General features: G+C 38.0%; 5 protein-coding genes across 7 annotated transcripts in view; 1 reads left to right on the top strand and 4 right to left on the bottom strand.

Annotated features, from left to right (window-relative positions):
• LOC140363248 (solute carrier family 12 member 5-like) overlaps positions 1–8,085 on the bottom strand; it is a 20,026-nt gene extending 11,941 nt beyond the window's left edge. For all 3 annotated transcript variants that reach the window (XM_072449708.1, XM_072449709.1, XM_072449710.1), the window contains exon 1: positions 7,794–8,085. In XM_072449708.1, the coding sequence (XP_072305809.1) occupies positions 7,794–7,845 (52 nt within the window). In that variant the 5' untranslated portion in view covers positions 7,846–8,085. The remainder of the gene's footprint in view (positions 1–7,793) is intronic.
• A 14,279-nt stretch (positions 8,086–22,364) lies between these two features.
• eif2d (eukaryotic translation initiation factor 2D) lies at positions 22,365–30,680 on the bottom strand. The gene is made up of 15 exons (XM_072449707.1): positions 30,526–30,680; positions 26,667–26,857; positions 26,515–26,598; positions 26,340–26,427; positions 26,161–26,268; positions 25,718–25,980; positions 25,334–25,451; positions 25,216–25,261; positions 25,045–25,151; positions 24,798–24,953; positions 23,726–23,815; positions 23,365–23,460; positions 22,836–22,956; positions 22,581–22,755; positions 22,365–22,487 (listed from the first exon to the last, which is right to left on the bottom strand). The coding sequence occupies exons 1-15, from the start codon at positions 30,579–30,581 to the stop codon at positions 22,417–22,419; spliced, it is 1,770 nt and encodes a 589-aa protein (XP_072305808.1). The 5' UTR covers positions 30,582–30,680; the 3' UTR covers positions 22,365–22,416.
• Positions 30,681–39,015: 8,335 nt separating this feature from the next.
• LOC140362462 (fibromodulin-like) lies at positions 39,016–41,575 on the top strand. The gene is made up of 3 exons (XM_072448564.1): positions 39,016–39,077; positions 39,184–40,074; positions 40,637–41,575. The coding sequence occupies exons 2-3, from the start codon at positions 39,189–39,191 to the stop codon at positions 40,786–40,788; spliced, it is 1,038 nt and encodes a 345-aa protein (XP_072304665.1). The 5' UTR covers positions 39,016–39,077; positions 39,184–39,188; the 3' UTR covers positions 40,789–41,575.
• A 1,128-nt stretch (positions 41,576–42,703) lies between these two features.
• On the bottom strand, positions 42,704–48,805 carry csf1b (colony stimulating factor 1b (macrophage)). Its single transcript, XM_072448563.1, has 9 exons — positions 48,452–48,805; positions 47,356–47,475; positions 47,224–47,286; positions 46,948–47,118; positions 46,603–46,804; positions 46,377–46,513; positions 43,409–43,452; positions 43,274–43,308; positions 42,704–43,194 (listed from the first exon to the last, which is right to left on the bottom strand). Exons 1-8 carry the CDS (start codon positions 48,491–48,493, stop codon positions 43,275–43,277), a joined length of 813 nt encoding a protein of 270 aa, XP_072304664.1. The 5' UTR covers positions 48,494–48,805; the 3' UTR covers positions 42,704–43,194; position 43,274.
• Positions 48,806–51,010: 2,205 nt separating this feature from the next.
• On the bottom strand, positions 51,011–55,604 carry ren (renin). Its single transcript, XM_072448562.1, has 9 exons — positions 55,462–55,604; positions 54,747–54,894; positions 54,265–54,388; positions 53,982–54,100; positions 53,719–53,915; positions 52,396–52,518; positions 51,910–52,051; positions 51,735–51,833; positions 51,011–51,558 (listed from the first exon to the last, which is right to left on the bottom strand). The coding sequence occupies exons 1-9, from the start codon at positions 55,527–55,529 to the stop codon at positions 51,397–51,399; spliced, it is 1,182 nt and encodes a 393-aa protein (XP_072304663.1). The 5' UTR covers positions 55,530–55,604; the 3' UTR covers positions 51,011–51,396.
• Positions 55,605–56,601: the final 997 nt, after the last annotated feature.

Below are 56,601 nucleotides of genomic sequence, written 5' to 3'. Positions count from 1 at the left end.
CTTAACCTTATGAACCCTAAAGCTTTTTTTCTGTACTAAAATATAACAAATGCCGTTTTATTGAGCCTTAGAATGGGAGATCTACATGGGAGATCTTAATATGATGCTATGGCCTTGTTAATTGCTTAGGTTTATGCTGACAACGGATAGAAATAAGCCCATGGCTTCGATCCGGTGTGTTTACAGCATGTATATAATGGTTGAAATAGATTCAATTGTAGTCATCTGGACACTGTTTTATGTCTCACTGGCAACTATTCCTCTTTGTTACCCTAACAGCCCTGTAATTGGCCATAGAACCCTATTGTTAGAAAATGCAGCTCCTTACTCAGTGATGAATACCTGATTAGCATCTGACTGGCCAGAGCTGATACCCAATGGTTTCAAAATACGTTATACACTACCAGTAAATTGAACCGTAAACCAGCTTTTTTGTTTAAAGAGGAATTCTCTTTTTTGACAAAAAAATGCTTTCTCAACTGTTCTTTTAAACCAAGTCATCTCCTGCTTAGAATCTTCACCTCAGCCCAAAGTAGGATATCTGAGTTCTCAGACTCAGTAGCGTGCAGTGACTTTTATGGATGGGCAAGCAGATTTGGGGTGTTCATCAATAGTTAGTGAATAACATTTCCACACAAAAGTGGAATCAGCAAAACATGCAAAAGTCAGTCTAGACCCTCAATCTCTATCATGAAGGACAAACATCTATCCTACTGAGCTAAACTAAACTTAGTGCTCTGTGTTATTATGTTATTAAAATACTGCCTGTATTTCTAACGAACATCTAGTCATTGGAAACAATCTTCTTCTTCTTCTTCTTCTTCTTCTTCTTCTTCTTCTTCTTCTTCTTCTTCTTCTTCTTCTTCTTCTTCTTCTTCTTCTTCTTCTTCTTCTTCTTCTTCTTCTTCTTCTTCTTCTTCTTCTTCTTCTTCTTCTTCTTCTTCACTAATGCGCATGCGCAGACCTCTAAACCAAACTGCTGTCCACTCTGGTTCTAAAAGCATGTTAGAGAGAGGAACATGAACGGGCCTCTGAACACGGTCAGAGAATGAGAAGGAGTGGGAGAAGAACCTACTGCTCAGCGGCCTGTAGCGGCCACTAAAAGACACTGTGACTTCCAGCCAGGCAACAGCAGCAGAAGTGAGGTGAAAATGGGCTTATTTGGATATATTTAGGAAAAATTTAAATATAGTTGTGACACACGGAAATTTTTATTGTATTATTATTGGTGAATCACTTGGCTTGATTGCCTTGACCGCACGCTACTGCTCAGACTAGATCCACATCTACATCTCCTGTGTAGACAAAGACAAACAATTTGGTGATGGGGTGGATTGCTTGGGCTTAAAGTGTTTTGAACTGAGTGAAATGCTACACATATAAAACCAAACTCATACATTAATACTGTAACTTGCTACAACAACACAATTATAGTTGTATATACTTTGATACAACTATAATTGTGTTGTAGCAAGTTACAGTATTAATGTATGAGTTTGAGTCCCTAGCTTTGTAAAATAAAAATAAAATAAAAAAAAACTAACCAGTCCAATGGGCTCACCGGCGAGAGGGTCTGCATACTGTGGTAAGTACATAAGTGAAAGTGCTTATATCTGTTCTTACATCTTTTTATCTCACCACCTGCCTTGTGCATAAAGTGCTCCACTTGATTGTGGTTAACAGTGTTAATATGAAGCTTATGTTGCAGCTGTAGTTAGCTGTGTTAGTTTGCTCCTGGCAGTTTCAGAGATCCCTTTGAACCCCATGTAATCAAGCACAGCATGGCATAATTACTGAGTCTGACATTGAGGCTTCACAAGGTAAAAGACCGAGAGGCTAAATTTTCAATGCAATTTATAAAAAAATAATTTATTAAAAGCATTCACCGTCAAATATGGTCCAATCGTTGAACTCAGTTGTCTCAATAAACCCAACAGTGACCCCAACTGACCCTCTGACAGCCACTAAGAACTGCCTCAGAATGCTCTTTGTCTTCCATAATTTGCATGTTGTGGTTCAAAAGGCTTTTAACACAGCCTGCAAATATTCTGGCCTCATTTTGTACAAGACAAGAATGCAAATGCATAATTGGACTCTTGTTTGAGACAGTCATGAGCTTAAATCAAACACACATAACTCAAACCCACGGGAACAGAAAATTCAATGAAAAAACACATAAATCAAGTGCAAGACAAGTCATTATAATATAAATAGTTGCCTGTCCAACATTATTTCTTCAGTGTAAATTACCTACAAATGTGGTTGAGTGGATGTTTCAGATGTGCCTAGTAACAAGTGACCTAAGCTCCATGTGCTCCATGTGCTCCATGTGCTCCATGTGCTCCTGGTCCCTGAACCACTTTACTTCTTCACAGCAGCATTATTACACACAATATCTCCTATCAGGATATATTTGTGATACTGAGCTTTAAAAGTAACATATCATTATTGCGAGCTGGTGATATTCTGTGATCTTTGAGGTTAAAAAACACTGGTGCAAGTGCACTAGCTGAAAACAGTGTTTGAAACCAATTTTTCCTTTAGATTTGGAATGGCTATTACAAAATGGACAATTTATACCAGCTTTTAAAGGCTTAATAGGGCATGGGCTCAAAGGGATTACTGGCTAGCTGCTGGAGGTCACATATGAAGACTGAAATTAACTTTTATATTGGGAATTTGATGCCAAAAGCACATTTGATTTCATAATTGTCCCCATGGCATGAACTTCTCCATAAAAGCAGCAGGGGCCTTGAACTCCTTGTCTCTTCTGTAAGGGAGTGTAGCACTCTAGGACAGTTTTGATTCAACTTTAAGAAGAGACTTAAAACAAACAGGTGTGTAGTCATTAGTGTCCTGATGTCTGTAAAAATGTAAATTAGAAATATATACATTTCTTTTGGATTGCTGATGAGGTGCTCCCTCTGCTGGTGCTTGGTTGTTAGTGTTTGTTTGTTTGTTTGCTTGTCTGTTTATAGCTGTATTTAAAATTTTACATGGTCCATTTTATTTATTGTCTGCACATGATTAATATCACTTCTGTCCAGGGTCAAAGAGCACATTAGCTTGTAGCTATATCTGCTGATCTGCGCAATATATTGAAACCTTTCAGTCCAGCATCCCCTAAAATAACTATGCAAGACGCCCAGTGCAAAAAGAAATTGACTCAAGTAATAATAATTTAATAATTTGCTAAATATTCAGGCTTAAGAATTATTTTAGTAGTTTGTGCTATTCTACCTAACCCTGATGCAACTGTTATAAGTGAATTATTATAACCTCATCTCATGACTAGGTCAGTGCCTCACGACCCCTGACCCACTTTGGAAACACAACAACAACAACAACAACAACAACAACAACAACAACAACAACAACAACAACAACTACAACCAGTTTGCTGCTTTTCCCTCACTGCAACAAATGTTTATGTCACCATTGGTGCAATGCATTGATGTTTTTTTAATTGGTTTCCTGATCAAATCCAAATCGGTCAGTCCATGTAAAACTGTGAAAATAATTAAGGACCTGACCTCTCGCTCTTGGATGCAGGTCAATAGGATCATAATCTCAGATTGTGAGTGACTCTTTCGAAGTTTCACAGATTTTCAAAATAAATCTCCAAAATAAAAATCCACAAATGTTGAACCGTGTCATTATTTGTTTGGGTTTTGCTCCACAAACATGTCGTATTAATCTTGTTATGGGTTAATATCCATTCAACATCTTTGAAAAGTTGATTTGAATAATGGCACCATTGTGGTTATCATTAACTTTTGTTACTTACTTTCACTTACCAACTTACTTATTTACTTTTTTATTTATACTAGCAGGCGATTGAACAGGGTACATCCAATTATGGATAGACCCTTTGATTACTGAGATATGAATCATAAACCACGTCAACAAATCTTCAATCTGAGTAGTCGCAGTAAAATTCTACCATAGAATTCTGACCTGTCTCCAACCAACTTTGGTTGAGGTTAGGATCAGTCACCAGGTAGTTATGTCCCTAAAAAGTGTGGAAACTCAATATGTGTGTTGTGTGTGTGTGTCTGTCAGGCCAAACAGCTTCAGGTTCAGTGAGAGGCGTGTGTTGAAGAGGTTACTTCTTTCTCTATGTTCCCAGGTTTAACTCTGACACTGAGAAAACAATATGTGACATCCATCAACAGTCCCTCAAGGAAAACACAGTGAGTTTATTATTACAATGTTTAGATAATCACATTCTTTAAAATAAAAGGTAATCGTAGTAGTAGGTAGTCATTTTAATTTACTTTTAACATTGGTGGATCCATAGCCTACTTAAAATACATTTATTTTTAATTTTGTAATGTTTAGTGTTTTCCACCCGTGTACTGTCTTTGAAGGTAGGACAAGGGTTAAGTCCTGTAGAAATGGCACATGAAGTATTTGTTGTTTGTGCACTGATACGGCATCTCACTCATGAATAAATGGGTGCCAGTTATCTTTGATCTGTGAACTCAGATATTTTTCCTACTCTGAGTAGGCCTTGCCCACCAGGCTCCTGATATGGTATACCTGGTATGGTTTGCCTTGAAACTAACCCTCTTTGTTTACTTTCAGCCTCCTATTGTGAACTCGCTTTCACTCCCTCCTCACTGAGTACCTGATTAGGCATTTGGATGCAACTCTGACTCTCGGATGAACGTCAAAACGTTAGTTTTTCCAAAAAACAGAGTCCAGATGACTACAATGAAGGTGGTATATGGTACCGTAATCGTTCTCTCTCTCGTCCAGCTTTTATGTATAAATGAACAGAAAACACTTTTGGCACATGACAAGTAGGGATGGGGCTATAAACAAAATGGTTTATAGCCCCATCCTTGTGGTGTTCTTTGTTAGCATTGCTGACAAAGATCACCATTACACCACCAGATTGGGGAGGGAAAAAAAGCCACTCATCCATGATGTTCTTGTCTTGTTTGCACTTATAATACAGTACATACAGTATAATAGTATACATTATTAAAATATAAAAATTATAAATATGAATGCCCATACAATGTTTATACTGTCAGCTATTTTTAATAACTATCGGGAATCATTGTGACATAAGATGTTAAGATTGTCCTATTCCTAATGACTAGTGGCTGCTATTTGAAACGCTGTACACGAGTACATGGAGGTTTTACATTATAGAACAATAGAATAAAGTAACTTGACGTGTGTAAGTGGAACATATACATAAAGCACATTAATATACATCTATATAAAAGATGTCCAGGCCTCTTTAATCCTACTCAAAAGTGTGACCTCTTCACTCTTTATATGGATTATTAACTATTTAAAACCCTCTTTTGAGCTGCTATTGAGATTTTGTTTGAGAGATTACACAATTCATAGCTGTGGCTTAACTTGTGCTGCTCCGGTCACCTACAATCATGCCAGAGTTTAAACCAACAGTAAGATTGAACTTGGACCATAGAGATTACAGATTATACAATAGGTTGAAGTGCATTTTGCAAAAGAGAAAGAAGGGTAAAAGGTGATAGCAACGACTGTGTAATTTCTGCACACCGTAGAAGTAAGAAAAGTAAGAAAAAGTGTTGGACCCAGTTAGTTATCGTTTGTAATGAATAGGATACAAGATCTTGCCAAACAAAATTTGAGTGTGCACACGTGTGAAACCTGATCTTGTGATTTATCTTTTTTTCCCTTGTGTTTACATTTAACGTGAACAAAAAGGCATTAGACCACTTGAGAAGGTGCAGCTCAAAAAAGCATTGCTACAATTACAGTCAAATTAAAAAATAAACGAAAATTCACATCGTAAAGAAAGTTTTGTATTAACGTATGGGCAATCAGGCAAATTGATTTACCGGTAAACACCAGTGGATGAACCAACAACATCTGGCTGGCAGATTAGTGCTTGTTCAGTTGGCATGTGAGGACGAGGCATACAAACGTAAAATAAATAATACTGTAATGCCAACGCGGTGATTAATTAATATAATCACATTGACTGTACAGTAACTATATAAAGTCTATAGGTGCACAGCTGCATATAATTCAGCCTTTTGGGAAAGATTTTGCAGATATATTACAAAAATAGGGTAAAAATTTCACAAAATATTCAATTTATTCCTCCAAAGGGAAATCTTTTCCAAAACTCAAGGTATTTTTTCCACTTCAAATTCTAGTAATTGCACAACCCTACTTTAAATATTTCTAAATAACCTAACTAGTCATCAATTTAAGTAAATTATTAGTAGATATATTGATAAAGGTACATACATTGTTGCCAAAAACTCAATACTGAAGTGTGGTTTTGTAGGGTTTCGGTTAGTCATTTAGTTCTATTTACCGCAGCTGCAGCCGTTCCAGATATGACTAACTGACTTTAGACGGCAGCGGTCCAATTTAAACCCTCTGATGATGAGAGTGTGTTAAGTGGCATCACTGGCTTCACTAGGACATGTTACGGTAACTATTCAGATTTGTGGATTGTGTATGATCAGAATTACTGTGGTTACAATAAACTGAAATACTAAATTAAGTTTCCTATAACAGTAAATCATTATCTTTTCTGCCAAGTCTTTTTAGATTCTCAATCAATTATAGTTTGATCTCTAGTGTAGCTGTAGCTCTAGTGCCTTTAATCTTTGTTTATTTATTAAGTTGGGACATTGGATATTGATGAACGTGCTGGAAACACACCACATTTTAGACCATGAGCTAATTCTCCATCCGGTATTTACTCTCACAACATACTCTCATTATACAACAGTGGGCTCCAACACTGGAGGCAGGCGTGGGTGAAGTGTCTTCCCCAAGGACACAAGGACAGTTTGCACAAGAGCCACTGATGCCCTGTTTCACTCATATGAAGTTTTATTGTGGTTAACCTTTAAAAAGCAATGTCACTGTCCTTCAGATCTTGTCATTTAATGCCATTCAGATGATAGACAGAGAGTTTACTTTTTGTGTTTTATTGATAGTACTGTTATATAATTTAGTTTGTTTATTAATTAAAAACCTGTATGAGCTTATGGACCATTCTGGTAGTTAAGAAGATAGTTATTTACTACTATTTACTTAATTTGGTAACTATACTACCGGGTAGTTGGAATTAACTGTTTTTAGCTTGCTCTTTTTGTATTAAACAGTGTGCAGAGTGGATCACATTTTGCAAGTAGGTTTAACATTTTATTTTTCCCCTATGAGTAAACCAGACCTGAACATAACATAGAATTCAGCTCTGGGTCTGCACCTGTTTGGGGAAAGCCCTTCTCCCGACTTCAGACACAACTCACAATCCTGGGACAGACAAATTTCTACAGAGAGGAAATAGAATGTCTAGAGAATGAGTAGTTTCAGGAGGCAAACCCAAACATAGAAAGACCTACTCTTCATAGCATGTTAGAGAATATGAAACATATTTTCACACGTACAGAAAGACGTGCCACACAGCTTACATCAAATAACAGCAAATAATGACATTTGTATCAATTCAGTTCAGATCACTGCAACTGAATCTTTTTCTACAATAGAACACTCCAGGATGAATGAGGGATTACACCGACATGATTAAATAATAGAAATTAAACACATTTTTATCAATGTAATTGTAACTTAAAGCACATATGAAAAAGAATACAATATTTTGGCTTTTATTGCACTGGATGAAATTCCCGCATCATAAATCATAAAATGGAATCATCGTTGAAATTGTTCAGCCTTCATACACCAGTGCAAACAAAGGCCTCCTGTCACTCAGCCACACATGCAGCACACACCTCCTTATGAGGTGGTGTGGTTTCGTTACTCACCCTGGATGTTGGGTCCCCCCTCTCCCTCGCCATCCGTCTTGTTGTTTTGCATCCTCTCCTCTCCTCAGAAAGTGCACTATGGACACCAATGTGGAACTGCTCTGTTATAAACAAATATCTTCTTCTTGTGTCTTGCTTGGTAAAAAAGCATCAGACAGGAATGCAGTAGATAATCTTCTGTAGTTGTGTTACAGAGTCTGCAGGGGAGCACGCTGCCACTCTCACGCTCCTGTGTCTCTGTGCATGCACTTGCCCCCAGTCAGTTAAAGCCTGATGACTGTGTTCATCATGTATTCAGAAGGTATTATCTGCCTGGTCCCTCCCCTCGCCCCTCACACATGTTCATCATCGTCCATCTCATCAGCAGAGAGGGATTGACAATCATGGACATGTCATCGCAGCCTTCTCAGATTAAGCATCTCTTTTGATGTTCTTTTCAGACCCAAATCCATTTCATTTCAGTGCATACATACTTACTTTTGTTATCATTGCCCCCTAAGTCTTTTTTATATTTGACTCAGTCCATTATCTATCCCACTGCTCCAGGCTATACTTTTATTATGCTGCTTTCAAACGCATGTCTTCCATTGGAAATGCACACTGGGACACATGCTAACCTTTACACAGGGATTGTACATTTTCAAATGCAGTTACTACAACGTAATCAAGCCACAATGTGTCGCTCTAACCAATTAATAGTCTACAACGTTGTCTTTTTGTCCTGAGCCATGACCATGGTTGGAAAAAGCCAAAAAGATACAAGTCTATAAAAATGTACAATGATTGTCCTCCAGTGCCGAGGTGTACATTCAAAATATGTTTCGACTTCGACGAAACTGACTTCATAAGAACTTGAATAAGAATGAGAATTTTAGAACTATTTGATGTTAAAATCACATAATGTCGGAGTATGAAAATTGGGAAATAAAAAACTGGACATTTTCTGGTGTTACGATCAATATTAAATGTACGTTGGAAATTAAAATGTGCAATTATTTTCCCAAATGTGATGTTTTCTTTGTTTTATATGAGCCTTAATTTTCTTTGTCTTCTGTTTTAATTTTTAATTTTTTTTATCCCTTGCTCCCTTGGTATTCCCCCTGTTTCTCGTGTTCCTTTTTCTGATGTTGCCATCACTTGATATTGCCATGTCAACCACAACAGCTTTCCTCTGCTGTTTATCCACCACCACAATGTCTGGTTGGTTTGCCATTACCATTCTGTCAGTCTGTATCGCTATATATGCCTCCCCTCCACAGCCAAGCCAGGGTGAAAGGTTTTCTGGTCTGGCAGGAAGCCTGAAAGGCATCTTCCTCTGAGCCAAAGCGGCTTTAGCTCTTAACCCTGGTCCCCTCCCTGTCTGTGCCCTCCCTCCAGCTGCTGCTGAACATGTGTCCGGCCCAGCCTGTGAGTGCAGTGCATGCACTCATACACACCTTCGCATAATAGACCACACAAGCACATGTAACACACTGAACAAAATCATCTCTGAAGATACAATTCATTCTTAAAATAAGAATGTATAGCACTTAAGGACTTATGTTGTTCTTATCCTGCAGATTAAGTCCATGAGTTGCTGCAGTGAAAATCCTCTGATAAAATCCATGTTGATCCTCTCTAACAATCACCATGTTTGGAAGGTACCGTTTTACCCAAGTAATAGTAAGTTACTTTATTTTCTAATAATGTGTTTTTGCTGGGTTATTTTTTTCTCTGATCACTCACGCAGATGTGATTGTGAATACTATATTTGTGGTATTTTGGCTGGTGCTTATTGAGCTAACAGTTCAAGAAGAGCTCTATTTCACATAATTTAAGGTTAGCTTTGTAGATATTTTTTCTGTGATTTTTTGTGTGTAATAGTTTCCCTATTAGTTTACATTGCAGAGTTTGCCAGTTAGACTTCAGAGATCTCCATGGCAAAACAGAATGAGTGAGACCATTTTTACTACACCTACTGTTGTTGGTCATCATGTCCTCCCACTTATGATTCAAAATTGATATTGATTAAAGAATTGGAAATTTCAAACATGAGACACTGCATGACTGTGGGTTTCTTTTCTTAGAGTTTATTAGAGCACCAGCCATGGCATTTATCAATTATATAATCAAATATCTAAATTAATAAATTATTTAAAAATAATTTTGCTCATTAATCCGAAGGTTTGTGAGAACGTAACCGCGACATTGACCTCTTTTTTGGAAATGAATGAGTTACTAAATGTGGTTTATGAAAACGTATTGACCAAATAATGAAACAGCAAAATATTTGGAATATGCAAACAAGACGATAACAGATGGAGACGCTAGACATGATTGTTCTATCAGCCAATCTGTGAAATGCGTTCATACGACCAGAACCAGAAGCTGTGATCCTGAGGAGATTGATTGATAGATTGATTGACATTTCTGTAAATATGCCAGAATTAGCCGAAAGGCTATTTTTCATCTGTAGTCCCAGTTTTACAGGCTTGATTTATATGGGCTTTGAACAAGAGCTCCTGGTCAAATAAGACTCCAAGGTTTCTTAGAGTAGAACTGTAGGCAACACTGACTTGTCCAGTGTGACTAACTCCTTGGATAAAGAGTCTTGCAGACATTTATGGCCTAGTGGAATGACCTTAGGGTTAAGAAGCAGATAACTAGTGTCATCCAGGTTTTTATATCCTTCACACAAGCACTAAGTCTGTCTACTTGATCGCTCTGATCGGGTTTCATTGATAAATACAGCTGTGTGTCATCTGTATAGCAGTGGAAGTTAATGTCATGATTTCTGATAATGTTACCTAACGGCAGCATATAAAGAGTAAACAGAATTGGATCGAGGACTGAAGAATGTAACAGTAGAATGTTGTGGTCGATGGTGTCAAACGCTGCGCTGAGGTCCAACAGAACCAGGATTGAGACCAGTCCATCATCAGCAGCTAATAACAAATCATTTGTTACTTTAACTAGTGCAGTTTCAGTGCTGTGGCGGGATCTGAACCCTGACTGGAAAACTTCAAATAAGTTATTGTCCTGTAGGTGGCGACAAAGCTGTTTAACTATTAACGATTTTAGAGACAAAGAGAAGATTTTAGATAGGTCTGTAGTTTACCAATGGGTCAGGATCTAGTTTGGGCTTTTTCAAAAGCAGTTTAATGACTGAATGTTTGAAGGACTGTGGAACATAATAATGAGGCATTTATTATACTAAGAATACAATCTACAATTTAGGGGGGAATGTCTTTGAGGAGTCTGCTTGGAATCGGGTCTAGGATACAAGTTGAGCTTTTAGAGGACATAATAGCTGAAGTTATCTCTGCTTGATCAACAGTGGTGAACCGTGGGTGGGACACTAGTTTTACAGCTTGGGTTTGCTCAGTGCTAATTGCGGGAGTAATTTCATCCAATTTATCTCTGATAGTTGTGATTTTGTTGTTAAAAATAGAAGAATATCCTCAGAGCTGGGATTGAGGGCTTTACTGCGCTGTTTGTTAGCTTGACAGTAGTCACATTTTCCATGCTTTTAGGGATTCCGTGTGAACGCAGTTATTTATTGTATCATGGGGTGGCGCAATTTGGCCTAATGACCTTCTGTTTTAACAGAGCTTCAACATCAAGAGCAAACTTCAGATAATTCATGGTCAAGTTGACATATTGATCACTTGCACTGGGTCTAAAGCGGTTCTCAGCAGGATGACATGCCTGCACATTGGCTCTATTACTTCTTTGAACTTTGAGATACATTTTTCGGATATTATCCTTTTCATTATAATTTTATTCTGTGGGGCTGGAAAATCTCTAAGAAAAAACTAAAAGGTAGTTAGGAAATGATCTGACAATAAAGGGTTTCGAGGTAATACAATTAGTTCCCTAATCTTTGCTCCATATGTCAGAACAAGATCCAGAGTGTGCTTGTGACTATGAGTGGGTTTATTTACATTCTGAGCTAAACCAATGCCGTCTAATAGAGGCATTACTCAAACCATCACTATTTTATCCCAGTCTAACACTAAGTTTGATATAAAGTCATGTTAAAAAACTTAAAACGATGTCAAAAACGTATTAACAAGAATTTCTCCAAGTTGGACAAGTAGTTGATAACATGAGGCTTTCAAAGGAGTAAAATGCATTGTTCATTTTAGGACTCGTGAGTAGGCTTGAGTGTGAGATAAATGCCACACCACCACCTCGGCCTGTGTTCCTGGCGGTCTGAAAGTTAACGGGTGGGGGGAATCATTTAGTCTGACATAATCATCTTGTAGAAGCCAAGTTTCAGTAAGTTTCACTAATTAATTAATTAACAAAAAAGTGATTTGTAAGAAATTGACCGAATGGTCAGCAGTTCACATTTAACATGCTTGTTTATTTGTATCATTTGTGAGTGCAATTTTTAACAAATTATTAATCTGTCGGTATGATGGCTGAAATATATTTTCTGAGATTTGACTTTTAGACATTATTTGTACAAGGGACACACAGCCTCTATCTGCCGTGAATCTGAACACTTAATTTGTGACAGAGCAGGCAAGAGCTCAGCGACAGAGGAGCGTCTTACACTGGTGCTCAGTGCTCGGGGCTCATCCCTGGGTTGTCACTTTAGACGACTAAGGCTATCGTTCCAATTCTGAACTAAAAGGGATGTACCCTCCGAAGTCGGATGGATGCCATCACTGCGTATGTGTCTGGGCTTTCGCACTCCATTTGTTGACAAAGAGAAAGACTACATCATTTTGAGAGCACCAACAAGATAACCAGCAGTTCAATGCTGTAAAGCGGCGACACAGTTCAGCATTGATCCGATTGGGACCAGAAAATATTACGGTTTCTGACATCGACTTTGCCAATTCACACACTGCACCTACTTCTAATATGAGCACCTGATTGTCTCCGTCCACCTGCGTGAATCACAATTCGGCTGAACCTCTGTCTATTCAGCTTTAAAAGCCTAAGGTTTCCTTCGATGTCACCCATTCTGGCCCCTGGGTAAAACCTAACACTTGCCGCTGGTAGCTTCATGTCTCTGACTATAGAACTTCCAATTACCAGAGTGTTGCGGGTCCATTCATGGGCCTATTGTAACCTTTTGTAGATGGAAACATCACGGCCTGGCATGTAGTGTGACAATCCCTCCAAGCTGTCTCAAATTGGTCCCTATTTTTTGCGGTCCTGTAAACCTGATGCGACAATCTGGCTATAACTAGACTTCGGCTCCTTGAAACAGAGGATCCACTCATCTAATTCTTGTAACCCTGGCCTCCAAAGCTACCACTACATTACACTTCATGCACCTGTCATCAGAGAAGGACTGTGCGGACTGATACAACACACACGTGCGTTTGTTTATCAGCGCAACGGTATCACATCTCTCGTCTCCCGTAGATTTCTGTCCACTTCTACGTCAGCTCGAACTGTCTTTCTCCGTCTTCATTTTGCCCCGTACACTGAGGGAACTATATTATTATAGATCCATGCGCTTAGGCACGCGGAAACGTGGGGACGAACTGCACGCGGCTGCAGGTGAGCGATAGGTGCGTTTTATGATTGATACGTGGCAGGACAAATGATTTATCCACGCCACGAGGAAATATGATACAAAAATTGCTGAAAAAAATAGTCCATTCCACCTTTAATAATTGTGGTATCCCCAATCATTTTTAATGAAAAGACATCCAGCCTCAATTTTATGCAAATTCTCAATGCAAATCACAAATTTCTTAGGATGTAGAAAGCTTTTAACCCATGTAATTTAAAGATTCACTAACGTCTCTGATGGACTGTCCAGGGAGTTGTTATTGCGTTGCCTGGAATGTTCCATATTGCGTTGACCAGTATGTTTTTAATTATAGCCTAGGTCAGGGGTGTCCAAACGTTTTTCACTAAGAGCCGCATTTTCAAACTTAAACAAAGTGAAGGGTTTCAGATGACATGACAATGAAGAGAATCATTTGAAATTTTGCATGTGACATAGTTTTCATACATAACTTTAATAAGGCCGCATCACATCAAAATGTTTGTTATTTAGGTTATAATAGCAAATTCTTTACCGTAAAAAGTGTCTCTTTTGGTTGTTTGGACCAATTTAGCAAGAAGCCTTAGGGCCAACAACGATTTGTTTGAGGGCCGCATTCGGCCCCCGGGCTTGGTGTTTTCACAGCAAAATATTTTCTTGAAAAATTCATTCTTCCTGTGAGTAGGCTTGCCACTCCACAAATCTGTCGTTGTTAGATGTCATATGTGGAATCCTCCAGTAGGGAAGTTACATGGGGCAAGCAATAGGCTTATGCAATAAAATATTTTTGATGGACATTTTATTTCCATTTTGACTTTCACAACCTCATGCACGTTTCTGCAGTGAGCGTGCCAGACCTTTAGACACTGCCAAGCCTCCAGCGTAACGACGTTCCTAAGGTACTCCCAAGACACCACTATCCAAAAGTATAAAATTTCACTTTTACGCATACCTTTTTACACTGCCATGGTTTTAAACCCATATACTCCTCCCCTGGTTCGAAATATCTTTGATCACTGGATTCCCACAATATGGGCTGCAGGTCATTCAATAAAGTTGGTGGTCAATGTCTAGATTTCCCATATATTACATATAATATAAATAGTTGGTGGGTCATTAAAGAAAACTGTAGCAAATCTTTTGAAGCCTGTCCAGTGCATATATGGGTTTTGACCGTAAAATATAGAGGTATTTAGAAATATAGAGTAAATGACTGTTGCCAAGAAATTCTTATAAAATGCAGTAACTATATTTATAAGCCTAGTTATCTTGTAAAATTACAGTTAATATGACTACAAAAGCTTTGTCCTAATATGCTCAAATAAGTACAATATGAAAAGTTCTGGGAAATACAACACATCTGGAAGTCATCACTATTTTTGTGAACATTATTCAGTAAATCAGATGACGTATGATGATGTATAGATAAAACAGATGCGGTGGAAAGTGTTTAAGTTCTCACCAAACTTCTTGTAATCTTTTATTCCACACATTTGGATACACAGTTGGTGGAAAGTACAGTCAATAAATAATCTTCTGCTTCAATACAAGGAGGTAGTTGTGGAAGACGAACTTAAAAAGTACAGTTTTTGTATGCAAATGTGTGTGTGTATATACATATATATATATATATATATATATATATATATATATATATATATATATATATATATATATATATATATATTAGAATATATATTAGACCTATAATCAGTGTGGTTACGTAGTTTTGGTCGCAGGAAAATGTCAAATATGTAATCAATGTAATCAGTTTGAGCAGCACAATCCTCTCAGTCTGATGACGTCCGTGATGACATCTGAATGTCATTTGACGTATTACAGCCATATTAATAGTTCGTTTCAGGCCAGTCTGGATCTCTGACCTGAAATTATATCAACCATCTTATGTAATTGTACAACATCCAGTATACAAGGGCCCGTTTATTTTCCGGGACCTGCTGTTCAGTAAGACCAGCAGAGGGCGACACAGACTGCATGCCCACAATTACTTTCTAGTGTTACATGACAAAACGTTGTGTTATTTGAATTTAGTCATATTTGTCATCTGGGAGGACTTTTCAGTTTTATGAGTTTCAAAAGCAAGCGCTACAATGCAGTGATGCTAAGATATTGTTTTAACCCTTGTCTGTATATTGAAGACCCTAAACCTTTGAAGTAAGGTGTTTTATCAGATGCAAAGGACCAACTTAAATCAGACCAAGCAGATAAATATTTTTTGCATCAGTCATTTTAGCCCAGCACTTGTGTGCTCCACACTGGAATGGATTTTGGTGCACGACAACCGTAGCACGCGCCCAGACCAGATGAACACCAGAGGTTATGCAAATACCACAAAGGCTTTTATCTCAACTGGAAGTGGTGTAATCCCACAAACTTTAGAAAACGACTAAACCCATGGAAAAGGCACTCTGTTGTTGTCATTCTATTTTGGAGAGAGCTTAGAGAAAGTAACAGCAGTAATCTTTCTAAAATATGAAAGTTGCAGTATTAATATAGTAATAGAAGTACAGGGGTGGAAGAAGTACTCAACTTGGGTACTGCTGTGGAAATGTTTGCAAACAGTGACAGAGAAATCAGGCCAGTTTAAAATGAGTACAGGGAATGCACAAAGTATCTGGGGCATCCTAGATGTCTCAGATACAAGGCCACAAGGATCTCTCCAGGCAGGGTCACAGACAGGCGCCTGATGAGCACAAGCAGGGCCGGCCCTTCCACTAGGCCGTATAGGGGGGCGCCCCCCTCTGGATTTTTTAAAATTTTTAAAATTTAATTTTATTTATTTTTTATTTTTGTGGTTTTTTTTTGCGCCCCCTTCTATGTATCCAAACACTATTTTGGAATTGACAAATAAATCTATCCAAAGCAGTGTGTTACGTATTCTAGCAAGTCAGGGGTATCACCTCTGGATAGACAGAACAGGCTAGAATATTATATATTTGTTTTTGCTTGGCAGAATTTTTTTTTTTGGGGGGGACGGGACGCCAGGGGAGTAGCTCGCCTAGGGCACCAAATGTGCTGGGGCCGGCCCTGAGCACAAGTTCCTGTCATGTAGCTTTTCAACAGAGAGAGATTTCTGTCCATTGCCCAGAACAGCATCAGCTGACCCAGGCACAGGACAGTCCCAGTTCAGTTTAATACATTGATGTACACTGACATCAATGTGTTGACATGACATTTTTCATTACATTACTCAAGAAAAAGTACAGAAACAGAAGCAAAATACCGTGATACTCAAGTAAAAGTATCAGTATTTCACACATATTTTCAGAACTATTAAAGCGTCAAATAGTAGTTTGCTGTCAATAGTGATTTTGATAAAAGAATTGTGCTGATCTTTGGTCAACAAAAGTCAATTTGAAACATTTTTTCAAAATATGTATGTATGTTTATTTGCTCAAAGCTCAGACTGGAACTCAAAATGTAGTGAAGTAAATGTAAAAAGTATCCACTGTAAAAGTAAAGTACATACCCCACAAATTTACTTACTTTTTTTTACTTTGTATCTTGCAAATTTAACAAATATGTAAAAGTTGTTTTCAGATTCTAGAATGTGATTTTCCTATACATTGTGCTTTCTCTTTACATATTTAAAAGGTGAATTCACAAATGTTTAATCCTATTAATCACTTCTTGTATTATACAAAAAGTGCATTTTTAACTATATTCATTTTATCTGTATTAAATATCATTGTCATCCTAATAATAATATAGACAATAAATAAACCCAACTTGTTTTCCTCTCATAATTAGTAATTTCGGTTTCCACACCAGAAGATGTATTGAAAAAGCAGAACTTTGTGGATAAATCAAACCTCCACAGGCTGTCTTAATCTAATTATTAAACATTTTATTATTTCAAACTTGTAAGAAAAAGCCATGTGAGTCACTATATGACACTTATGACACTTGGGGATGAGAGCTGATTGGCTGTTTAGGGATATCACGTTGCTTTTGTGTCTGAAAATGCTGATCTAAAGCCGTATTGTGCCGATGCCTGTTAATACTTGTGATGTTCCAAAGCATTTGTGAGAACTAGGAATGAGTTAGAAAGGGATAACTTCCTACATCTTTATCACATATTTTTGGAGTTGATTTAAAGTGGACGGCAGCAAAAACCACAGTCCCCATTACCATGTTGTTGTATGAGACAGAGATCAAAATTACACAAATGTTTCAAAACATTCTGGGCCTTATGTAACCCCTGCATCATGTTGTAATCTTGTTCATATTTATGCACAGGAAAGTTGGCGGCGCATCAGTAAATTCAGACATCTCCTCAGTGGGTGGCTGCAGAGAGAAGAAGGGCTTCCCACTGCACACTGAGCTAAGTAGAGCCAGATCTCTGCGGGTAGATGGGAATATTCCAGTCTTTGGGAATTATTAGGCGACGACCACATATGGCCTATGTATATATGCACAGTGTATTGTGTAGCTTATTCAAATGTGCAGCACAGGAACTGAAGTATTTCCATTGCAGAAACATGTGGATGTCATCCTTTATTAATACAGGAATGGCCAAGACGTTGTTTTGCTTACATCTTGTCAATTTTGTCAGTTTTGAAAGTACTGGTTTGAGGGGCCAGAAACTAAACCAGTACTTTCAGAATTGACAATGGCTTCTGGGTGGTGGCTGAAATATCCTGATTTCAAAAATATTGTCCAGCTTATTGCCTTAGAAACCTTTGATACCATCCATGTCATCATAATTACATGTCACAACCCTTATCTTGGGTTTCCTTGGCAACTCATACCATTTCCAATGAGTTTTTTACCATCTGATTTGGTCAAAAAGTCAAATGCAGGACACCGAATTGTATTATGTAGCAGGTGTATGTTGTTTTCATATTCTATATTTGAATTTCTGGGACAAATAGTGAATAGTACAAATATGAATAGTTTAAGGTATATAAACGATTTGATTTAGCATTAGTTTGATAAGTAAATAAAATATTAACACATCATCTCAGCGTCTGGAAAATACTGGAAAAACAACAAAGTGAACAGCACAAACAAACTTTATTAGACATAGTTTATTGTAAAACACATACATTACTGTAATGTAATAATACACTCTAAACCCTAAAAGTAGGCAATATAGCAAAAACTGTATAATGAATTAATGAATTAATGAATGAATAAGAATAATAATGTTTTAATTTGCTTACTTGGTCAGTGCATATTGTATCCATTAAATCCATATTGTATCCATAATTTGCATCCATTGTCTCGTATTCACTCTCAAACACTCTTTCATACACAGCATACATGAAGCATGAAGTGTCTCACCCAAGGACAGACGGAAGTGCGCACAGCCGCCCCCCCTGGCACCTGACGTTACAGTTACAGTTCCATCCAAAAACTAACCAAGTCCATCCCAGTTTAGCTTACGAGATGATGAGATCGGACATAAACATAAAAAAGACAGACTTTTAATCAGTGCTAGTGCCATGTATTTGTCGTAATTATGAACTCTGACCAAAACCACTTTGACTGCTTTTACCAACAGAATTCTAATCAGTTGTAGATTTCACGAGTAATTTGTTGTTGTTGTTGTTTTTAGTTTTTTTTACATAATTATATCTACAATGTGAATTTGAAACTAACAAAACTACTTCATTATCATATAACAATAGAGGGACAAACTCTAATAACTTCCATATGTTGTCTGTTTCCCTTTTGGTTAGAAACAGATACTATACGTTAAGATGTCATACTACATATTTAGTGGATTAGCCAGCTGACACTTATGCATATTTCATCTTTATTTTTATTATATCAGTCATAGCTTCTCCACAGGTGGTGCGTGCATCTGGAGAGAATAGACACAAGAATGAGTTGAGTTCCTCTTCTAGAAGTAGGTTGTTGCTTATTATTGAGGTAAGTATTGAGTTACATCTGCTGGTACTGGAGTATAAAAAAGATTTACTAAAAGAGCAAAACATTCTACAACAACCACTCTTCACCTTTTTGTCCCTTGAGAGTTAAAAGGTCAAAGCAGCCATACATCACACTCTGTCAACCTAATTTTAAATCAACAATATCTTTTTTGAAATGGACAGTGTTTGGAAAGTCAAGTAAGAAGAAGTGAGATACTTCCACTCTTGAAAGACACGGACCACAAATACAAATGCTTGGAATTCAGGGCCGATCTTGACTGTCAAAGCCAGACGTGTGTAATTTTTCTATTTAGGGACGTTACATGCTTGACCATTGCCTATATACATTAAACCAGGTTGTCCTCCTCGAAGTTAAATTGAGTGGACACAGGCTCCATGTGATGTCTCATCACGCACTGAATACTGCTTTTACAGAACATGCCTAGATTAAGATAAAAAACACTTCTTATCTTTCTGCTTTGGACCTGTAACATTTATTTTTATAGCATGACTCAAATTAGGAACTATATTTCAGAATGCATATCGTACCCTTTTACTTTTCACATTTAATTATGTTTGATACTTAGATATATACAATTCAACACCCAGAAAATATGAGCATAATACATAAGGGCCAAAATAACAGTATCAGAACATTCATCCAGAAGGGCAATTCAGTTTGTAGCTGTCGCTTGGACAGTCAGTTCAATAGACACAGGCAGAGGGTTCACATTCTCTGCATTACAGTGAAAGTGCTGCTGCCAAAGAAAAACATAATTTGAGCTTACTCGATGCTACTGTCCAGTGAGTTCAAAAGCTTGATGGCTATGATGGAATAAAGGAGTGTGTGAGTACTTGTTAATTTACCTGCTGAGGGCGAAATAGCGATGCCAAGATGGCATTAAGGAAAACACCTTAACCCTTTCAGGACCAAGACAGAACTATACTATTAATCAGTGGCAAACCTTCAGACACTCTTTTCACATTTCCATATACAACTATCAGTAATAATGCCAAAGCGACCCTGAAGTATGGAGTGTATTATGTACGCCGTTAATGAATGAATTCATATTTATTCATTCATACTCTACCTCTTGTTCCCGTTAGAGGTGACTGGAGCCTATCCTAGTGACTTTGGGCCTTAGGCGGGGTACACCCTGGACAGGGGCCAGCTCGCTACAGGGCCAACACACATAGACATAGACACACGGACAACCATTCACTCCCACTCAATTTTAAAGTTGCCAATTTTGCCAAACACATGCATGTCTTTGGACGGTGGGGGGAGGCGGAGAACCCGGAGAGAACAAACAGTAACACGGAGAGGACATGCAGACTGAGAGATCATGTGATGTTGGTCTGGTATTAATTCATATTGTTATATTATATATTGTATTAATTTCCTTAACGGTGGCAGAGCAGTTAGGGCTCTTGGTTTGCCAAACCAACATCATCATCACATCTTTCTCCTCCCCGTGTTACCATGGGTTCTCTCCAGCTTCCTCCCACCGTCCAAAGACATGCATGTGTTAGGTAAAATTCATTAAATGTGCAATTGATGTAATACACAATTAACTAATTTAATGCACAGTTAATTAATTAAATGTGCAATTAATTGAATATAAAATGAATACATTTTATGCACAATTAATAAATAATGAATTGAATGTGTCAGTAAATAATTAAAAAAATCATTTCAAGCTTAACATTAAACATATCTATTTAATTAATTCATGATAGTGTTGGTGCAACCATTTAAAGTATCATTCAGACTCACTCGTCAAACTCAAGAGGGCGGGACTATATATATATATATATATATATATATATATATATATATATATATATATATATATATATATATATATATATATATATATATATATATATATATATATGTAGTGGGACTGACCAGTCAAGACAAGACAATCTAGGATTTCAGTCTGGATTTCTCAGGCTCTGGTGAGCTTTGATTGAATAATATTATTTGGAGCTATGCCAGTTCAATTACTCTGTTTAATCTTCTTGAAACTGTCTTGTCAGCACTGTATACTGCAGGCATTCTCTATATTTATGTATATGAAAAGATAAGATACCGCTAAATTGGCTTAAAAAAAAAACAGAAGATATATATGTATAGGATTACTCCTGTCATGCCCCAACAGCTTTGTGGGATAAATGGACTCCTTATGGGGATAGTAAAGTGCCCGTCAACCATAACCATTTCTACGCTCTGGCTTTTATAGTTACTTACTCTGGTCCCATGCACATATCTAAGCCATAAATATCAGAAATGAGTTTAGACCAAAATGTAAAACAGGTTGAGGTTTTGAGCTTTCACCTTTTGCTTCACAATCTCCTGCTGCACGTCCAACTCTGTGGTTTTTACGCTGTACTTATGTTTTTTATATCATGGCCTGAAACTCATGTAAACAATGACTCAAATGTTATAATAAACACACCAATAAACACTCACGCAGGCCAAAATATTGGGTCAGTGTCAGCGATAATTTTACTGGGATCATCTTTGTTAAGACAAGTCTACTTAGTACTTCATGGTGTTACTATTCAGCACAGAATTTTATAATTAGAAGGCCCGATGTAAAAAACAAAAGACCAATCTACCAGTAAAGAGTCTACTCTCAATTGTATATGGTAGTAAAGCTACTTAGTTAATAATGCTTATTTTTGTACCACAACTCTAATAATAGGACTTACCAGTACAAATATTACTGCTTTAACTGAGAATTTACAGGCTGCAGAGAACACTAAGCTACATATACATGGCATTTATATTTCTTCAGCTATTATGTTACAATATTGTAGTTATTAAGCTACAGTGTTTTATCGTTTCAGGGATGACTCCAGAAATGTTTTGTAGGAGAGTGAGTACTTCCCCCGGGAGTGTTCACTTAGCATGGATTTAGTGTTGTAAATCCTTGTGTTGTATTCTTTGTTTTATTATAGCCTCCATCAGTACGAAAGTGGCAGACATTAGTAGAGGGTAAAATTCACTAAACACATAAACATCTAAGCACTGAACCACAAGAGGGATGGGAACAAACGCCAGAGGGACAACAACAGGGGGCTGTTCTCATTACAGCGGAGGCAACTTAATTATGCCTAATTAGACATTCACGACACAATCAATCTTTTACAAAATACCAAAAATAAAAAACAGACATAATTAATGAGATTTATTGTCACAATAGTTTACAATCACATATTGAAGTTATTTCTTCTTTCCTCCTTTTGGGGCTTTTTCTAAACCTTGGATAAATTTGCGGGGTACTTTATAATGATCTATAAAACACAGATACACAAACATTTAAAACAGACTCAGCTAAACAACTGACATAAATAATAAAATGACCATATAATAACCAATCTCCAAACCTAGGAGAAGATTTCCAACTTGATGGATCTGGTTTCCCTGGATTTGCACCAGCACTCGGTCCTTGGCCCCAGGTAGAGGATGTATGACAGAGCTGGCCTGCACTCTGCGCTGCAGAGCTGTGGCTACTATGGATGGATCAAGACCATACACCTCAAGGTTTTTAATTAGTGTCACCTACAAGAAGAAAATGAAAAGATACTTTATAAATATATCAGTTCAGAAATTGTGTGAATTGATAAGATTAGACATGCAACCTTTTTATTAGATCCTCTAGAGGCAACAGAGATGTCTATGGACTCGAGATGGCCCTTCTTTGTTAAAGGCTCCTGTCCTGGGAACACAATCTGATAGCACTCTTGCATCTTACAGAGTGTCCTACAAAGAGAGAGGAAAACTGTTCACTGGCGAGTCACATGACTGTTTTTTTCAGTGTTCTACCGCAGCCAGATCTAGCTTTGATTTCTTACAAGAAAATGTAAAACTCCTGGCTCGAAATCCCAACCTCGAGACCTTATTGTGCAATTAACATTCCCATTTCAACACTGGCTTGTGGCTTTTTAGGACAGTATAAACCCATTGGTTATAGTATGGGGCTATCAATAGTCTCATTCACTTAACATTTTACCAATTCACAGAACCAAGTACTAACATTTGTGTTATCAGCCAGAACATGTAAAATGCAAATGACTAAAGTACATACACTGACACAATTGTCGGCATTATAATATATGCATATCATACTAGACCCAATATATTTTTCCCCATTCAGTTGACAGGCCGCACCTGCTAAAAAGATCATCCCACTTTATTGACTCCACTTCATGGTATTCCGATTTCTCCAGCAGACAGTCACACAAGGTAGGGCTTATCATAACATAACTGTTGACGAAAAAAGCAGGACAAAATGCTCAATAACACAAAATGCTGAAGATATGCCTCCTCATACACCCATATTAATTTAGTTTTTATTCAATTTCAACAATAATTTCTATCAATTTAGTTAACGTCACTGACTGAATTCCTGTGTCTTCTAAATATCCTGGTCACATTTAAGTGTTTTATCAGATTATAGGAGCACAGAGACTGTTGGCTCGGTCTTTTTTCACTGCTGCGGTATCCCACGTTTATAACATTGTGAACTTACTTTTTATTGTTTTCAGCAACCAATTCATTCTTCTTCACATAATCCGTAATTATAATTCTCACTTCTGCAGCCTGAAGTACATTTCCCTTTCTGTTGAGTAACATAAACAATTAATATATAACAATACATTTACATAAGATACAATTGTATAAATAATGGAGACAGACATTGACCTACGTAACACTATAACATGCACATAGCAAGAATGTAGAGGTGGCAGATACAGATGTAATTAATAAATGTATATTGTAACTGTTGTTAGGAGTCATGTTCTATAGTCTATTTTATGCTTATTGGTTATAAAAGCCAAAGGCAGCAAAAAGAGTTGCAGTGTATTCTACCAAACAAGGGTCGGATTAAATTAGTTTCTTGTGCAATACTTGAAGCTCAACCATTACATTTACTGGCACGTTTTAGCTTTCTGATGGATTGCGATAATATGGACTGAATATCATCAGGGTTGTAAAAAGTCAATATTGTCCATCATTCAGTGCAGGTAATGTAAGATAATAATCAATCACAAAAACACATCAAACTACCTGCTTTTACTGGATTGGCTGTAGACCTCTCAATTAAATAGAGCCAATTTCTAGTCTCTTGACAATTAAAAATTACTGAATTTTGATGATACTTCATTACAGTTACACATCTATAGAACCAAGTTAAATGTTAATATAAACAAAAACCTGTGTCCAACTGATATAAGTTATCATATGGGTTCACTCCCTTCTGACTGCCATGGTGAGTTTGACATTTTTATTGGACAGGAGTAGTTGTATAGTGGCTCCAATGATATTGCGGCATGTACTTGATTTGACCTGTCAGACGGGCAAGTGTAGCACAGTAATCATTTAAAACAATGTTGAACAAAAAGATCATAACAAACTGTATCATGATGAGCAGCAATTGCTGTAAAAATGTTGTCGTACACAGTTCACACAGGTCAGCGGTAGAGGTCAGTTACACAAAAACCCACCCGGAGCGTGAGGGATTAAGTGTCTCTCTTAAGTAAATATGAAACCAGTGGATATATCACCAGTCAGGGTTATGAAAACAAACTCTTTCTGCACACCTCTTTTTTGCATCCAGGAAGAGAGGTTCTACCCGAGCAGACACGGAGTACACAGTGTTGATCTCTGGAGGATGGTAGGGAATGTCCCCTTCCTGTCCTTCTGGCGCTGGCTCAATCTCAGAAGCAGCCTCCTCAGAAACGCTGAAGGAACGTAGTCTGAAGCATAACAATAAGCAAACAATAAGCCAATTATATATACTGAGAATGTGTGTCTTTGACTGCATTGATGATGTGGGATTCTATTCACTCTCGATTTTTCCAGTCCACCTCCACAATGCTCTCCACTCCTTTTGTCAGTTCTTTCACTCTTATCAGGCTGTGCTGTTGTTGCATTGTCTGTAGAAACTTGGAAAGCTGTCAAATAAAAAATATATAAACATATTTTAAAATGTTACTGACTTACACTTTTCAACTCTACCTTCTTATAACTTGATTTTTTGATGTCCAGTTGCTTCCCTCTTGGGCTAAAATTAAACCATAATTGCTTGGTTAAAATTAATTCCCAGCAAATGTTATTAGATTTAAAGATGTCTTACCAGCAGGCAAACATGTGATTGCGAAGAAATGTGCTGGTCAACAGAGGAAGGTCTGACTTTTTGACTTTCATCTTTAGTGCATGGAGAAAGCATCGAAACAGCAAGGCGTCCATCAGCTCTGTGAAAACGGGTCATAAACATTCTTGCATCAACAGGCTGTCTTGAGGGCTATAACTCAACCAGGAAAAATACAAGCAGTTCAAGCTCATCTACAAGTTGAATCTTGATGAGGAAAAACCTAGCTGGTGCTAAAAAAGTATGTATTTGGGATTATGACATTTAGCTTGTTAAAGTTTCTAGTATGGCTCATTTTAAAACACTTGAAAATCTATTTTCACTGGAGCATTTCTACATTTATTTATATACACTTAAAGAATCTAGCACCTTGTGCACTTTTCTGCTCATCTTCTGTTTTCTTTTCCATGTCAATTTCTTGCTGGATTTCATCGGCCAAACTCAGCTGCTCCATCCCAGGGCAACTCTGGTCAGTGACCTCTTGACCGTGTGCCTCGTTAAAACATGTTGCCACTGGATCCTCCTTTCCCAGTTCATCCCCTGGGTCAAACTCTTCTCCGTTCACATCTTCCTCTTGAGTTGTTTCTGTACTCTCTGGTAAAGAAGGTGGATCTGACTTATCCCCAAAAGCCCTGAAACGCAAACTCAATTATGTCAAATTATGTAATAATTGTTTAGCTCCACTTGATTCCATTATATCGGACATTAAACAACTGATTCAAATAAGCAGAGAAATATGCTGACATCACTGCTAGTCAATAGATTGACCACAGCAAACCCAATATCTTCAAATATGAAACACTCGCACTGACCATAAGGCATCCATGTATGTGTGAAGGATGCTAACACCTCTGCCTTTCATGCCTGAGCTCTGCATCTCTGTAGATGACACTGCTGCTGTCCCAACAGCAACAGGAGCCCTATTATCAACAGAGTCAAAATTAGCTAATATAAATAACACTAACACTGTGGTAAAGAAATGTAAACTTGCCCATTATTGAACACTTTCACCGCACAGCAGTCCCCTTTCTTCACATGTGGGAGACCACACTGGGTCACAAGGCCCGGAAGCATGAGATCTAAAAGTTAAAAATAAATATTGAACAAAGATTAAATGAATAACTAGCTACAGTATGAAAATTACTTTAAAAAGAACCAATCTACACCTGCCCCTCCAATTAACTTGTCAAGCACAGGAGGCCAGGTTGTGACTGTTGGCAGCAAAGCAGGAAATCTCCAAAGCACATAAACTGGAAATACATATATACAGTGAGAACATTGTATCACAAACTTGTTATGTATCGACAAATCAGAATACCTGTAGGGTAAATGCGTTTCTCCAACTCAAAAAATAATGGGTTCTTGTTAAGGACGTACAGTGTCATCGAATCGCCTTTGTGAGCGTAAATTTTCACTACATTTAACTCGTCTTTGTTGGGAACCAAATCCGACAACTCATCTGCAGTTAGTACAGGAAAGGCTGCAGATATGTCAACTTTGAGCTTTCTCCTGGAGAGGTAAAAAAGAAAGAAGGGTTCAGTTTGCTTGTTTGTGTTTTATTTCATGCTTACACATCCTGGGTTGGTTTATGCGGCATTATTTTAAGATAAGATATGATAATAGGATGGATGATAATATCCTGCCGGGCTGTTCTATTTAATGATATTTTACTTTATGTATAAATGCCACAAGGTACAAAATGTTTTATTTTGCTAAGCAAGAGTAAATAGTAAAGAGTAAATAAAACTAGCTGATTTAATAATTTGCTCATCTAAGTGATTCTCAACTAGAATGTAAGGAGGCCACAGAGTGTAAGGAGGCCACAGTGGATGGGCTACAGGGAGCTTCTAATGTTCATCATATAGAAGTACATTTGAGTTTTTTGCCCATAGGCTTTATTAGACAGGAGAGGACAGTGTGAAATGGATGAGAGAGAAGGGAGGACATGCAGTAAACTGTCGGAGTTGGGATTCGAACTCACAACACTGCACTTGGAGCCTGGCATACGTGTGCTGTGCCATAAACACTCGACCACCAGGCAAAAATTGTAGTTTTGACTCATGATAAAATTTACTTTTACCAAATGACAGCATTAACAAAGGTTTATGGAGAAATTTCATGAATATCATCTACACCAAATAATATTTAATCAGAAAACTCTTGTTCGTAATTGTTAAGATTATTGCAACTTCCTCAAACCCAACACAGGATCCTTTGTATATAGTAGACGCAAATAAACTAGACAGGGGTCATCCAAAGTGCTCTTGAATATCTACCTTCTTTCATCAAGCAGATATCTGTAATGCCATGGCCATTGCCAAGGCGCTGATGGCATTACTATTACTAAACAAGCTCGTCACTGACATTATACATTTTCATCAAAAAATCTATGTAAACTTAAAAAAAAAAAAAATTGTAACAGCTGTAACACGCCAGCAGATCCGACCCACACATTGGCCAATCACAAAAATTCTACATTCAACACATTCTATTTTATCCTATGTACAAATGGTTTAATATGTTCCTCACAACTTGGATTGCTGCCCCTTCTTTCCACTACTGACCAGCGAAGTTACATTACCTTTACTGCAGATGTCTATCATTATTGAAGAACAGATACTCATGCTACACTGTTTTCTTGGACTTGGCAGAGCTCTGCATTTGTCCCTGTACCTCGCCTTTCAATAATCCAAAAACTCCCATAATATGAATGGAATATGTGGCAAATTATTTCGTTTAACTGTAAAAACTACTTATGGATAGACAACAAGCAGTTAAATCAATGAAGCCATCTGTGTAACTCACTCAGGAGTAATATCAATGAATAATTCTCACAACAAAGTCCAAGGTTAATTCAATCTTCAAGAAATGTGAATGATTGTTTGCTTTGTGCTAATGATAACGCATGTTTGGTTTTTTTATTGTTTTTTTTTTAAATTCACTCACGTGAGTAGAATGCATTTTTATTTACAATGATAACCTGGCCATGAAGCAGCACAAAATAAATACATAACACCCATTAAAATAAAGACAGTTTTAAGTGATTTATTTGTTTGAGATGGCACAATTGGGATATTGCCTTATAAACAGACTGAGCGACCTGATTGGACTATCGGGGTCAGTTCTTCATTGGTTTTCCTCATATTTATCCGGTCGGAGCTTTAGTGTTGCTGCAAACCAAATAATGTCCGACTCAGCTGATCTGTTGTGTGGAGTTCCTCAGGGCTCCGTCTTGGGTCCCGTCTTATTTCTGCTTTATATAATTCCCCTGGGAATGATCATTAAAGAGTTTAGTGATGTGTCCTATCACCTGTTCGCTGACGATATTCAGCTCTATTGCTCTTTTAAACCTTCTGAGATCCAGAAGCTGAAATCATTGGTCAGTTGTTTAGTGCAAATTAAACAATGGCTGAGTAAAAACTCCTTGCAGCTAAATGCTGACAAAACAGAAACTCTGATTATTGCCCCTGATGATCCCATTCCAGGGATAAACCAGTACTTGGGTGTTTTAGGCCAGACTGCTAAACCAAGTCTTAGAAACTTGGGTGTTGTCTTTGACAAAGACATGTCTTTAGAGCACCACTCCAAGCTGTTGACGAGGAACTGTTTCTTTCAGTTGAGGAAAATCTCTAAACTCAGGCAAAATGGTGTCTCAAAATGACCTGGAAGTTATAATTCATGCATTTGTGTCTTCACGTTTAGACTATTGTAATAGCTTGTTTTCCTGTCTTAACAAGAAGGAACTCTCTCGTCTGCAGCTGGTCCAGAACTCTGCAGCGAGGATCTTGACCCGCACAAATAGAAGGGCCCACATTTCACCCATTCTTAAAGCCCTTCACTGGCTGCCGGTCTCCTACCGGATACAGTTTAAAATTCTTGAGCTTTAAATGGTCAGGTCCCATCGTACATCAGCGATCTGATTAAACCATACGCTCCCTCTCGCTCACTAAGGTCCTTGGACCAGAAACTGTTGTTGGTTCCTCGCACCCGTTTTCGGACCAGAGGAGACCGATCCTTCCAGGCTGTTGCCCCCAGACTCTGGAACGATCTTCCGTTCTCCCTACGGTCACTGGACTCAGTTACTGCTTTTAAGGGTCAGCTTAAAACCTTTTTATTTAGTCAAGCCTTGTAAATGCACTTGTTTTACGGACTGATTTTACTGTATATTGTTGTATATGTATTGTTCACTGTAAGTTTTTTGTGTTTTTATTGTTTTATTCTGTGTTTTGTGAAGCACTTTGTGACCTCTGTCTGTGAAAGGTGCTATATAAATAAAATTTACTTACTTACTTACTTACTTACTTACTAAATCGTAAATACATTTTGATTTGCATTTTAGGCCACCAGCTCATGTAATATAAAACCTCTGTCAGGTATTCAGGTCATTGTTTTTTTTTTAGAGAAAGCAGGTGTGATTTTCTGTAAATGTATGGGTCTTAAATTAAGTTTTTTTTAAAAATTTGAATACATTCAGTTGGCTTGGAGTGCATACAAAATAGGACCAATCAATTCTCCTTAATAGGCCAACTGTTCCTATTTCAGCATTAGTTCATGGTGCCCTCATCCATCCTCATACTTTCACTTAAACTTTGCCACTTCTAATAGCATTTTAATAATGTAGTGCCCCAGCACTCACAGTAGACCAAATACATTCATAGGACTTGATTAGAGCTCCACAAAGAAGACTCACTGCTGACCTGAAACAATAAAATTGTTTCCTTGAATTGTTCAGAAACTTAATTAGTACATTATACAATTACCTATATGGCTTTAATTACTGCAGTTAGAAAAAAAAAAAAAATTACTTTAATACACAGACTATTGATATAAAGACTCTCTCTTAGTTACTGATCACATACTGCTCAAACTATTATACAAATGTTATGATTTTCGTGATGCCCGGGGTGGTCGGGTTAGGGGCACAGCACACATGCCAAACACTTATCACTGTAGTTGCACTTAATAACACGCAAACCAAGAGTTTAGAAAATCATCAAAAGTTGTATCGATCAAACACAATGATTACTATAGGCTGGAGCTTACTCTTCTAAATAGCGAAATATGTTATCGTTTAAATATGTATACGCCTAAAGAGGTATATTCAAAGACTAAAACGTAAAATAAGTATAGAGTAATTAAATGGCAAACAGAAGATTGGCAGTGTTGGCATATCTCACCTGTCAGATCCTTTGATTACTGTGTTGGCTTTCACCCTGAACGGTTTAGTAAACATGATTGTGTAATTCTTCAGCGTATGTACGTTATAAAATCAAATGTACCACGCACCCATGTCTTGCACTTTACAGTAAAAAAGTCTAAACAAAACATGGATATGGACCGGATTTAGCTTTACAGTCCGACACCTTTCGCCTTCCGACGGGAATCCCCTACAATTGCAGTTATGTTCCGCTCAGACCAATGAGTTACGGTTATAATACAGGCAGACGCTGAGTAAAATTTCAATGTAAATTCAATTTCAGTGTTTTTGTAAACGCACGATATCATTGTAAGTGTCATAGAAAGGATTCCTGCATACAATAAAATATTTTTTGATTATGTCATTTTTTTTTTTAAATTCAAATAAATAATACCTTTGTTGAATGTTATTTTTATTATTATTCATGGCTTTGAAATGTCTTTATTTTGCATAAGATGTTATTATATGTTGTCTTAGACACTTTGACTCATGTTATTTCCTTTGGTTTGGTAAAAGTAGAGACTATTGGGCCCATGGATCTATTGATCGGGCCACATGTGGGATTTGTAAGCCCTCACATGTTGAGGACTATCAGAACAAGAGCAATGTGGCAGCTTACAAGGGCTAGCTAACCAGCTGCATAAGGTACTGTACTTGTATTGTGCATGTGAAGTAAATGTAAATGTGAATTTATGTTGTGCTAATTACACAGCTAGAAAATGCACAAATGTAATGTTCATTGCTTAAAGTGACAGGCGGCCACGAGTTGGCTCTTTAATTTGGTTCTGTGTGTTAGCAAAGACAATACGGAGTGTCTAATCATACTGTTTTTCATACTGTTCTGTAGTTTTCATGCGTTTACTGGCATTTGAGAAGGCGAAAATTAAAATCTACATTCAAATTACATTTAAAACTAGTATGACTTGGTCCTGTTTGTGAATAAACTAAACAATGACGTGTAAGTGTGAGATTCTGCCAAGCGAACTTGAATACAAACTGTGTGCAATATTGAGCAATAGTATATACCAGGGTTACTCAACTTAATTTTCCTAAGGCCAGATTTTTCCAAGGGCGAAGGCCTCTGGGCCAAAGGTACACAACATGCCACTACATGCAAAATATCCCCAACATTATTCCAATAAATTGAGTTCATCCAATAAAATAACTACCGATAGATTGTTTTTTTTTTGTTGAGAGAAATAAAATAAAATTGCCCACTCAATGCTAAACCAGAATTAAACTAGGACTAGACTACTGGTCTGAACCAAGTCAAAGCAGGTCTGGAGCAGAATTAAACAGGGACCAAACCAGACCAAACAAGGTCTAAACCAGTGCTAACCCAGAATTAAACCAGTCTGCAAGATTTAAAAAAAAATAGTTAAAAAATAAATAAATAAATAAATAATATATATATGTAACTCTCACTTCACCCTTTTTTCAAGCTCGGGTCCTCTACCAGTGGCCTGGGAGCTTGAGGGTTCTGCGCAGTATCTTTGCTGTTCCTAGCACTGCACTTTTCTGGACCGAGATCTCCGACGTACTTGCTGGGATCTGCCCAAGCCACTCCTCCAGTTTGGGGGTCACTGCCCTAAGTGCTCCCATCACTACGGGCACCATCGATACCTTCACGCTCCAGGCCTTCTCCAGCTCCTCTCTGAGGCCTTGGTATTTCTCTAGTTTCTCGTGTTCTTTGTTGCGGATGTTACCATCCCATGGCACCGCAATGTCCACCACCACGGCTGTCTGTATCCGGAAGTCCCAGATGACCTTGGCTCGGTCGTTCTCCACCACCTTTGGAGGTGTTTCCCACCTTGTCCTTGGGGTCTCCAGCCCGTACTCTGCACAGATGTTTCTGCACACTATGCCAGCCACCTGGTTATGACGCTCCATGTATGCTGTCCCTGCCAGCATCTTGCACCCTGCAAGATGCTGGATCTATTGATCTGGTGTTCAGGGCCTGTTCCTGTGCTGCCATGATCAGGGCCTCTGTGCTGTCCTTCAGACCGGCCCTTTCTAACCATTGGTAGGATTTCGTGATATCAGCCACTTCAGTTATATTCCGGTGGTACATCCCATGTAGAGGCTTGTCCTCCCATGATGGTCCTTCCAGCACCTCATCATCCTCTATCTCCCCAGTGTCTGAGACATTCACTGAGCACGTCATCTGTAGGAGCCTTGTCCTTGATGTACTTATGGATCTTGGACGTTTCGTCCTGGATAGTGGCTCTCACACTCACTGTTCCTTATTAACTGTGCTGGGGGAAGTATGACAGCTTGAGCACTATCCTCTTCTTCTGACTACTTATGCTATCAAACAATATTTATTTTTTAATTCCACTTGCAAACTGTTCACCGCCTTCTTTTTCTTTCTCTCACTCCTGAGGACCTGTGGACCCAGATGTCCCTCTCCTGGTGAAGTGGTCCCTGCCCTGTGTGGACGGTCCCTCATCTGCCTGAAGAGTGGCTCCAGTTCGCCTCAGTCGGTCCCTCATCTGCCTGAAGAGTGGGTCCAGCTCGCCTCCGACGGTGCCTCATCTACCTGAAGAGTGGGTCCAGCTCGCCTCCCACGGTCCCTCATCTGCCTGAGGAGTGGGTCCAGTTCGCCTCCGACGGTCCCTCATCTGCCTGAAGAGTGGGTCCTGCTCGACTCCGACGGTCCCTCATCTGCCTGAAGAGTGGGTCCAGTTCGCCTCAGTCGGTCCCTCATCTGCCTGAAGAGTGGGTCCAGCTCCAGTCTCCTCGTGTCCGTCTGTCCGTCTGTGAGAGTCGGATCTCTCCTTCACTGGAACTCCTCCAGGTTTCTACGCTTTTTTCCCAAAGAGGTTTTTTTTTGTAGTTTTTCCTGGCCGAGAAGGAGAGTCTAAGGACAGAGGACCCTGGGACATTGTCCCTCGCCACCACAGACATTGTCTGACTTCATCGCCACCACAGACATTGTCTGACTCCATCGCCACCACAGACATTGTCTGACTTCATCGCCACCACAGACATTGTTGATTCATTTCTCCCTGTGGCCCTCAGAGGCAACTGTTGTTGTGATTTTGGGCCTTACAAAAATAAATTGATTTGATTTGATGATTTGATATTCCCCGGCCTCCTTCTTTACGGCTAGTGTACAGTCTCAGGGTGCTGGATTTGGGATGGAACCCTCCATGCATGGTCAGGAGCTTTCGTGTCTTAACCTCTGTGGTCTGTATCTCCTCCTCTGGCCAACTGATTATTCCTGCAGGGTATCGGATCACCGGCAGGATCCGATAATAGCTGTTTATTGCACGGGATTTGTTTTTACCATTGAGCTGGCTTCTAAGGACTTGCCTCACTCGTTTTAGGTATTTGGCCGTAGTCGCCTAACTCCCCATCCAGATATTGGGTACAAAGCCCCAAATACTACGCTGAGCCTGGCAGCAACTGATAAGATTATGGCGAGAATGCACAACTGGCAACCCCGTAACTCATTGCTACAGCTCAGTGAAGTACTCTCAGAGAGTCTTCTAGAGGATGTGAATGCTGCATTGACAGCTATCCCTACGGCAATCATATATATATATATATATATATATATATATATATATATATATATATATATATATATATATATATATATATATGGGTCATGGGCCAGATTAAATCAAATGTAATTGAACCCGTTGTGTTCTACCAGTGAAATTATGGTAACATCAAATAAGAAGTCATTGTTTGATTTTCATTGAAAAATATTGTATAAAAGTTAATGGAATATGTAGGGATGTCAGCGTTTAGTTAAATCAATTCAATCAATCAATCAATCAATCAAATTGAAGGTGTTTTAGTCTGCAAAAATCTGCATTTAATTTAGATCGTTGGGATTTGGGACAACAGCAGAAAGGAGAAGGCACAGAGTGTGCTAACTTCTGATTTGGTAATGAATCATGACTTTAACCTGTTCTCTTCCCCTATTCTTTGCATGAACTCCCTGGCTGTAGCCTTGTGAGCTCAATTTGAGTCAAATTTATGATCAGATTATTAAGATACAAGATATTTTTAATTTTTTTTAATTTTCAAATACAAAACGGTATCAATAGTGATAATAACAAGAACAAAAGCAGCAACAGACGGAGTTGAACAGGCGTATATAGGGTCCAGGAGGACCCCTCACATGATTGGAGCAGGTGGAGATTTTTTTTCAGGGCTAGACAGAGGACTATTGGCTACTACTATTGCTTCTGTTTCCACTGGTGTAGGCCTTCTACTACTACTACTACTACTACTACTACTACTACTACTACTACTACTACTACTACTACTACTACTACTACTACTACTACTACTACTGCTACTGCTACTATGTATGGTGGTAATTCACCATCATACCAAATCATTACTAATTGTTTTTACATTAGTTCACATTTCTTTTAAAAAAAAAAAAACAATATATACTACAATACATTTTCAGGCTTAGCATTTTTTTTTTTTTTAATTTATTTCCTGTTCTCACTTGTGCACACAAGAAAAACCACCTCTATGCAATGCTATTATTATCAAAGAACAGAGTAGCTTGGACCAATGACAGGCACATACTGCTCTTTCATGTACCGGTATACATTCTATACTAGTCTGTGGCATCTAACATAAATTACTCAAGACATGTTGAAATTTGCTGAAAAACTTTACACAATCACAGGTTTGTCACGCTCTAATTTTATCCAAACTTGCTGGACTTGAATTTTCAAAATGGTCATTTACATTACATGAAGCGTTTTCCCCACAAACCTTTGGATCATTTATTTTTTGATTGATTCACTGACATATGTTGTTCCTGTCCTTACTGTTTTATTTGCCTTCTGGTTTTCAGAGTCCAGGAATGTACAGCGATGTCTGGAGTTTCTCATTCCAGTGTTGTACTGACAGTAGGTGACAGACACCGTAAAATGAGAAAGTATATTTGTTTTAGCTCCATTTAGAGTACCAATAGCAATCAAAACAGAGGTAAAACTTGAAGACTGTGCTTCTTTAACCATGATATTTTTACAGTTTGAACTGATCTGTGTTTTCTGTGTGCCTGAGTGGAATTGTGTTTGGAGCAGCAGGAGTCTGTGTGGATGCTGAAAGGTTTCCCGATTGAACAGGAGCAGCAGGCAAACCACACATAAACATGATATGATCTTAGGCACTTTATTTCAGCAGTGGAAAACTAACACAAAGTACACAGTTTGACAGTATATTTAATTGTCAGTAATGTATACAATAGCTGGAGACATACATTAATCATCAATGTTACCAAATTATTACAGTATTATAATGTTTTAATACACTGAACTGAATTTTGACAATAATAATTAGTTACCCAAACACCACTGCCAATGAGGCCGGAGCGATGAACAATCACAGTCAGTGGATTGGTCCCAATTCCAATTTTCTGGGGAATTGCTCTTTTGGAACATGTTTTATACTCATTGGGAGCACTTAAGGAAATCACTCTAACATGAATTGATGCAAATACTTTTTTATTATTTTTGGCACAATGTTATTTAATCAGGCAGAAAGTGAGACATTGTAATTTAGTTTGGTCCTTTCTGTTGGCAAGAAGCGAATAATGGCATTCGTCAGAATAATTAATTAAATGTCATTGCAGATAGCATTATGTAATTGTGTTATTTATCTTTCTGCACATTGACTTGGAAAGAAGTTGAGCTTACACAGTAAAATCGGCTCTCAACTAAACCACTTGTTTCAACTTGTGTGAAATGCTTTTTATTTTTCAAAACAAAACTTCAAAACTTTGTTGAAAATAGAGCAAAGTTGAACTTCTGGGTTGCTTTTTCTACCAGCAGACTTCCACAGCAGCTTCTGATGGCAGTAAACCCAAATAATTTTCATAAGTAAGGAAGTGATACAATCAGTGCCAAGATAGAATGTTTTGGTGAGGACAAATACCTTTTATAGCACACAATATAGTCAATGTGGGCCTCTGGCTAATTGTTATCAATTTATGTGTCTAAAATGTTTAGAGTAGTGTATATAGAATGAACTTGGGCCGTACTCAGAATATCGATATGGCTATACAATACATCGTACAGGACTTCTTGGCAAAATGCATATCGATATAAAATGCTGTATCATTTTGTACAGTGTTTAAACCACATGATTTCATAAAACATTGTGGAGTTATATTCTTATTAACCAGTTGACTACTCAATGTGCCAGGTTGAAAAGGGAAAATATTCATAAGACAATTGTATTCTGATATGAAAGGCATGAATGTTTATTTTTATGCACAAAAAATATATTTAGTCAAGTTTAACCAGTTGTAAAGGATATCCATGTATCAGGACACACAGTTATGTAACGTATTAGGTAGCTAATACCCAGAACTCGAATGTTCAAGTTATATAATACTTACTAGACATGTTTCATAGTTTTTCATGAATGTCTGATTCTTGGAATGTGTTAACAATGTTTTATAGGTGTGTGTTTCCTGTTACAAAGCTGACTTGAATTGGAAACTCAATTTATAACATATTTAATTGATTTGCCTTTTCCATTTTGAGCACATAACAGCTTCTTGTCCCTGTTTTTTGTGCGGTTTCATTTAGTCATTGCTTACAACTGAGAGTCAGGGCCCACCTCACCAGATTGTTTTATAATTATCATAATGTGGCATGGCCTTTCACAGTTCCTTCTCATAAAATAAATTGTGTGTATGTGGTTTTAATAAGCAAAATGTGATTGTGTGAAGAAAGTCCAAGCGGTAGTGACTGCCAAAGATCAGTCTACATAACATGGGGCACAACTGATATGCTACTGGAAATCTCCAATCAGAGAGTTCTAATCTATAGAAGGATAGATATTGTAGTGTTCAATGTTCCCTCTTCTTTTTCAGGGATACGTGAAATTCATTTTTATGGGACCTTTGCCATGGCTTCTCCTCCTGACACGGTTGATGAATCTACATCTGGTTTATCCCATGAAAAAGAAGAGGGTACACTTCATAGCTAAGGTAAAAATCTCTTCTCTGTTATTATATAGTCTCTCATTAATCCTGTTGCTGGAGGCTGCATTGTATAAGCATAACTCACATATCTCTCTTGCGTGACTTTGATAGTGTACGACTGTATTTTACATTTGCAAACCATAGATTACAATTAGACTTTGTTCTGAATGGCCTTCCCAATCCCTCTTCATTCACCTTGGTTTAGACAGGCAAGAATACATTTACACAAAAAAATAAATACAAATAATTAGGACTGAGATGCACTTTATTTATAGATATTACCAAAGATTATCATAAAATAGTTTTCAATACAGCGAGATGTCAAATTTCTTTACCTTGAAACTTTTGCATTGTGACTAAAAGCTTTTTTAAATCTGTGTCCTTTATGTTTGTTCTTCTCTCTCCTGGTTGTAACAGTTAGATCATTAGAGGCCATTACTTACTCAGGTGAGAATCTGCAGCATTGGGTTACTTCATCAAAGGAGCTCATTTGAATTTTCCCTGAAGCGCTTTGTCGGATCTGTTTTCTTTACGTCTTGTGTTTATACAGTATCTCCTGCAGCACGACAGGAGATTTTGTGGGAACGTTCCTATAAATACGTCTATAGTGCTAGTTTTATAATTACATTTGTCCCATCTTAAAGGCTTATTTTTAAATAATTAGAACTTTATTTTTCTTGCACAATGCAGCTGTGACATCGCAGGACTTAATAGCTTATGTTCATATTTTTTTTAAAAAGTTGTATTTTACAAAGAGAGAATAATTATTATTATTATTTCTTTTGACCTGTAGCTTGAACCCCAGAGCTCTTCCTGATGCATAAATAACAAATCCTCCAGCGCCTTCTGGTGTTTGTGTAACGGTCAAAAAATACAAATAAAGTGAAGCACAACTTCATTTTAAAACTATGTGTAATTTACAGAACTTTATTTTGCACTGTTGGGGATTTATTTGAAGTCAATCATCAGGAGCATGTTTCAGTCCAGAAGAAACAGCTTTGGCGCCAGAACCAAAAATGCTAACTTTCTGCTAACAGCATGAACTCTATAATCTCCAAACTGACTACAGCAAGTTAGAAATATTTCTGTAGTTGGTGCACAAATAACAGGGTTAGTTGTGAGAAGGACTGTGGGAGACACAATTTATCGTCAACAAATACATGTATGCTTTGTTCTAGTTGAATTTCAAAAGCAACATTGTTTTATTATATTATTAACATGAATCATAGTTTATACAGCATAAATGTTTTATACCCCAAGTATTGCACCAGAACAATAAACAACAAGGGAGCTTTCCTAATGATAAGGCACGACGCAGTGAGCGAAAACAGGGTTGTTAAAAAGCAGATGTCTGCAGTGGAGCACAGATGGTATTGCTATTGACATGCCTGGAGGTGATATTCTGTAGTGTATGGTTTAGTGTATGCATTTTAATGAGTGCGTGTGGCTGGGGCTTTCAGTTGGAACTGCAAGGGGGATATTTACTATATACCAACAACATCCAAGCCTCAGTCTTAGACCGACACAGACAAGAGGAGGTGTAATTTGGGACCATACAACTGGTGAGTGAACCCTTCAGTTTAAATGTAGCCCGGACCAACTCTAATGCCTTTATTATTATTATTATTATGATTTTTTTTTTTTTTAATACCTTCAATGTCTCTCCAGGGATCATGCAAGTATTAGTGCTTCTTCTCACTTTTGGATTTGTACATCTAAATCTTGGCCAGTACAGTCAGTTCCAGTGGTTGTCCCATCTCCGTGGACGTTGGCGACATGGCAGCTGGATGGCAGACGGCGTGGACTGTCCTCTGGAGTGTGACTGCCCTGCGGCATATCCGACAGCCATGTACTGCCATAACCGCAACCTACAGCACATTCCCTATGTGCCCCCTCATATCAAATATGTGTACCTGCAGCACAACCAGATCACAGGCATAAAGGAGGGCGTGTTCGCTAATGCTACCGACTTGGTTTGGGTCGTACTGTTTCACAACAAGCTTAACTCTGAGAAAATAGGGGAAAATGTTTTCAGCAAACTTAAAAATCTTAACCGGCTGTACTTGAATCACAATGAGCTGACCCGTGTACCTGCTAACCTGCCTAAATCCATCACAGATCTTTATCTTGGCCACAACAAAATCTCCAAGATTTCTACAGGCTCATTTGAGGGAATGGTGGACCTCATCAGTCTCCAGCTCCAGGCAAATGAAATTGAGTATGTCAATGGTGCCTTTAAAGGTCTGAAGTCTTTAAGCAGACTGGATATGAGGAAAAACAAGTTAAAGAAATTCCCAGAGAACCTCACTGAAGGACTTCAACAGCTGTATCTGGAGTTCAACCACATAGAAAGCGTGCCCCCAGGCTTCCTTATCAAGACGCCAAAGTTACAGTTTGTACGCCTTGCCCACAATAAGCTAACGGATAAAGGACTTCCAGCCAACGTCTTCAACATCAGTACATTAGTCGAACTTGATCTCTCTCACAATAAACTGGAGAGGATCCCCGCTGTCAGCAACCGTCTGGAAAACCTTTATCTCCAAGCCAACAAGATCAAAGGTAGGAACATGAATACATACAGCACATATTATCCAAACAACACTGGCAGAACTAGGAAAAGTGCATTTACACTTTGAGATTTAAAAAAAAAAAGTGTATTACACTTTGTAAAACCTGTATGTCCATATTCCATATGTAAAGTCAGTTGGATTTACAATTCCCTCTCCTAAATGAATATGAGACTGAACGTGCTAGACAGGTGTCCTCAAGTATTCAAGGAAGGACTATATTTCATCATGACAGAATTATGTCAAAAAAGGAAAAGAGGGTCAAAACCAGTCAACCAGAGTCTAAAGTTTTTCTAAAATAGTATTTAAATCTGAAATGAAGGGTGACCTCTTCAGAGAATATTTTGTTTGTAAAATATACCTCAAGTCCAAGTCACTATTCCGTGCCTTCTCCAGGCCTTCATATTGAAGTTATGTATTTGATACTAAATGTGGATGGCTCCCAACATCTTACAATAACCGTATGAAGTGCGGACATGCTTTTAGTCATGATCATAGCGAGCGTCAGTCAGAACTTCCTAATGTTTCCCTGTTCCCTATCTGTTTTCTTTCAGAGTTCTCCTTAAGCAGCTTTTGCAGTTTGATCGACATGACAAACTTCTCCATGCTGAGAATGTTGCGTTTGGATGCCAATGAGATCAGTGCCAAAGACATTCCTCCTGAAGCTGCCTACTGTTTGCGCCGTGTTGCTTTTATTGATGTTTAGTGTATTTATGTTCTTAAATATGGAGCCTACAAAACCATTTTAGTGCTCAGACGTCTTTTTCTCACACAATCGAAAACATTTGGTGGTCAAAAACATTTATAACTGTATGCATGACTATAGTGAATAAGGTTAAAGGTTAAGGTTAGCACTGAAAGGGCTCCAAATATAATCTAGTAACTGCTAATGTATCCACACTAAATCAAGACAAAACCTTGATTAATCAGTACCATAACTATAACAAATAAATTATTTACTCATCCTCTATCATAGACGAATTATGTATAAAACCCACAGAAAAATGCATATCTTGTGTTCAACTAGAGGTAGCACAGTTTGAAAGCCAATGCTTCAATTAATTATGATATTATTGGCATTACCTATTTTACGTCATTAATCATGCAACTTTTCCTGTGGTAGTGAATCGAAATATCACAAGTGATTTAAAATCTCCCTTGTGGATCAATACAGTTTCTCTATGTTGAAATGACAGCAGTGTCAAATGAAACTACACAAGACTACTAGATGATTAAATCATCATTTTGGCAGCGTCCAGTCTATTGAGAGATGGGGAAAATTAAGTGTTTGGCTATGTAATTACTCCGAGTTTTTGTCTCCACCATGTGGTTAATGTGGTTAGTGCATATGAGTGGCAGGTTCATTTAGACTTCTGCGTAAGGCGAAAGCAATGGTATAACATCTTAGTAAATGTGTTTGACTCACTTTCTGATAATTATATATATATATATAAATTATATTATATAAAATCTGTAACTGCTTAAAAACAACAACAGACAACAAAGTCATTTGAGAATTACATTTTTACCTTCTTGTGCCATTCTTTTACAATGTTTGTTCATTATCCCAGATATTCTTCAACATTTTGATAATTTGATTTTTTTCTCTGACATTTGCAGTTTCTTGGTTTTGCTTTGTAGATAAGAGAAGCCACACAACATGCCTATTATTTAGGCAGCTTTTAACTGCTGTTCTTTTTGTAATTAATAATTATGAAGAATTTGGGAGGACAAGAAAATGCTTAGCTCTCTTGAAAATTCAGACTGCTTTGAGGCAGTCCCCACATGTTTATTGTTGAAGACAACTTGCTTTTTCATGTCACACAGCTGCCTTTAATCCTCTGCAGAAAGGCACTAAATTGAATTATAAAAATACTTTCCTTGTTTTGCAATGGAGAAGTGTCTTGAAAAGAAAGATGGATTGTATCCAGTTCAGCAGTGGTTTGCGCACTGATAAGCAGTAGCTTGTAAAATTAAGTATGTAATAGATCATGGATATTGCAATTTTGTAGTTGTAGGGTAGGCTTTTTCTTTGTTCATAACCAACACACATGCACATAATCAGAGATGAAGAAGGATTTGATGAGGACATAGTGGAGGTACACAGACTTTCTCTTATGATACACAGAATGTTTTCAACTTAAATGTAATTAAACTGAACAGATTAATTAAGCTTGGTTGGTTTTGGCCTGGTATTGCAGCACTCTAAAATCTAATTCTGTAAGAGTTATTAAAAGTCATGTTCTGTCAACTTCTGCCCAATAAATGTCTCTGAGTTTTCTCCCATGCAGTATAAGACCCGGAATTATTAAGCGTTATGCATTCATCGGATTAGTTGGCTGTGATACCATTTCCCACTATTTCCTGTCACACCCTGCAGTACAGAGTGCGCCTTGTAGTGCGTTTCTGCCAGTAACAACAGTTCAGTGTATTTGACCAATAACACTACTCCCCAGAGCTCATATTTGAGCTATTCACATTGTTTTGCAATAAAGATAAATGTACAAGTCCAAAGGCTATAACTTTAAATTTGTGATCCCATGAAACCCGAGCTGAAAAATGCATTGATCTGCAGTGTAAGCTGATAATATACTATAATAATATAGAAACCTGCATTACAAGCTAACTGGGAAGGGGAATCAGATTTGTCATAGTTTCAACACACAGGCTGTAAGCAGAGAAGCAATTTTTAATATCAAATGATCCATTCAATTTAAATTTCAGTGTATTCATATCAATACAGTGCTAGCTGGAGAACATATTTTTTTAAACTGTACATCATTGTGACTGCTTTAAGTAATAAATAATTAATACATATGCTTGGAAAAATTACAGTCACAAGGTTAAATCATAGCATGAAACATCTTTGACTTTACGGAGGTGTAAAAATAAAACTTCAATGTTCAACATTACCTACAATTTATAATGCGTAAACTTCATATACAAAACATTCCACATAAGATTCATATTTGCTCTCGTTCAAAGCAAACCAAGCCTCAGATTAAATAGGTGAGCACAAATGATACATTACACACAAAACATTACAACTTGGATCAAATGTACAGGTTCAGAAGTGCATTCTCTGCTGCTGCAGAAATGTGCTCTGTATGATCTGCAATTGAGAAAACATCAAGGTGACAATAACTATTTCACATTTATTTTCTTTAAAAAAGCAACAAAAGAACACTTACATTATTGTTCTTCCATCTCTATACCCTGCAGGTCTCTGTTTTACATAGAAACGCATTGATTACATGAGCATTAATTATCACACATTAATCATCATTAGGAGGCTCAAAGGGGAAGTACTGCACTGGAAATCCTACCTTCGGTCTGTGTGTGTTTTCGACCTGTGACGAATCTGGGATTTCTGAAAAACAACACACACAGACGTGAATAATCATACATTTGTTACCCCATGTTTTTTTGACTGGCGCCTCTAGACAATTATATGGTTGATCCTGCCTCTCATCGAGCTGAAATGAGGTCAAAGGTCACGTTAGGCTTTGTGTTGTGTTTTATTTTTTAAGTAACGTTTTATTATATTTGATGAGATACTTTTTACTTTTGTAAGAAATTCTAACGTGATGGGAATAGCAGAGGCACTTTGTCTGGATAAGCTTGCTATTGCTGTATGTTTGGCTGTTGGGTTGTCTTGCAGTCTAAATTCAAAACATGCATAGTACAATGTACAATACTGTCAAATCTAATTACTGAAGAGCATGTACATGGACCGTCTAAATTGTGCTGTTATGTCTCAGACAAATATAGGATCCTTTGTTGTACTAGCAGGATCTGGTTTGAGTAAAACTTTAGCACATATGGAGTGTGACCATAAGCAATCCAGCTTAAATATTTCAAAAGTAATAAAGTTTATATGTTTATATGACAAAGCCGAAACAACTAATGAGTACTACTGATTATTTGGAAAGGATTTTTTTGACTAATGTTAAAGCTTTTATACATTTTTTTGTAAATTTTCTCTTTCAACATATGGCTTATAACTAAATTGTCAAATCTACATTTTTATTATTTGATTTCATCGTAACTTCAAAGGCCATTTTCTTCTTAAAATATTTTTTTATCCCATAGGGACATATAGATTAAAGTAGCACCTACTCACACCAAACTTTCCAAACTTGTACTTAACAAGATTTTGACAGAAGATACAGAAGGTAATTCTGAGCATGATTTCTAAAAGTTAAAATGAAACATTTTAGGTAAATTTTTAGTCCGATCCATTTTACTCAAAAACTAAATGATGCATGCAAAGTTGTATCTAATAAGTGTACAAAACAAACCACAGAATTTAAACTTGGCTCGGTCCATTTTTAAATGATCCAAATAATGCAGTTTTGACATTTTTTACATACAAAATGCCTTTTTCATCTGACATGATGAAAAAAATGTTTTCTTCCATTTATGTGAGTAAATGTTCTTTTTTCCTATTCACCTGTAGTGTCTCAACTTAAATATAATGTGAAAATAACTTTTTTTTTCAGGCAAGATAAAAAAAATGTCTCTCCCATTACTGTGTCTCATTACATGCCTGTGTTTGATAAATGTCTGTGAGCCTTTTGTGGATGCATTATTGGGAAAAAGCTGTACCCATGACATCCAAAGACAATAAATGGAATAAGGTAAAATTGTGTTCTAGCAATATTTAAAAAGAATAATTTACTGCACAGCAACAGCCTCCATTGGTTAAAAGACATTTGGCGGGAAGTAATGTATTGTTTTGTTCAATTCTAGTTGACCAACATTTCTATCAGTTGATTACTTTATTGGGATTATAATGACAAGTGAAAGGCATGGAGTGAGATAGTTTGAGATTTGGGAGTGAATTATGAGTAAAACTTTCCTTTTCACGGATAAATATGCAGTTTACTGGTAGTACATAATTTCTGTCAATAGTTGTTAGCACGGTCTTTAGTCAACCAAGAATTTAGTTCTGCAACTACAGCCCTAAAAACAATCTGATATCTTTGTAAAAGATGTGGTTTACTACAAATACCAAGAATGCAGATGTTTTGGGAAAGACGTTTGCTTTAGCGGTGGTTTGTGTTTGGCTGAGTATTGGAGGAAACTGAGGGATTATAGGGATTTGTGACATGTGACTTGGTCAGAATGCATTAGCCATAATCAAAACCTTTCTCCATGAAAGAAATGTGTTTTTCTGCAGAGGAGGGATATCCATTGTGTATTCATCTATCTGATACAGGTATAACAGTATTAAACTGGCTGACTTATTCTATAAGAATAAATAAAATACATTTTCTCATTACTGATTTGGTGTGAATCCTGCCTTGAGATGGAAGTCTTTCAGGGTAAAACATTCCTCCGTGGATCTGTATCTTATTTAAAACACTCAAAATTATACACATTCAACATTTGTACTCTTCTGCTGTTGTGATGCTTCGACCAATCGACGTAGTAATATTTGTTAAAGTTTGGCCAGACACTTTCCAAATTGATTCTTGTGAAGAACTCAATTCAGAGTGAGACAGAGATCAATTTGGTTAAACACACACATGCGCACACGCTCACACGCACGCACACACACACTCACTCCACACACACACACAGACACACACACACGCGCGCATGCACACTCCACACAGAAACACACACGCGCGCACGCACACGCACACTCCACATACACAAACACACACACACACTCACTCCACACATACACACAGACACACACACACACACGCGCCACACGCACGCACACACACACGCACACACACACGCACTCACACGCACACATACACACACACACACGCACACACACACACAGACACACAGACACACGCGCCACACGCACGCACACACACACGCACGCACACACACACACACACACACACACACGCACACACACACACACACACACACACACACACTTTTAAGTGACTTTTCCGAAGACGTAATGTGGAACGTGAGCCAAAGCCAGACCCATGCCTCTGATTTAAGGACTGCAGATGGAAATTAGCTTTCATAGCTATAATCTGGTATGAGCATCTTTGCACTCTGGTAATATGTAACTCTACACTGTCCTGTTAAATAAATACAATTCAAAATACAAATGATGCCACTCCCATAAAAGAAGAGAATCTCTTTAACATTCACACACCGAGTGTGGTGCTGCATACAACCACAGAAATGTGAAAGTTTGGCCACTTCCTCATGTTGCAATGTTTAGTATTTACTAGAAATAAAACTGGTTCTCACAAAGCACACAATTTGGCGTTCACAATAATCGTGTAAATGCACACAATGAAATAGTAGCAGTACCTTTTGTGTGATGAGACAGTAGAGAGTGAGTATAAATAGCAGTCCACTGCAGATGGAGGTGATGATGAAGACCAGTTTGTATATGTCTCGCACTGCTTTCCTCTGAGAAGCTTTTATGGAGTCCCTACCATAGCTTTCTGTGGAGAACAACATGTGATCGGTTATCGTTGTTGCCCCAGACATGACCTGCATAATTAACAGTTTTATTTTTGCTTGGAAGTCCCACCTGTGTAGTATTGAGTGGTAGACTCTGCTGGTAACTCTGTGGTGGAGCTCAGAGACTCTGTGTATTCATTCTGGCATGTCCAATCAATAGGTGCCTCGCTCATTGTGACCAACTCCCAATAAAGTGTCAGTACCTCTAAGGCTCTCTGCAGCGCCTCTGAAGGAGAGCTTCTGTAAAGCATCTCAAAACTCTCAGGTTTGTCCTGCAGCACAAGAACATACAACTCCCATCAATCACCATGGATTTATCTTCTGTTTGTTGACAGTCTCATCCCATATTACACATGTTTCCTATTATAGAAAATATAATCCATCATGCCTTGAGGACAGGACTCTGGAGACTTACCTCCACCTCTTCATTAATCTGAGGAACACACTTCTGAGAATAAATGTTGAGGATCAGGGCCCTCAGGGACTGAACGTAGCCGTCATTGACTGAACCTCTGCCATATTTGAAGTGTGTAGTGAGGAGTTCTAAGATCCAGGGTAACGTGGCTTTTACAAAGCAGCATTTGCTCTGTGGAAAACCAGAACAATGGTAATACAATAAAAGTATCTAGGAGATGGAAAGTTTTATTCAAATATTTCAAGAGTAAACCCATAAAAACAAGGGTTACCTTACCAAACTTCTCCGCTCTATGAACCTGTAGGTTATAGAACACCCACTCCTTAACTGGTTATCCATCTGCAAAACAACAGTGAGACATCAGCTGTACGTGCGACTGATAAACAGCCTTGTCTCTGTGAAACCTACCAAGTATCGGACTGTGAGTAGGTGCTCCCGTGTGATAGAGTGTCTGCAGGGACCAGGGACCTCCGTCATCGTCAGAGGGAAGCTCAGCAACACAAGCACACACAGACACTTTACCTGCAACTGAGGCAGCCAGCGTCACACTCTGACAGAGCAGCCAACATATATGAATCACTTATGTGCATGTACTTGAAGTCAATCAGACTAGCTCAGTGTGAATATTCCCCTGTGAAGCATTAGAAATCTAATAACTGCTCTAATGACCATTCAGCTTCATTCTGTTCACCATGAAACATGGCCCGAGCACACCAGGTTCCCTTGGTGAATATGCTGAATTCTACCAAGCACCTTTTGGCGTCTCATGCAGTAAAATCAATTCCAGATGGACCCAGCCCACAATCCTGGATTAAAACAAAGTGACTACTTATCAAACACTCTACAGCTTTTTATCAAGCATAATCATCTGCCACTCCACAGACTGTAAAATGAAGTCACTATCTTAATATAGACAACAAACTTTTATTTATCTTGTTATACCCCTAAAACACAAAAAGTTAGCAAAAGCTATGAGTAGTTATATTTGTATATATCAGTCTGTTCCCCAAATTCTTTTCCTGTCTCTTTCTGAAAGCTATATAACATAATTATATATGTTAGGTGATTAGGTAATCACAGATGCCAAGTCCTGGGGGAAGGAATAGGTTCCCTAGGCTTCAGAGGAAAAAGTGCCATTGTGTTTAGTACTGAGCTAGGAATGCATCAGAGTAAGCGGGGAAAGGTAGTCCTCCTTCCCATAAACCAAAGCTCAAAACTTCAGTCAGTGGTCCTTTTTGGGAGTCCACTTAGTGACTGATGATTACTTATAATCAGATTAATCTAATCTAATATAACTATTAATGTGTGTGGTATGTGACGGGAGCACATGATCTAAATGTCACCAATCACATGATTGCTTTTCTGTATCAATTCCTCGATGATGGCATATAGATCAGCAAACTGCTCAATGCAGCTGTAAAATTCATAAACTGCACTCAAGCATGTTATTTTTTGTTTGCATGCTCCACTGAGGTCCAGAGTAAATAAAAAGATGTGCCCTTACCTTAGCTTTACTCTGGATCAGGGTTGACACAAGGATGGTCATCTGGTACGTGTTTGACAATGGAAAACACCAAACTCCTCTGTCACACACATTGAAGCAAAGAGATCCTTTTCCTATTTTCAGTTCCACTCCAAAGAAAGGAATTTGCTGTTAAGTAAATCTGACACTTCGTCATGTGGTGCTGCGCTTCAAAGTATTGCCTGATGGTGCTCCTCTTTCTCAGAGTGAGTTCAAACAAAGACTAACTGTCTCCACTGACAGACAGCCCTTTTTAAGACCTCCCACCTCTCTTCTGCTTGACAAGATACACTGTCCTGGGTTTCACACTTATCTCAACATAATTTACAAAAATAGTTGTGAATTTGATTTCGATTTTTTTTGCTTTCATACATATATATTTTTAATTCAATCCAACAATGTATAGTTAATTGCAGCAGTCCTGGAAATGTCTGTTCATGCCCTAAAGTTCAACATCCCTTGACAAAAAATCAGCGCTAGAAACGGTCCATTGTTTTGATTGTAGGCCACACACTGGTTGTCCTTAGGCGATCCAAAAAAGGCTGACCCACCTGTGTGAAAAATGACAGCAAATAAAAAATGATGCCCTTCTAGGACGAGGTCACAGCAAGCATCTATAGAGGTTGTCTGAGGCAAGTGTTGCCTCACACTGCTCCTGGACTCCAAGAGTTTCAGTTTTGTTTTACAGAGAGAGAGAGACAGAGACAGAGAGAGAGAGCTAGAGAGAGAGAGAGAGAGAGAGAGAGAGAGAGAGAGACAGAGAGAGAGAGAGAGAGAGAGACAGACAGAGCTAGAGAGAGAGAGAGAGAGAGAGAGAGAGAGAGAGAGAGAGACAGAGAGAGAGAGAGAGAGAGAGAGAGAGAGAGAGAGAGAGACAGAGACAGAGAGAGAGAGAGAGAGAGAGAGAGAGAGAGAGAGAGCCACACTCCAATTCAAATTAGAGCTATTTTAAACAGAATTTGTCAACCCCACGAGAAAAAAAAATACTTGGCCTGGAATGTGTCAACACAGGAATTCAATTCAAACAAATACTTTTATGTGCTTACATGCAACATTATGCAATAGTCTTAAGTGATCTCCGAGTGTCACATCACAAAGTTTGAGACATTTCTATCATCTGTGTAGTAAAGCTACATTTTTGTATTTAAATCACTGCATGGATACTATGAGCCAGCATACATTTTGCGCTAGTCTGAGCCCAATGTATTTATTTTGCTGTTTCCTTAGATCTTTGGACCAGCATAAACCTTACTCATTGACTCCAAGTTCATGTTTATTTTATTTGATATGGGACAGTGCACATTCATGTTTTAGTCCAACATGTAAAGGGGCCAGAGTTCTACTCTCGACACTTTACATAACAAGATCAAATTCAAAAGTACTTCTATCAGAATCTGACATTTTTTTTGCAATTGCCGATGAACACAATTCACAAACATAGGAACTTGCTTTTTACAATTGAATCCCATGGTTTTTCATTAAGAATGCATTAGAATGCAACTGTAGTCTTCATCTGTGTTTCTTTGCTTTCTTTGCTGTTGAACTGGGTTGATATGATATAATTGGTCTCTGATCGTTAGTAAAACACCACCTGCAGGTACAAGACACTCCCCAGTCCAAAACAGTGGCCCCTACAAATGCATCCCGTGTAAAAAGAAATGTTCCTTATCAGCGTTTGTTTTAAACAGATAGACTTTTTTTTGTTCTTCCCCCCAGATATCAAAACCATCAATCAGACAGTTCAGTCAGGTTGATTTGTGATTGAGTTTATGTGCCAATAGTTAAATTATGTATACAGCATTTATAAAAATGTAATAGTTATATAGATAGTATAGATGAGTACAGCTAATAGACTAGTCTCTACTAAATTATTGGTCTGCAGTGGCAGTAGTAGTGACAGTGACTTGTAATAGCGATATAGTAGGCTACAAGTGAATATACAGTATTTTTATTTGATTCTTTTTTATATTTGGTTCTCAAATATGTGCACTGTTAATGATACAAAGTTGTAGACATTTCATGAATACATGCATCTTCAGAATCTGGGATAAAACATGCTTTCAATTTCCATATGAAGTTAAAGTACAAAAAATATTTGTAATAATAGTTCACGTGGAACTAGTTGTACTAGTTGTACTGCGTCTGATTAGTAGTCGTCATATTTTAAACTACTTTTTAAATTTCTGTTACTGAAGTTAATGTTTTACCGTCTTTCATTTTCATATTTAAGTTGCAGTTTATTTTAGAGTATACTTTTGCTCATGACAAACTCCTGATTGTCAACACTGCGATGTGTCTATATTTAGAGCAACAAGGATCTGTGTTTTAGTCTGTACATTACCCTGGGCAGCGCACATGACAGCCCTACATTTGTTTAAAAAAAAGAAACTCCATTTACTTCAAAGAATATGTGTGTGACCAATCTACTGTGGCCAATAAATGAGCCACAACAATCTTCTTTTATCTCATGTTGAACTTGACACAGAATAACGATAAAAATCAAACAATGTGGTTGTTTATTGTGGGTTGTCATGTAACAAATCATTCCCAGTAAACAAGTTTGTCTTGTTACGTCAGCAGAATATAGGTTGTAGCAGTAGATAACAATCATCGTAGTCACACGCTCATACTTTGTGAGTAATCATAAACCATAATGTGGCAGAGCATACTGTATGTGTTTATGTATTGTTGTAGTAGTGCAGTGGGTTACAAACTGTGATATACTTGCTTTATTAACATTTGCTCTACACAGTCACACAGCCTTAGTATTCTTTTTTTTTCTTTTTGCATGTCATAATGCATTTTTTTCTTTGATTTTGAAACTCATGATGCTAATTGGGATGCCAAATGTCTCTTGTGCGTTAAGCCTACATAGAGTATACAGTTTGTGAACCATTGCTCTGAAAGAAAAGCAGATGGACTCTGCATCACACCGCTGTGGCGAAACCTATCCGGTTATTGCGGCGGTCAAACTCTGTGTAGTAGCGTGCAATGAAGTTGGCTCCCAGGATCCAGATCGGGCCAGTAGGGGGCGGTACATCCAAGCCCCTGAAGGTGACGATGCACACCTCACCCTCCATCTGGGACTGCTGCAGGGTCAGTCAATTACTTGTTAGAATAGTTACTACATTGTTGTAATGTTAAACTTATTTTGTTACTACATTACTTTGTTTAAAACAAGAACTAATCCAGAAAAGTGACATAGTACACCTTTGTGCATACAATGACAACTTTTAAATGGTTACATTTTCATTATTTAGCTTACCCATAAAATGTAGTCTTCGTGTGTGAGGGCGTATTCCTTCCCTCCTAGATGGAAAGTCACGCTCGGCAGACTGAGCACAGTATTACAGTCCACTTTGTACTAAAAAAACACATAGATCACAAACAATTATGACATTATTGTAGCATATTTCATATTCTGGGTGTTAAAATCTCACCCCACTTTCGTCCTGCTGTGCTCCAATAGTTTTCATGAGCAGAGTCACAGAGGAGGCTGGTCCTGTGATGTAGGAAGAGCCCGTGTCTATCACAGCTGTGCAGCCATCTGCGCAAAACATCATCTCCGAACCAACAGACACACTGGAGAAGGTAAAATATGATGTTATACAAATAGAGACTGGCATAACCTATTTAAATTGACATCCATGTCTATTCTTTTGTTTTTGTTCTTCTTGCCTGTATTGATCTAATTGATTTACCATGATCTTTTATCTATTAATCTTCGGGTTTTATTCTTAGACCTAAATAATGACACAACTCTCATACACTTGCAAACATAGTCATTCCACTCTTCTCAAACTCAATAGGGGGGAAATTGGTCCTCATTATAAAATGCTTGTAGAGTGGTTTAATGGCTATAGAAAGGGTAGTGACTCTCTAGGATTTGACCTCTCTGTAAACAGTTTTGTGTGTCTGTGTTTTACCCTTTCATGGTGACATCCCATTTTCCAGTTTCCTTTGTGTCTATGTAGTTGAAAGTTCCTGTGTAGTAGTTTGGATCGGTCCCACCAAGCACCAGTTCTCCTCCAGGCAAGTGCTTAGGATCCCTATAAAACAATAAACCCTGTGAAGTATTCAATTTAAAGGTGCACTTCTAGCTGACAATGGTGTTCACAAGCTCTTATTCCCAAGTCAATTTTGACTTGTTTCTAAGCTCCAAAACCCTTGCGACTTGCACAGTACTGATTTAGCTTTTTGAAGTTTGTTAAGAAAAACTAATATGCAAACACGCTTGCCTGGAGGCTACCTCAGATGCTAATTCTGCTAACACAACTACTACCAAAACTATCCTTGAACCGCAATGAAGCAAGTTCCTAGTCTGTGAATTTTTGTTTCCTGACAATGGCAATAACTCGTTCCTGATTTTGATTCGGATCAGGGCATTTCTGCCCCCTGTAATGGGCAATTTCACAAGACGGAACAGACAAATAAGACTCCCCTTTAATTGAAGCTGAAGTGTGAAAGGCTATTGGTACAATGACATCTGTAATATTGGTAACTAAACACCAAAAGTCCTATAATCTTATATCGTTCTGTCAAACTTTAAAAATATTTACAAATATGTTTTTGAACTGAAAACAACCGCGTAAGGGACATTAAAGGTCCCATATCATGCAAAATCGATATAACCTTTTTACAGTGCTATTGGAACCTCATATATGTGCCTATAGTGTTTTTTTGATTGATTCCTGCAGTCTTTAGCTAGAGAAAAGTCTCAATCCTTCTCCTCGGATGAGCAGACAAATATAGCACGCTGTTTCAGCCCATCCTCCAGGAAGCACTCTGTACCTGTTACAGGCTGCTTCTTAAGTAGCCATCACTGTTTGGGATGGACTGACTGACACAGTAGATGAGGTGGGGGAACATTGTGCACTGGTTAGAGCAGGGTTCATACCACTGACCTACAGGTTGGTGGACGTGCGCTCTAACCAGTGAGTTTGTTTTCCCCCCGTTGATTTCTTGACCCTTCGTTCTAAAAAAAAGAAAGTCTCATCTGTCTCAACCCTGTTTGTTTTGGATCTTAGTGTCCACCAATACATCAGAAGAAGAATTGGCAATGAATTAATTTGGAAACACACACATGCATTAGGACCCTGATTTCTGGTGCGCATTCTACTTAATCTTTTTGGGTGTTCTTTTTTTTTTAAATCATTAGAAATATTGATTTTGGCTCACTCCTGCTGGTTTGAAAAGGCTATTCCCCCAATATGCAAGAACCATGTGTTTATATATGTCATGAATCCCACCTGCTGTAGTAGATTGAGAACACCTCTTCTTTAAGGATGTGTTGAGACATAATGCGGTCGAAGACAGGGGTAATCCCATCAATGGCCACAGTGGGATATCCCATCCCCAGGACACCATCAAACTTGGCAAATATGAAGGGCATTGCTGACAGAGAAGTGGCTTCAGCGAACACTTGGACAACAGGAATCCCCCCAACCTGCAGAGTCAACAGGAGTGTCAAAGGTGTTTTCCCCCAGTTTTGATTGATCTGTTTGAAACTCACCACAACTACGTCTTCACTGAGGAATCCCCGGACATTTCCTGAGGCGTACTGGATTGAAAACCCTGTTCCGTTCTCCACATACGTTTGAGATACTGATGCGTCATACCTATTGTGAGTAACTGAAAGCACATAACTGATTAGAATCACAAAATCATCTTTCAAAATGTTCTCAGTATCCACCAGTGATACTGTCCACATTTGAAATACTACATTTTTGATTAATTTGTAACTAGTACTTAATCTAAATTGTCTGATATTTTTCAATAGAGTGTGGTTGACTCACAGCAGGCAGTGGAAAAGGGCGAACATCCCTGGGACGGCACCCACAAGTTGGCAGAACCTGTGTCGAAAACCACGTTGAACTTCTGTGCCGGAGAGCCTATACTGATCTCTCCAAAGTACTGCGTCTAAAAGAGGAATTACAAGACATTTGTTCTTTGTGTGTGAAGCAACTCTAATGCAGAAGGTTATAAGCTTTTCAACATCTTTTAAATTATGACTCATCCATCATGAAAATCTAGCATTCTCTGAAGTCCAAATCTTTGGTGGTTTCTGTCTGAGGCTTTTGACACCTTTCCAACATCCTCAATCTGTTCTGACCTTATGGGGATGAGAGGCTGATTTCCTTTCATGGCTTGAAGGCTTCAAACTACAAATCTTAGAGTACATTTTTGCTATTCCATTACCTATGAATCATGCCCCAGAGACACACATGCAGGATGTTTTAGAGATGATCTTTCATTGTGTTACCTAATGGCAACTTACATCCAGGTAGTTTGTGAGGGGAGTGGGAACAGTCCCATTGCCGGTGTCGTCTGTGGCTGTCTGGGCCAGCTCACTCATCACTTGTGCCACTGAAACACCCATCTCCTGTAGTGTCTCCTTGATGGATGGCATCTTCTTCAGGGTGATTCTAGAGAAATTGCAGATAAGAGAGAGAGACCAGCGTGACAAATTTAGCCTGAGATCTTAAAGCTATGTAAATCATAAATAAATAAAACATATGTTCTATGCCATATATCTGAAACCTTTGGCTAGTCATTGTCCCAGTATAACAATGATCATATAATAATAAAACACAATTTTTTTTTACTTTGTGTGCCAAATCAGAAAAATGAACAAAAACACATGTCAATAAAGTTAGCTTTTGTACTGCAGCAATAAAACACTTGTTTTTCTGTCTGTAGTTCACATACTTTTTATTAGCGATTTTTATTGCTGAACATAAGTAAATTCTCTTTCTTCATAAAATGCTGTTGGTGTCAATTATTCATGGACATAGTGTGGCAACGCACCAAGGTTCAAAATCAGGGCAACATCATATTGTGCAAATATTACACAGCATCCGAATGGCATAAACAACATTATATTAAAGCTATGATATTTATGCAGTTTGACTATAATTAAAGTACAGAATACTGTCTATTCCAGCTTTTTTCCCTCCAAATTATCAGTTATGTCTAGCCCAATGAGTGCTTACCTGTGCAAGGCCCAACTTGAAGATGCCATAACCAAAATAGAAACTAAACAGTAATTTGACGACTTCATAATTTCTCTGGCCTGTGTCTTTGTGTAGTCCTTTCTCGTTGTATGTGAGCCCGTCTCTTCAGTGTCTCCACATGGACCACTAGATATAGCTGGGATCTTTCCTTAAGGTTAGACAGCATTGCCCCTCCTTGTTTCTGTCGCACAACCCCTGCTGCGATAAACAGGTCTCACTGAGAGGTCTGAACTTTGACCTCCTGAAAAACATCAGACAGACAACATTCTGCCTGTATCCATGGGAGCATGTTTGCGTGCATCTATATTCTTAAAAGATCAATACAATTTTTTTTTGTGTCGACCAACTTGGGGATTGAACCCATAAAGTTATTATTATTATTGGTATGTTAAAATATAGTATTGTTTTGCACATTGTCTAACCGACATGTAAAAGATTGTCTCAAAAATGCATTTAATATGGGAGAAAAGTGAATCGCTACATCTTCGATTGTACAGAAAGAGATCACCTGAAGAGTTCTGTGATGGGTGGATGAGTGTATTATGCTGTAGAAGAGACTGGCAGTGATTCATGTTTTTCTACTTTAGCTCTCACTGTGATGTGTTAATTTAACACATTAACACATTTTTGTGTTATATTTTGTCTCTGTCTTTGGGTGAGGGAGATCCTGTTATCAATGTCAGGAGGTGTCAGGGCAGGGTACAGTACTGACCACCTTGTCGACTTGGGAGATACAAGCTGCCTCTGCGGAGGTCACAAGAGGTCACGCTCTTAGATACGCACTGTGTGCTCAGAATGATATCAAGTTGCAAGGCCTGAAGTGTATGAGACAGAAAATGAGTCTTGCTTTACTTTCCTGCAAGTGTTTACCATTACTCATTGTAGCATTTAACTGTAAACCACCAGTGTTTCTATAGACTATGGGGAGACACATAAACACAGATTACAGGTAGAGTAAATATACAGACGTCTGCTGTCGAGATGCACCATATACTTTCAATACTGACTTTACTTTATACTTTTTAAAACACCAATAACATATCACATAATAAATCCAAACATACGTTTGTTTCCTCTCAAACTCAACCCATGTAAAGCTGTACTCTACAGACGCAAGTA

Source organism: Eucyclogobius newberryi, unplaced genomic scaffold (assembly GCF_026437365.1).
Source record: "Eucyclogobius newberryi isolate DKJ021-1_F unplaced genomic scaffold, fEucNew1.0.hap1 SCAF_17, whole genome shotgun sequence".
In the NCBI taxonomy this organism is placed as follows: Eukaryota; Metazoa; Chordata; class Actinopteri; order Gobiiformes; family Gobiidae; genus Eucyclogobius; species Eucyclogobius newberryi.
The sequence above is the reverse complement of the archived record's forward strand: the minus strand, read 5'-3'. Positions and strand labels throughout refer to the sequence as shown.

Bases quoted from the DNA above. Each gene is read 5' to 3' on its own strand.
- csf1b (XM_072448563.1), bottom strand. From the start codon at position 48,493: ATGACCATCCTTGTGTCAACCCTGATCCAGAGTAAAGCTAAG. The intron at 47,476-48,451 runs GTAAGGGCACAT...TGGCTGCCTCAG, and splicing joins TGATCCAGAGTAAAGCTAAG to TTGCAGGTAAAGTGTCTGTG. The intron at 46,805-46,947 runs GTAAGTCTCCAG...CTTGTGCTGCAG, and splicing joins AGATTAATGAAGAGGTGGAG to GACAAACCTGAGAGTTTTGA.
- ren (XM_072448562.1), bottom strand. From the start codon at position 55,529: ATGAAGTCGTCAAATTACTGTTTAGTTTCTATTTTGGTTATGGCATCT. The intron at 54,101-54,264 runs GTGAGTCAACCA...ATGTGCTTTCAG, and splicing joins GCCCTTTTCCACTGCCTGCT to TTACTCACAATAGGTATGAC. The intron at 52,519-53,718 runs GTGGGATTCATG...ATTGTTTTATAG, and splicing joins TTCTCAATCTACTACAGCAG to GGATCCTAAGCACTTGCCTG.
- LOC140362462 (XM_072448564.1), top strand. From the start codon at position 39,189: ATGCAAGTATTAGTGCTTCTTCTCACTTTTGGATTTGTACATCTAAAT. The intron at 40,075-40,636 runs GTAGGAACATGA...GTTTTCTTTCAG, and splicing joins CCAAGCCAACAAGATCAAAG to AGTTCTCCTTAAGCAGCTTT.
- eif2d (XM_072449707.1), bottom strand. From the start codon at position 30,581: ATGTTTACTAAACCGTTCAGGGTGAAAGCCAACACAGTAATCAAAGGA. The intron at 26,858-30,525 runs GTGAGATATGCC...TTACCTCTCCAG, and splicing joins GTAATCAAAGGATCTGACAG to GAGAAAGCTCAAAGTTGACA. The intron at 25,981-26,160 runs GTCAGTGCGAGT...TTTGCGTTTCAG, and splicing joins ACATACATGGATGCCTTATG to GGCTTTTGGGGATAAGTCAG.